This window comes from Homo sapiens, chromosome 8 (assembly GCF_000001405.40).
Source record: "Homo sapiens chromosome 8, GRCh38.p14 Primary Assembly".
NCBI lineage: Eukaryota > Metazoa > Chordata > Mammalia > Primates > Hominidae > Homo > Homo sapiens.
The window spans coordinates 2,241,235-2,312,271 of record NC_000008.11 but is presented as its reverse complement, the minus strand read 5'-3'; the positions used below and the strand labels follow the sequence as shown (position 1 = coordinate 2,312,271).

At 45.3% G+C, this 71,037-nt stretch overlaps 1 long non-coding RNA gene across 1 annotated transcript, besides 9 other annotated features; it reads right to left on the bottom strand.

Moving 5' to 3' along the window:
- Positions 12,987 to 13,486: an enhancer, noted in NCBI's record as "H3K27ac hESC enhancer chr8:2244841-2245340 (GRCh37/hg19 assembly coordinates)". NCBI's record gives its function as "activates a minimal SCP1, AML or CMV promoter by ChIP-STARR-seq in naive H9 embryonic stem cells {active_cell/tissue: H9 hESC(naive)}" and the evidence as "EXISTENCE:reporter gene assay evidence [ECO:0000049][PMID:30033119]".
- Positions 26,155 to 26,685: an enhancer, noted in NCBI's record as "NANOG-H3K4me1 hESC enhancer chr8:2231642-2232172 (GRCh37/hg19 assembly coordinates)". NCBI's record gives its function as "activates a minimal SCP1, AML or CMV promoter by ChIP-STARR-seq in naive and primed H9 embryonic stem cells {active_cell/tissue: H9 hESC(naive and primed)}" and the evidence as "EXISTENCE:reporter gene assay evidence [ECO:0000049][PMID:30033119]".
- Positions 27,593 to 28,210: an enhancer, noted in NCBI's record as "H3K4me1 hESC enhancer chr8:2230117-2230734 (GRCh37/hg19 assembly coordinates)". NCBI's record gives its function as "activates a minimal SCP1, AML or CMV promoter by ChIP-STARR-seq in naive H9 embryonic stem cells {active_cell/tissue: H9 hESC(naive)}" and the evidence as "EXISTENCE:reporter gene assay evidence [ECO:0000049][PMID:30033119]".
- Positions 33,341 to 33,518: a silencer, noted in NCBI's record as "fragment chr8:2224809-2224986 (GRCh37/hg19 assembly coordinates)". NCBI's record gives its function as "represses an EF-1alpha promoter that drives an FKBP-Casp9 reporter gene in an ReSE screen in phorbol 12-myristate 13-acetate-treated (for megakaryocytic differentiation) K562 erythroleukemia cells {active_cell/tissue: K562(+PMA)}" and the evidence as "EXISTENCE:reporter gene assay evidence [ECO:0000049][PMID:32094911]".
- Positions 45,345 to 45,899: an enhancer, noted in NCBI's record as "H3K4me1 hESC enhancer chr8:2212147-2212701 (GRCh37/hg19 assembly coordinates)". NCBI's record gives its function as "activates a minimal SCP1, AML or CMV promoter by ChIP-STARR-seq in primed H9 embryonic stem cells {active_cell/tissue: H9 hESC(primed)}" and the evidence as "EXISTENCE:reporter gene assay evidence [ECO:0000049][PMID:30033119]".
- Positions 50,685 to 51,885: an enhancer, noted in NCBI's record as "BRD4-independent group 4 enhancer chr8:2206168-2207367 (GRCh37/hg19 assembly coordinates), duplicate 1 on the GRCh38 assembly". NCBI's record gives its function as "activates an origin of replication core promoter dependent on BRD2, P300/CBP, MED14 and CDK7 cofactors, and independent of BRD4, by STARR-seq in HCT116 cells {active_cell/tissue: HCT116}" and the evidence as "EXISTENCE:reporter gene assay evidence [ECO:0000049][PMID:35650434]".
- Positions 53,172 to 53,345: a silencer, noted in NCBI's record as "fragment chr8:2204711-2204884 (GRCh37/hg19 assembly coordinates)". NCBI's record gives its function as "represses an EF-1alpha promoter that drives an FKBP-Casp9 reporter gene in an ReSE screen in K562 erythroleukemia cells {active_cell/tissue: K562}" and the evidence as "EXISTENCE:reporter gene assay evidence [ECO:0000049][PMID:32094911]".
- Positions 58,196 to 58,971: an enhancer, noted in NCBI's record as "H3K27ac-H3K4me1 hESC enhancer chr8:2199014-2199799 (GRCh37/hg19 assembly coordinates)". NCBI's record gives its function as "activates a minimal SCP1, AML or CMV promoter by ChIP-STARR-seq in naive H9 embryonic stem cells {active_cell/tissue: H9 hESC(naive)}" and the evidence as "EXISTENCE:reporter gene assay evidence [ECO:0000049][PMID:30033119]".
- LOC105377783 (uncharacterized) lies at positions 58,350 to 60,933 on the bottom strand. The gene is made up of 3 exons (XR_941358.3): positions 60,832 to 60,933; positions 60,285 to 60,402; positions 58,350 to 58,912 (listed from the first exon to the last, which is right to left on the bottom strand). It is a non-coding gene; the product is annotated as an uncharacterized LOC105377783 (long non-coding RNA).
- Positions 58,972 to 59,756: an enhancer, noted in NCBI's record as "H3K27ac-H3K4me1 hESC enhancer chr8:2198229-2199013 (GRCh37/hg19 assembly coordinates)". NCBI's record gives its function as "activates a minimal SCP1, AML or CMV promoter by ChIP-STARR-seq in naive H9 embryonic stem cells {active_cell/tissue: H9 hESC(naive)}" and the evidence as "EXISTENCE:reporter gene assay evidence [ECO:0000049][PMID:30033119]".
- Positions 60,934 to 71,037: the final 10,104 nt, after the last annotated feature.

The window sequence follows — 71,037 nt, the reverse complement described above, 5'->3', positions numbered from 1 at the left end:
GTACAATTCCTTTTTTTTTTCATTGCTTGATTGACACTTACATTTCCTCAGCCTTTATTGTTGTGAGGAACTGGGCTGCAGAGCAGGAGGTGAGTGGGGGCATCCTCTGTATTTACAGCCCCTCCCCATCGCTCACATGACCTCCTGAGCTCCTCCTCCTGTCCGATCAGCGGCAGCCTTAGATTCTCATGGGAGTGCGAACCCTATGGTAAACGGCATATGTGAGGGATCTAGGTTATGTGCTCCTTACAAGGATCTAATGCCTGATGATCTGTCGCTGTCTCCCATCACCCCCAGATGAGACCATCTAGTTGCAGGAAAACAAACTCAGGGCTCCCACTGATTCTATGCAAAATGGTGAGTTGTGTAATTATTTTGTTATATATTGCAAAGTAATAAGAATAGAAATAATGTGCACAATAAATGTAATGTGCTTGAATCACCCCTAAACCATTCCCCTGCACACCGGGTTCGTGGAAAATTGTCTCCCACTAAACCGGTCCCTAATGCCAAAAAGGTTGGGGACTTCTGGGCTAAAGAAATAAAAAAAAAATCCAGGACTTGAGAGGATTTCAGGGAAAGACTTGAATGCCTGGGAGAGCCCGGTTCCTGTTAAAGCAAGTACGTTAAAGTGTTCTGCTGTGCAGGAGCTTTTTAGTTTGATGTAGTTCCACTTGTTTGTTTTCATTTTTATTACCTGTGCTTTTGGCGTCTTCTCTAAAAAACCATTGCCAAGACTAATGCCAAGAAGCTTTCCCTTAAGTTTTCTTCAAGAAGGTTTGTGGTCTCAGATCTCATACTTAAGCCTTTATCCATTTCCAGTGGATTTTTGTGTATGATGCAAGATAAGAGTCCAGTTTTTTTCTTCTGCATGTGGACATCCAGTTCCTGTCACACTGTTTGTTGAAGAGACTTTCTTTTCTACACTGTGTGTTCTTGGTGCCCTTGTCAAAGATTAATGGACAGCATACACCTGAGTTTGTTTCTAGACTCTATTCTATTCCGTTGGTCTGTGCATCTGTTTTTATGCCAGTGCCACACTGTTTTGAATACTGTAGCTTCATGATATGCTTTGAAATCAGGAAATGTGATGGCTCCAGCTTTATTCTTCTTTCTCAAAATTGCTTTGGCTATATAGGGTCTTCTGTGGTTCCATGCAAATTTTAGAATATGTTTTCTATTTTTGTAAAGAATGGCATTGGAATTTGTGATGGGTGTTTTAATTAACTTGTTTGTGGTAATCACTACACAATGTATATGCATATCAAATCATCACACTGTACACCTTAAAAATATTCAATGTTAATTTGACAATTCAATATTTTAAAATAAAAAAAAATTTAACAGGAAGTAGCTTAAAGGGAATTCCAGAGATGCACATGAGGATACTTTGAGAGTCAGGATGATGGCCCACATGGTGGAATGGCAGGACCTAAGCAGATGAGTCAGCGAGTGAGATGGAAGCAAAAGAGGTTGATGGGAGAGCTTATAAAGCTTGCAGGATATAGGAGCAACACACACAAAAGTTACTAGCATTTGTAAATACCCAAGCCTTGTATATTTCTTACCTCAGGCCAGGTGCTGTTCTAAGTGTTTTCATACATTTTCCCATTTAATCCTACAAATGACCCCTTGAGCAAAAGCCAGCCAGCGACACCTGCATCTCAGGCAGCAGGGCTCCAGAGTCCACAATCTTGAGCTCTGTGGGGTTCTCAGTCCTGTGCCAGGAAAGACTCTAGTGTGGAGGACAGCATTGATTTTAAAAATCTAAAACGTCGGCCCTGAAAGAGTTTACAGTTTATTAATGGATGCACAGTGGATGATTTCAAACACTGAGAAGACACCAATCGACAGCCCTGGATGTGGAATGGGAGTGCTCTTTTATCCTGGCCTGCAACTGGGGCGGGCTTTCAGTCCAGTGCTAAGAAAACATGTGCGTAGAGTAATTTTGGACAATTACCCTGCTTGGATATTTGATTTCTCTTGGCTATCAGAAATAATAACAATGATAATTTTGCTTAAGGATGTTTCTCATTTGATCTACAGATACAAGCACAAATTTCTAATAAACCTCTCTTACAGAAGACAACTACACGTTACACAAAAATTTGTTCCAGAAAAAGCCAAAACTTTCTTTTTAATAGCACTACAACCATCTTGTTGCTGTATTTCTACATTGTGAGAGAAGGAGAAGATGGGGTTTTGTGTACAGAAATTTGTTCTCCAAACATTCATGTTTAAAATTTGATCCGTATCACTTGTTGGCATATCAAGCATGCTTATTTCTAAATTGCCATAATATATCCAATTAGGTAGAATATTTCTGGAAAGCACAATTATCATACACATATTACTACAAAATGTGATATCATATTATGTTCTCTTATCATTACAGTGAGATATGGCACTATGAGGAGATTTTATCAGTGCAAAATTGCATTATGTTCAAATTTATCCATGTGTTAATTTACATTAAACCCATTCTACTTCTTCAGATGAATGCAAATTCTAGGATTTGCTGGCCTGTATTTTACCCGGAAATTGGTGCAGATAAGAGGCAAAGGAGTAAGAAGGATTGCTGTCTAGGAGCTCTGAAACAAGCCAAAATTAACTTTCCTTGCAGCTGCTATTCTGTTAAAAAGCCAAGATTTAAGGAGAATAATATAGCAATGTAATTTATTCTAACTAGAAATGAGGAAAACCGTAACGAACAAAACCCTTGAAAGTTGGACTATTCTTACAAATTATACTAACAATGGGAATCAACAATCCCATCAGAGTTTGTAGATTTCAGATAATCCCATCAGGCTTGTTTCTTAATTATCAAGGTGCTTTGAAGAAATTTCCTATTTGAATCCCTCAAAATAATGACTTTGGGGTTTGTTTTCACATCAGCTATGGGTGCTGTTTTGACAAAGCCTTAGCTGAAAACTTGAGGCCATCAGCATCCCTTTCTCCCCTGCAACAATACAGTTCACACAGGCACTCTTCCTTCCCCACCCATCTTGTGCATAAGGCCTTGATTTTACTTAGATTTCCCCTCATGAGCTCCTTGTTTATTGGTTGGTTGGTTCATTGGTTTTGTTGAGTTGGTTTGTTTTGTTCTGTTTTCACAGTCTTATTAAGAAGGAAATTTACATTCCGTAGAATTCACCCATGTAAGGTGTACAATTGAATGGTTTCTAGTATATTCACAGAATTATGCATCCATCACCACTACCAGTTATAAAACATTTTCACTACCTGGAAAAGAAACATGGTACTCAGCCATGGCCGCTCAATCTCTGGATCCCCCACTCTAGTCCTAGGAAACCACTAATCTACTTTCTGTCCCTATAGATTTGCTGATACTGGACATTTCATATAAATGGAATCACACAATACAAGGCCTTTTGTCACTGGCTTTTTCACTAACATGATCTTTTCAGGGTTATCCAACATAGCACAGATCAGTATTTTATTTTCATTGCCAAATCATCTTCCATCCTAAGGTTATACCACATTTCCTTTATCTATCCATTCATTATCTGCTGAGAATTTGGGTTATTTCCACTATTTGGCTATTATAAATATTGCTGCTTATGAACATGTTTGTACAAGTTTTTGTATGAACCTGTGTTTCCTGTCTCTGGACTACACACCTAGGAGTAAGTCATTTATTTAACCACATGGGGGCTGCAAACACCTGCATACATGGCGGGGCTCTCTGTCCCCGGCATCAGTCCTCACTGACTTGACTATTTTAACTTCATGACGGGTGTTGCGACTCTCTCTGCTTTATTCTCCTTATCAATATTATCTTGATTATTTTTAACCTTTTACTCCTTGTAAATACTAAAATCTGTGCAACATCTATATGAAAAACACTGCTTGGATTTTGGAATTAAAATTAATCTATAGATTATTGGGGGTACACTTGAAAGCACTTTAATATTGAGTACTACCCGTGGATGTGGAATATCTTAAGATAATCGTTAATGCTTTTTAATAAATGTTTGGCACATTTGTGTACAGTTTTGCACATATATCATTAGTTTTATGCCAAGATACTTGATAACATTGTTGCTCATATGATTTTTAAATTATATCTTATGATTGCTGTTTGTTTGCAGAAACACTTGCTAGGCCCTCCAATAAAATGTTACAGGGGTACCATGAAAGGAGACATTCTTGTTTGTCTTCCTTACTTAAATAAATGCATCTATATTTTCTATTGAGACTCTTTTTGTTGTGGGACTTCTGTAGTTATCTCTTATGAGGTTAAGAAAGTCTTCTTGTGGGGAGGAGCCAAGATGGCGGAATAGGAACAGCTCCGGTCTACACCTCCCAGTGTGAGCGACGCAGAAGACGGGTGATTTCTGCATTTCCATCTGAGGTACCGGGATCATCTCACTAGGGAGTGTCAGAGAGTGGGCGCAAGTCAGTGGGTGCATGCACCGTGCGCGAGCCGAAGCAGGGCGAGTCATTGCCTTACTCGGGAAGTGCAAGGGGTCAGGGAGTTCCCTTTCCTAGTCAAAGAAAGGGGTGACAGACAGCCCCTGGAAAATCAGGTCACTCCCACCCGAATACTGCGCTTTTCCGATGGGCTTAAAAAACAGCGCACCAGGAGATTATATCCCACACCTGGCTGGGAGGGTCCTAGACCCATGGAGTGTCGCTGATTGCTAGCACAGCAGTCTGAGATCAAACTGCAAGGAGGCAGCGAGGCTGGGGGTGGGGGGGGCGTGCCATTGCCCAGGCTTGCTTAGGTAAACAAAGCAACCGGGAAGCTCGTACTGGGTGGAGCCCACCACAGCTCAAGGAGGCCTGCCTGCCTCTGTAGGCTCCACCTCTGGGGGCAGGGCACAGACAAACAAAAAGACAGCAGTAACCTCTGCAGACTTAAATGTCCCTGTCTGACAGCTTTGAAGAGAGCAGTGGTTCTCCCAGCACGCAGCTGGAGATATGGGAACCGGCAGACTGCCTCCTCAAGTGGGTCTCTGACCCCTGACCCCCAAGCAGCCTAACTGGGAGTCACCCCCCAGCAGGGGCACACTGACACCTCACACGGCAGGGTACTCCAACAGACCTGCAGCTGAGGGTCCTGTCTGTTAGAAGGAAAACTAACAAACAGAAAGGACATCCACACCAAAACCCATCTGTACATCACCATCATCAAAGACCAAAAGTAGATAAAACCACAAAGATGGGGAAAAAACAGAGCAGAAAAACTGGAAACTCTAAAAAGCAGAGCGCCTCTCCTCCTCCAAAGAAACGCAGTTCCTCACCAGCAACGGAACAAAGCTGGACGGAGAATGACTTTGATGAGCTGAGAGAAGAAGGCTTCAGACGATCAAATTACTCCGAGCTACGGGAGGAAATTCAAACCAAAGGCAAAGAAGTGGAAAACTATGAAAAAAGTTTAGAAGAATGTATAACTAGAATAACCAATACAGAGAACTGCTTAAAGGAGCTGATGGAGCCGAAAACAAAGGCTCGAGAACTACGTAAAGAATGCAGAAGCCTCAGGAGCCGATGCTATCAACTGGTAGAAAGGGTATCAGCGATGGAAGATGAAGTGAATGAAATGAAGTGAGAAGGGAAGTTTAGAGAAAAAAGAATAAAAAGAAATGAGCAAAGCCTCCAAGAAATATGGGACTACGTGAAAAGACCAAATCTACGTCTGATTGGTGTACCTGAAAGTGATGGGGAGAATAGAACCAAGTTGGAAAACATTCTGCAGGATATTATCCAGCAGAACTTCCCCAATCTAGCAAGGCAGGCCAACATTCAGATTCAGGAAATACAGAGAACGCCACAAACATACTCCTCGAGAAGAGCAACTCCAAGACACATAATTGTCAGATTCACCAAAGTTGAAAGGAAGGAAAAAATGTTAAGGGCAGCCAGAGAGAAAGGTCGGGTTACCCACAAAGGGAAGCCCATCAGACTAACAGTGGATCTCTCGGCAGAAACCCTACCAGCCAGAAGAGAGTGGGGGCCAATATTCAACATTCTTAAAGAAAAAAGTTTTCAACCCAGAATTACATATCCAGCCAAACTAAGCTTCATAAGTGAAGGAGAAATAACATACTTTACAGACAGGCATATGCTGAGAGATTTTGTCACCACCAGGCCTGCCCTAAAAGAGCTCCTCAAGGAAGCGCTAAACATGGAAAGGAACAACCGGTACCAGCCGCTGCAAAATCATGCCAAAATGTAAAGACCATCGAGACTAGGAAGAAACTGCATCAACTAATGAGCAAAATAACCAGCTAACATCATAATGACAGGATCAAATTCACACATAACAATATTAACTTTAAATGTAAATGGACTAAATGCTCCAATTAAAAGACACGGACTGGCATATTGGATAAAGAGTCAAGACCCATCAGTGTGCTGTATTCATGAAACCCATCTCACGTGCAGAGACACACATAGGCTCAAAGTAAAAGGATGGAGGAAGATCTACCAAGGAAATGGAAAACAAAAAAAGGCAGGGGTTGCAATCCTAGTCTCTGATAAAACAGACTTTAAGCCAACAAAGATCAAAAGAGACAAAGAAGGCCATTACATGATGGTAAAGGGATCAATTCAACAAGAAGAGCTAACTATCCTAAATATATATGCACCCAATACAGGAGCACCCAGATTCATAAAGCAAGTCCTGAGTGACCTACAAAGAGACTTAGACTCCCACACATTAATAATGGGAGACTTTAACACCCCACTGTCAACATTAGACAGATCGACGAGACAGAAAGTCAACAACAATACCCAGGAATTGAACTCAGCTCTGCACCAAGCAGACCTAATAGACATCTACAGAACTCTCTACCCCAAATCAACAGAATATACATTTTTTTCAGCACCACACCACACCTATTCCAAAATTGACCACATACTTGGAAGTAAAGCTCTCCTCAGCAAATGTAAAAGAACAGAAATTATAACAAACTATCTCTCAGACCACAGTGCAATGAAACTAGAACTCAGGATTAAGAATCTCACTCAAAACTGCTCAACTACATGGAAACTAAACAACCTGCTCCTGAATGACTACGGGGTACAAAACAAAATGAAGGCAGAAATAAAGATGTTCTTTGAAACCAACGAGAACAAAGACACAACATACCAGAATCTCTGGGACGCATTCAAAGCAGTGTGTAGAGGGAAATTTATAGCACTAAATGCCCACAAGAGAAAGCAGGAAAGATCCAAAATTGACACCCTAACATCACAATTAAAAGAACTAGAAAAGCAAGAGCAAACACATTCAAAAGCTAGCAGAAGTCAAGAAATAACTAAAATCAGAGCAGAACTGAAGGAAATACAGACACAAAAAACCTTTCAAAAAATTAATGAATCCAGGAGCTGGTTTTTTGAAAGGATCAACAAAATTGATAGACCACTAGCTAGACTAATAAAGAAAAAAAGAGAGAAGAATCAAATAGACGCAATAAAAAATGATAAAGGGGATATCACCACCGATCCCACAGAAATACAAACTACCATCAGAGAATACTACAAACACCTCTACGCAAATAAACTAGAAAATCTAGAAGAAATGGATACATTCCTCGACACATGCACTCTCCCAAGACTAAACCAGGAAGAAGTTGAATCTCCGAATAGACCAATAACAGGATCTGAAATTGTGGCAATAATCAATAGCTTACCAACCAAAAAGAGTCCAGGACCAAATGGATTCACAGCCGAATTCTACCAGAGGTACAAGGAGGAACTGGTACCATTCCTTCTGAAACTATTCCAATCAATAGAAAAAGAGGGAATCCTCCCTAACTCATTTTATGAGGCCAGCATCACCCTGATACCAAAGGCGGGCAGAGACACAACCAAAAAAGAGAATTTTAGACCAATATCCTTGATGAACATTGATGCAAAAATCCTCAATAAAATACTGGCACACCGAGTCCAGCAGCACATCAAAAAGCTTATCCACCATGATCAAGTGGGCTTCATCCCTGGGATGCAATGCTGGTTCAATATATGCAAATCAATAAATGTAATCCAGCATATAAACAGAACCAAAGACAAAAACCACATGATTATCTCAATAGATGCAGAAAAGGCCTTTGACAAAATTCAACAACCCTTCATTCTAAAAACTCTCAATAAATTAGGTATTCATGGGACATATCTCAAAATAATAAGAGCTACCTATGACAAACCCACAGACAATATCAAACTGAATGGGCAAAAACTGGAAGCATTCCCTTTGAAAACTGACACAAGACAGGGATGCCCTCTCTCACCACTCCTATTCAACATAGTGTTGGAAGTTCTGGCCAGGGCAATTAGGCAGGAGAAGGAAATAAAGGGTATTCAATTAGGAAAAGAGGAAGTCAAATTGTCCCTGTTTGCAGATGACATGATTGTATATCTAGAAAACCCCATTGTCTCAGCCCAAAATCTCCTAAAGCTGATAAGCAACTTCAGCAAAGTCTCAGGATACAAAATCAATGTACAAAAATCACAAGCATTCTTATACACCAACAAAAGACAAACACAGAGCCAAATCATGAGTGAACTCCCATTCACAATTGCTTCAAAGAGAAGAAAATACCTAGGAATCCAACTTACAAGGGATGTGAAGGACCTCTTCAAGGAGAACTACAAACCACTGCTCAAGGAAATAAAAGAGGATACAAACAAATGGAAGAACATTCCATGCTCATCGGTAGGAAGAATCAGTTTTGTGAAAATGGCCATACTGCCCAAGGTAATTTACAGATTCAATGCCATCCCCATCAAGCTACCAATGCCTTTCTTCCCAGAATTGGAAAAAACTACTTTAAAGTTCATATGGAACCAAAAAAGAGCCCGCATAGCCAAGTCAATCCTAAGCCAAAAGAACAAAGCTGGAGGCATCACACTACCTGACTTCAAACTATACTACAAGGCTACAGTAACCAAAACAGCATGGTACTGGTACCAAAACAGAGATATAGATCAATGGAACAGAACAGAGCCTTCAGAAATAACGCCGCATATCTACAACTATCTGATCTTTGACAAACCTGAGAAAAACAAGCAATGGGGAAAGGATTCCCTATTTAATAAATGGTGCTGGGAAAACTGGCTAGCCATATGTAGAAAGCTGAAACTGGATCCCTTCCTTACACCTTATACAAAAATCAATTCAAGATGGATTAAAGACTTAAACGTTAGACCTAAAACCATAAAAACCCTAGAAGAAAACCTAGGCATTACCATTCAGGACATAGGCATGGGCAAGGACTTCATGTCTAAAACACAAAAAGCAATGGCAACAAAAGCCACAATTGACAAATGGGATCTAATTAAACTAAGGAGCTTCTGCACAGCAAAAGAAACTACCATCAGAGTGAACAGGCAACCTACAAAATGGGAGAAAATTTTTGTAATCTACTCATCTGACAAAGGACTAATATTCAGAATCTACAATGAACTCAAACAAATTTACAAGAAAAAAACAAACAACTCCATCAAAAAGAGGGCGAAGGACATGAACAGACACTTCTCAAAAGAAGACATTTATGCAGCCAAAAATCACATGAAGAAATGCTCACCATCACTGGCCATCAGAGAAATGCAAATCAAAACCACAATGAGATACCATCTCACACCAGTTAGAATGGCCATCATTAAAAAGTCAGGAAACAACAGGTGCTGGAGAGGATGTGGAGAAAGAGGAACACTTTTACACTGTTGGTGGGACTGTAAACTAGTTCAACCATTGTGGAAGTCAGTGTGGCGATTCCTCAGGGATCTAGAACTAGAAATACCATTTGACCCAGCCACCCCATTACTGGGTATATACCCAAAGGACTATAAATCATGCTGCTATAAAGACACATGCACATGTATGTTTATTGCGGCATTATTCACAATAGCCAAGACTTGGAACCAATCCAAATGTCCAACAATGATAGACTGGATTAAGAAAATGTGGCACATATACACTATGGAATACTATGCAGCCATAAAAAATGATGAGTTCATGTGCTTTGTAGGGACATGGATGAAATTGGAAATCATCATTCTCAGTAAACTATTGCAAGAACAAAAAACCAAACACCGCATATTCTCACTCATAGGTGGGAATTGAACAATGAGAACACATGGACACAGGAAGGGGAACATCACACTCTGGGGACTGTTGTGGGGTCGGGGGAGAGAGGAGAGATAGCATTGGGAGATATACCTAATGCTAGATGACGAGTTAGTTGGTGCAGCGCACCGGCATGGCACACGTATACATATGTAACTAACCTGCACAATGTGCACATGTACCCTAAAACTTAAAGTATAATAATAATAAATTTAAAAAAAAGAAAGTCTTCTTGTACTAAGAGCTCTCTTTTATTAATTATATTAATAATTAATAAGTGAAATTATAGAATTATATATAATAAGTGAAAGCTGCTGAATCAATTGAGATAATCACATTTTCTCTTTAATCTGTTATTGAGCTGAATAACATTTAAATGTTTTCTACTACTCCTCCATCTTTGCAGTAGAGAACCAAACTGACTTGGAAATGTGCATATCTGTAAAATGATGTTGACTTCCCTTTGCTAACACTATGCTTTTGGTTTTGGAATTGCACATATCATTGAGATTGTCCTGCCATTTTCTTTTCTACTACTGTCCTGTGACTTTGGCATCGAGATTGCACTGCTCATTAAATTAGGTGAATAAAATGCCCCCTCCTTCTATTCTGTTTTGTTTTTCCACTTGTGTAAAATTGGAACTGTGATATCCTTTGGCTGTGTCCCCACCCAAATCTCATCTTGAATTGTATTCCCCATAAACCCCACATGTCATAGGAGGACGTGGTGGGAGGTAATTGAATCCTGGGGGCCGTTTCCCCCATGCTGTTCTCGTGATAGTGAGTGAGTTCTCAAGAGATCTGATGGTTTTATAAGCATCTGGCATTTCCCCTGCTGGCACTCCTTCTCTCTCCTGCCACCCTGTGAAGATGTGCCTTTCACCATGATTGTAAGTTTCCTGAGGCTTCCTCAGGCAGGTGGAACTGTGAGTCAGTTAAACCTCCTTTCTTTGTGAATTACCCAGTTTCGGGTATTTCTTTATAGCAATGTGAGAACAGACTCACACAAACTGTCTTTAGAATCTTGGCAGAAGTCATCCATGTAATTATCTGAGTGCTAGCACTCACCTGTAAACTTATCTGGGGCTGGAAAATCCCTGTGGCAATCTTTTAAACTACTAACTCAATTTCCTTGAGAAAATTATTCAGACCTCTACATTCTTAATTCACTTTTGGCAAAATATACTATTTAATAATTTTTCTACTTTTATAAGATTTGCATTTTATCTGAGATTTATAGAGTATTCCATTTTATCTTGGATTACTAAAAACTAACAAAATTTTTCATATTTTCTAATTTTGATATCTCATACAATTGCGATTATGCCAACATGTTATTCTCTAATATCACCAATTTTCCTTTCCCTTTCTCATCTCGATCAAAGTTGCCAAAATCATGCTCCTTTCGTCGGTCGTTTTAAAAACTTCTGGCTCTGTTAAGGCTTTGCTTTACCTCTGCTATTGATGAAGCTTTAAGGCCTTTGTCATTACTGTTGCCTTCTTCCAACTTTTATGAGGTTGGGTCTTGCTCTTTTTCTTACATCTGAAGGTGTGCACTTCACTCATTAACTTTCAACTTTTTTCTGTTCTCATATTTGTTTCTAATGCGTAAAATTCTCATATAAGCCCTGCTCTATTGGGCCTCTGAGTTTTGATGTGTTATTTACTTCTGTTGCCTTCTGGTGGCATCAGAGGGCACAGTGAACACGACCCACCCTCTTGACGTGAACATGTGATGTCCTACTGATCACACCCCAGAGTCCCCACTGCGCTTTTTACTTAACTTTTGTGTGGATCGCATAGGTTGTATTATGACCATTGGTCTATGCGTCTCAAAACTAGCGCGTGAATTTCTTGAAAACAGAATTGTGTTTCTCCTATATTTGTATTCAGAGGTCCTAGGCCAGCATTGTGCTGGCTCAAAATAGGCACTTAGGAAATGTTCCTGGAATATACATTTGCAACGTAAAATGGGTAAGACAAAGTGTGCATTGATGCAGGAGAAATAAGACCTGTTTGGTTACGAAGGCACAGAAATGTATATAAACCACTTCAAAATGTGTATTTATTAACTATATTTAACTTGAAAAGATGCACTCACTGAAGCATCCACTAGGATGAATGGAAATTATACCAGCCTTTAAATTCAGCCGTCAACCTGGTCCTTCTCACAGCAAAGTCAAAGGTCAGCACATAATGGTTGTGCATTATAATATTCTCAAGAGCAGTCCTCTCACAGGGATGCTGTTTGAATTAGCTAATTGATGATTGCCAAGGGCTTTGGCGAGGCAAGGCTCTGCATAACTGATAATTACTATTATTATCACAGGGACTAAGATGTTCTGCATTGCTCTGTGAACAAAGGGCCAAGAAATGAATTTGCTATAAGATATAATGTAGCTAACAAAAAAGAAGTGTGAAAAGATAGAACATACGACGTCTCAAGTAGCTGAGATTTGTTTAGGAAGTTGTTTCTGCTTTGTGTTCCTGATAAGGACATCAAAACAGGCAAAATAATGGACTTTTTAGATACCCATAAAAGCATCCCAAAAGATTGCTCATTTCCTTTGTGTTAAAAATATGCGACTTTGCACGCAGAGAAGAGTTCTCAAGATTGCCAGACACTGAGCACAAGTCGTCAGAAGTTTAGACAATAAAGGGACATCTGAAAGACACCTGAGACAAGACAGAGAAAAATATCCAGCTTTAAAGGTGTCATACCCAACGTGTGTATTTTCCTGCACCAATTTTTTAAAAAAATGCCAAACTGATTCTTTCCTTAAATAAATTTGGGACATTCTGACCAGGCACGGTGGCTCATACCTGTAATCTCAGCACTCTGGCAGTCTGAGGCAGGCAGATCGAAGCCAGGAGATCAAGACCAGCTTAGGTAACAAGACAAAATCCCATCTGTACAAAAAATACAAAAAATTAGCCGCGTGTGGTGGCACACACCTGTAGTCCCAGCTACTCAGGGGACTGAGGCAAAGGGTCACTTGAGCCCAGGAGGTTGAGGCTGCAGTGAGCCATGACGGTGCCACTGCCCTCCAGCCTGGGTGACAGAGCGAGACCATGTCTCAAAAAATAAAAGTAAAATAGTAAATTTGGGGCATTCTTTCTGTCCTCCTGGCAGACAGGGTTGGTTGGTTTGATTTGGTTTTATTTTTTCCCTGGGTCATCGGATCATGAGAACACACACGAGTCTTCAGCCTCAATGGGTGGCTCCATCCTGCCCACTGGAGAGGTCAGTTTCTCAGCGCAGCTCATTCCAGCTCACAGGCCTCACCGTCAGGCCTGCCAGGATCGCAGCAACCTGCCTGGAAGACGAGCTGATGAGCTACTGGCCGGGTTTCCAGTGATACCAAGTTGAGCCCTTTTGTCTGACACCTCTGTCTGAAGCAGGGAGAGAGTAGGAGGACGGAGACCAAAATGGGGAATCCAAGGATGGCACAATTTAAAACAAACACTGTGAGGCTACCACGCCCCGCCGTGCTGGGTTATGGATCAGAGGGTCTGAGAACTGCAGCTGGCATGGTGAGATTATTTTCCACGTGAGCTCCCGTGGAAGGAACTGAGCACTGTTCCTGGGGTTCCAGTGCCCTGTGCTGTGATGAGTCAGGGGAGCTCTCCCTCCTGCTCCAAGCTCCTGAGCTGCCCTCACTGAGGACCACTTTACCAGTGTTCTCCTGCAGTGTTTTCCTGGATCCTTTCGGCTTTTCCGGGCACTGACAGGGATAGGAATGGGAGAGAGAAGAGAGAAGAAACAAAATCCACAACAGAGCCTTCGTCAAATTCCATAATTACAGAGGCTTTGGGGATTTCCAAAAGATTATTGTTGGGGGAGTAACGGCTGATTCCGAGAGCCCAAGCCGAAGCTAATTCTACAGAGGTGTTCACAGCAATGTCGTTGGTCTGGTTGGTTCGAGAAAAGGCAAATAAAAAAGGCAACAGTTAATGATCTCGGCTACTAACAACATGGTAGCGTCGCTTTCCCACACCCTGAAGCTGAGGGACATTTTCTTCTTGGGGTAGCCAATTAGTAGCATTAATGGGACAGGAATCAGATTAATCATGGCACGAGCCACCCGCTAATGCATTCCACCCATTATTCTCAGCATTCACTCATCAAGCAGTCTCCAAGAGCCTCCAAGGAAATAATAAAACGGGTCGATCTGAATGCCTCTCATCTCCCTTCTTCATCTCATCTACCTCTGACCTGGTAGTTAAGGAGCCACAAAATGGACAGGCCAGGGGCTATAGAGGAATCTGAGGAGAAGGATCAGGATAATGGGCAAACTGGAGATGTGATTAATTACAGAATGCACTTTTACTTTCCCCGGGTGAATTAGCTATAAACCATAAGCCTTCTCCCTGCTGCCATGGCCTTCACCTATTTTATCCTCAAAAAGAGATAAGCAGAGAAAATTGCAGCTTTGCAAGTGACATTTGCCCCTTCCTTGGCACTAAGGATTGGCAGGTTGCAATAACACACTCCAGACAGGGCTCCTCAGGCTGTACCGTGCATGTGAGCGGCCAGGAGAACCGACAGAAATGCAGGTTCCGAGGCAGTGAGTTGGGGACGGGGCCAGTTGCCACATGTCTGTGGTCTTTTAGCTGCAGGACAAACCAGACTGAAAGTCCTGCAGCTTCCAGCCCATCCGTGCACACACCATGTCTGGAAAATATGTATGGAACGGAGAAATGGGCAGTCACTGGAAAGAGAGCCACTGGCGACTTGACTTCTCTGTGAGGAATCCTGTAGCCCAGCCCAAGACAATGAAGAGGTTCCTGATGAGAACGTGTGGCTCTATCTGCCTGGTCACTGCCGAGCTGACAATGAGGATGCCCATCCAGCACCCAGGGTGTGACGACACCACACTCGCGAAACACCCCAGAACTCCTTCTACATCCCTGGCAAAGGGCAGGGCTCACGTTCCAAAATGACTCTGGATCCAAGGGGGCTTCTGGTTCACCCCGATGCTGACTTGTTCCCTGGGTTCTCACAGCCTGAGTTACCTTCCGGAAGAGCTGGGTGCCCTAACTCACGCACATGGGGGCTGCCGGGGGCCTTCCCAGCCCTTTCATTCTTGTGGTTTCATGACCCAGAGACATCGGGGGTTCCCCATGCTCACTCACATGAAATAGCTACCATTCTGGGGTTTTGATTTTTTGGGGGTTTTTTTGTTTGTTTTTTGTTTTTTGTTTTGAGACGGAGTCTCGCACTGTCGCCCGGGCTGGAGTGTAAGGGCGCGATCTCGGCTCACTGCAACCTCCGCCTCCTGGCTTCAAGCGATTCTCCTGCCCCAGCCTCCCAAGTAGCTGGTACTACAGATGCCCACCACCACGCCCAGCTACTTTTTGTAATTTTAGTAGAGACGGGGTTTCACCATATTGCTCAAGCTGGTCTCGAACTCCTGACCTCAGGTGATCCGCCCACCTCGGCCTCCCAAAGTGCTGGGATTACAGGCATGAGCCACTGAGCCCGGCCTATACTTGGGTTTTAGATGGATTATTTTGTAGGAGAAAGGTGAAATTATTCTTAGTATTTTATCTACTATAGACAAACTATTATTTTTATGTCTTTTGCAGACCTAATGACTATAGTAAACTCTTTTAATAAGCTTCCTATTATGGAACATATATTTAACGAACAAATAGATTATTTAAATAAGTGCCAAATAGATATCTAAGCAAGATCATTCCATATGCAATAAATAAATACATAAATGAGACCCAGTATTAAAAATACGTTTAGCCATTTAAAGCTTTTAACTAGTATTTAAAATGACCCAGAATTCAAGTCCCTGTCTCTGATTTGGCTATTTTTATATATTTACATCTTTAGGCAAAATAACATTTTCTCCTGCATCGAAAATCACATGCAATGGACGATATTAATCAGGTTAATCCCACAGCACCGCAGGCCGAAGCGGAAACTCTATCACGCCTTTGAGACAGGCGCTCAACGCAGTGGATTACCATGTGTGTTTGTACGGTGCGTCCCCAGTGACAGCACCATCTCTTCGGCCTGAGGCTCTGTGACTCTCGGCCACACTTGTCACCTTTGAGGGAAGTGGGCTTCAGCCCTGACGGGTGGTGTTCGAGACCCCACGCTCCAGGGGCCCCATCCAGGCTGGCTGTGGCTGTGGGCGCCTTTCCTGGGGCGCCACGGTCCGTGTTGCCCTGAGCCGTCCGGGGTGACCGGCGACAGCCACTGCTCGGGAGTCCTGCCGTGGACTCGCTGCCCGTGGTCCCAACCAGCAGACCAGGGTGGAATGAGAGGACGGCGATCTCAGCCAGGGGCTGTGTTAGAGACCACAGAACCCTTCATTCTCCCTCAGGACCTTCCTGAAGCCCTGCTGCCTCTGTGACAAGACAGCCAATCGTCCTTCTTGGCTCACTCCCTCGGGGAATTCCTCTTTCAAGCCGAACCTGACTGTCTCCACCTGTGGAGGGGACACGGCCCGCACCCCCTGTCTCAGGTGTCCGGGGCTGCTGATTCCGGATCCTAAGACTAACGGCGAAAACAGCATCTGCTTCTCTGGCACCCCGAGCCATAAAACCACCCAAATATCTTAAGTAACAGCATTTTAGAAACTAATGAAATAAAGTGAGACTTGAGAAAAAAAAAAAAAAAGCTTATATGAGCTCTGAGAGAACTTGCTCTATCACTATTAGCACAGTGCCACCTAATGGAAACGTGACATAAATGTACAGCCTTGAAAATTTAGAAGATTACAAAACACCCTATCAAGTTATACAGAAGGCACTTTTCCTCCACGTGTGTACCCTTTTTCAAGAAAATAATGATCTGTATGTTTTAAATGATTATAATTTTAGTTGGACAAAAATATGCACAGGCCAGACATTCACAGAATTCTTCTAAGTCACCATGAAAAGACACTCAGAATTTTTATTTTTGTTTTGCTCTTTTGTAAAACACATAAAGATAGAACTTGACATTTTTCTTCATATTTTAAAAATACTGGGCTGGAAGCGGTGGCTCACACCTATAATCCCAGCACTTTCAGAGGCCAGGGTGGGTAGATCACCTGAGGTCAGGAGTTCGAGACCAGCCTGGCCAACATGGTGAAACCCTGTCTCTACTAAAAATACAAAAATTAGCCCGGCATGGTGGTGGGTACCTGCAATCCCAACTACTCAGGAGGCTGATGCCAGAGAATCGCTTGAACCCAGGAGGCAGGGGTCGCAGTGAACCGAGATCATGTCACTGCACTCCAGCCTGGGCGACAGACCAAAACTGTTTCTCAAAAAAAATAAAAAATAAAAATAAATACTATCAATGGGGCACTCTAGTATCTTAAAAACTTTGTTTTAAGAAATATCAAAATTAGGCTGGGCACGGTGGCTCAGGCCTGTAATCCCAGCACTTTGGGAGGCCAAGGAGGGTGGATCACAAGGTCAGGAGACTGAGACCATCCTGGCTAACACAGTGACACCCCATCTCTACCAAAAATACAAAAAATTCGCCAGGTGTGGTGGCAGGCACCTGTAGTCCCAGCTACTCGGGAAGCTGAGGCAGGAGAATGGCGTGAACCCGGGGAGCACAGCTTGCAGTGAACCGAGATCGCGCCACTGCACTCCAGCCTGGGCGACAAAGCAAGACACTGTCTCAAAAAAAAAAAAAAAAAAAAAAAAAAAATCACAATTAATTTAGCATAAAATGGCATAGTTTTAAACTGAGTTTTTATTAGAAGTAGATTTTCAAAGATGTTGCAAAAGATTTAGAATGAATTTAAGGAGATCTGTCTTTGCCCACGTTATATAAATGACGATTCTAGGTGAATGTTGTAAAGCTCAAGGTCATCTGTCACGAAATCTTTACCAGGTTTGACACAATGTCTGTCTTTAATCCATTTTAAATCTTCGCATGGTCTAGGTGACTCAGAATAAAATATACAACATTTTATTGCATATGGTGTTATTTGCAACTTTATGTCATTTCCTTTGCATTTCAGCAGAGATTTCCTGATTGCTTTTGATGTTTAAGTACCTGTGTGAACATAATTATGTGTTAAAATATCTCTGTACGATATGATCACTCTTTAAGAACAAGAACTCCTTTAATACACCTCAGGTTTTCCCAGGTATGAAAGATTCTATTAATCACTGGAAGAAGAGTCTCTGGCCAAGTGCACAGCCCCTCTCAGCTCAGCTTCATAAACAAGGCACATTCATGACAAACGTTCTACCTAAAGTGTCTCTATTTAGCCTTTCATGACAAATGTTCCATTCAAAGAATATTTTTCTACTTAAATATTAAATATGTAAATTAGAATATTAAATATTCTATTTAAAGAAATGTTCTATTTAAATGCTCTATTTAAATAGCACGTTCATGGCACATGTTCTGTTTAAAGTGTCTTTCTATTTAGCCTTTCTATTACTATAGTTAAAGAAAAAATATAAAAACATGAAATTCTACTTTGGTATCTAAACCTCTTAATCAACTTACTCAACGCACATCCACATAGCATCACCATGGGCCACCCTGTGCAGATGGGACGAACCCCAAAACATTGAACAATAGAAACACTGAAATTGCAACAGAAAAAAGGAATGATTACTTCAATTGTATCGTTGTGAAAAAAACTTCTGTAACAGCAAACGTAAAAGTTTCCTAGGCCAAGATAATCTGCCGGAAACTAAGCAGATGGTACCGAGCTGAATTACCTTGTAGTTACTTCTTCTGAGGCAGGTTGGAGCTCATCACAGTTAACTGAAAGCTCCCCACATAAAGTCAAAACATAAAAATGAGATGCACATTGTCGGTCAGTTGTAGCGGCCTTGCAGCCTCTGCCAACCTTTCATTAAGATGCTTTGAGGTTAAGAACTTCCTATTTCATGAACAATGGCATCCCGTGGCTGTTACATGACGCAGATAAAATGTGCAGAAAGATCATGAGGACAATATACACCATTAATTTGTGTGATGAGAACAGGAATAAGAAGTTCCTATAATACTAGAATGTTTCTGTAAAACACACGGTTTATGTTCTGAAAATTCTGCCTTTAATCTCAGTTTAGTATGGTCTTCTAGGAAATAGGGATCCTCATAAGAATTTTGCAGAATCCCATGAAGTTGAAAAATTAAATAAAAAATACACATTAATCATAGGAAAAGTTTCACATCTAGGAAAAATGTAAAAGGTAGTCCCAAGATGTTTTTTATTAATATAGCAAAAATTTAAAATATGCTGTAAGCTCAAGATCTAAATGCAGGAGGAGCACTATATTGAATAAACTGATAAGAAAGAGATTCTAATGTTCATTCCATTTGTTTATGTATTTATTTGTTTGTTTATTTTTGAGATGGAGTCTCCCTCTGTCACCCAGGCTGGAGTGCAGTGGTGCAATCTTGGCTCACTGCAACCTTTGCATCCTAGGCTCAAGCAATTCTCCTGCCTCAGCCTCCCAAGTAGCTGGGATTATAGGCACGTGCCACCACACCCAGCTAATTTTTGTATTTTTTGTAGGGACAGGGTTTTGCCACGTTGGCCAGTCTGGTCTCAAACTCCTGGCCTCAAGCCATCTGTCCACCTTGGCCTCTGAAAGTGCTGGGATTACAGGTGTGAGCCACCGTGCCTAGCCTCTAATGTTCATTTTAGAGAAATAAAATGTAACACCACAAAATTCAAAATCAAGTCTTAAGAGAGATGTTAAACTTTGGGGGATGGCAAGAGAAGGACATTTCCCGTTGACTCCTTTAGACCCTGGGCTGCAGACCTTGCCAAGAACAATCGGTCAGTTTCAACCTTGCTAGGCTGGTGCAGTTGTTTTTAAAGAGTCACAGAGGCCGTATCTCAACTCACGTTCAGCTGAAACATCTACCGTAGACAAAGCTGTTCAAAGGAGCCACTTGACCTTTTTCACAAAACAGGTCTGATTTTCCAAGTGAGACCTCGGAGGAGAAGGTGGTAACTGGCAGCCATGCGGTCCCACAGAAAGTACCTATAGAAGGGAGGCTGTCAACCATGAAGACTGGCCATCCATCGAGGGGCCCGGTGTCACTAAATATTACGGTAACACAGATAACAGGCTTGTGGAAAATCTCCAGAAACAAATGTTTTGGTTTCTCAGAAATAGTTTTAATAAAAATGCCCCAATTCTATAATTTAGCATGTCATTCATTGCTTTAAACAACAGACAGTTCAATTCTGTGTTTCCTCTAAAATAAAACACATGGAAACACATGGGGTGAAATTTGTGCTGTACTTGCGGGCACAGCAGGCCGACTTCTCCATGTGTTCAACACCACAGGGAATGTCTTCCTTTCCACTTTTATCTTTCTTGTCAGCACTAATTTATCTCTGCTGCCAGATTTCTCCCAAAATATGACTCGATTCCACTTCTAATCTCCCAAACCCCAACATTTAATCCCATTACTCTTTGAGTAAAATGTATTCTTTTCAACTGAATACTCAGTTACATTTTCATGAGATATTTTCTTGTGTTTTTAACAAGTGTTGCTAACAATTGTGTTGAAAAAAAAATCAGTGCCATATATACTTCAAAGTGAATTCTAATGGTTGCTTAGTTTTATGTGTTCAAATTTTTTAGATTCCCCAGAATTAGTGTTTGGTTTTAAAACAGAGTCCAGTGATAGGTCAGAAAAGAGAGACTTTCATGCAAAAATACAACAGACGTAGGAAATCTAACAATATATCTAAATTCTGACTCAATTCAGGCAATGCAGTTACATCAAGTGGTGACATAATCAGAGCTAGAGACGCAATGAGGAGTTCAGAGAAATGCCGAGCTCTCCAATCTGCTATCACGAGTAATCACTGAGAAAACAGAATGCTAGATTGAAAGATGCTGCAGCTCTGTGACCCTTTCAAAATTATCCAAAGACAGTAAATTAAAGAAGAAATTGCCTCCAGAATGATGGTAGCTCTCAAACAAAGAGTCAGGTGTGTTGGCAAAAGCCTGTGGAAACCAGGGATTCCACACTTTTCTCAGCAAACTCATGGTTGTCACCACCTCCTTGGCATCAGCCTCAGGACTTGGCTACAAAGAATGTCCAGGCAGACCTGGGAGAGTCCAAACCAGGGTTTATTTGTTTATTGTGACAAAATACACGAACACAGAATATACCGTTTTAATCACTGTAAGTGCACAATTCAGTGGCACTAAAGACATTGCTGTGCAACCATCACCAACATCCATCTACAGAACCTTTTCATTTTGCAAAACCAAACTCTTACCATTAAACAGTAACTCCCCGTTCTCCCCACCTCCTGCCACACGTCACTCCCATTCTGCTTCCTGTCTCTATAAATCTGATGACTTTAGGGACCTAATATAAGTGGGATCATACAGTAGTTGTCCATTTGTGACTGGCTTATTTGACTTAACACAATGTCTTCAAGGTTCTGCCATGTTGTAACATGGGTCAGAATTTCCTTTTTTTTTTTTATGAAGCTGAATAACATTCCCTTATGCTAGGGGTGGTGACTCATGCCTGTAATTTCAGTACTTTGGGAAGCTGAAGTGAGAGAGTCCCTTGAACTCAGGAGTTTAAGACCATCCTGGGCAACATAGTAAGATGCCAACTCTACAAAAAGCAAAAAAATTAGCTGGGCATGGTGGTACACACCTCATGTCCCAGATATTCAGGTTGAGCTGGGAGGGTTGGTTGAGCCCAGGAAGTCAAGGCTTCAGTGAGCCATGATGACACCCTTCACTCCAGCAACTGGGCAACAGGGTGAGACCCTGTGTTTAAAAAAAATTCATTGTATGCGTAGACTGTATTTCACTCATGCATTTACCCAACAGTGGACACTGGATTGCTTCCATGTTTTAGTTATTGTGAATAATGCTACTATGAACAAGCCTAAGTTTTTAAGATATTTGATACTTGGTCTGCATCTGTATACCACGTGATTATTGTAAGAATCTGGAAGCATGAAATCACATACACACACATTTATCCCAGAAATGCTTCCAATCAAACCCTTGAATCCTTGGGATTCTGAGAGGGAACAGGTAAAAGAAGAAAATATCTAATGTACATTGAAAGCTGGGTGTGATTGTCCGACAGGTTCTTCCTGCCCACCACACAGACAAATTCACTGAGACCCTGGTATTACAGTCAAGAAAGAGTAATTAATGCTAGGCAAGCCACTCAAGAGACGGGATTTATTACTGACATCAGCCTCCTTGAGGGCTCAGAGGCTAGGGTGTTTATGGATAATTTGGTGGCAAGGGGCTAGGAACTGGGTGCTGCTGACTGTTTAGGGATGCAGTCGTGAGGGGGTGGAGAGAGGGTCTCGTGGGCTGAGTCGGCCTCTGGGTGGGGGCCACAGGACTGGTTGAGTCGTGAGTCATGGATGTGGATGGGGTCCATTGGTTGCCAGAATGAAAAAGTCTGAAAAACATCTCCAAAGACAAATCTTAGGTCCTGCAACAGTGATGTTATCTATAGGAGCAACCGGAGAAGTCACAAATCTTGTGAGCTCTGGCCACATGACTCCTGAGCAGTAAGGGATTCTAGAAACTATGCCCACGTTTAGCAGAGCCCAGGCCCCTCCCATAATCCTGATCTTGTGGCCTTCCATTAGTTTCCGTCCCTGACCAAGGAGGGATCTGTTTTAGGGAGGGACTATGGCCATCCTTGTTTGCAAGTGAAATGGTAAACTACATTCCTCCCATAATTAGCTTGGCCTATGTCCGCAAATGAGCAAGGCCAGCCAGCCTGTGAGGCGGAAGCCAGGTGGAGTGGGACACACTAGGCTTCTCTTCACTGCCATCATCTTTGCAAAGGTGGTTTCATGAGTCGCAGTGAACACACTAAAAGCTATGGGGAGAATTAACTGCTTATGGTACACCTTCTCCACAATCTCACTGCAGTAGCACCAAGCTTTGTGTACCAAGACAGGAGGGTGGGTTTTTCACAGGCTGATCGGATGAATCCTGCGGCAGCGAGGGTCCAAAAAGGACATGCATCTCTCGTCTCAAGAAGTTTGCAATCTGGATGAGACAGGAATGGTGCAAATATTTCTGGATGAGGTGTAAATCGTGCCAGATATGATGGTGGGATGTGCAGTCTTGGGAGGACATCTGACTCAGAGAAGAAGGACTTCCTGGAGGAGGTGATGTTTTTGAGCTGGGTTCCAAAGGATGAGAAAGAGTTACCCAGAGAAAGAGTAAAGCAAATATTTCACATGGAAATGGAAAGTCCAGAGCTCTAACCATAAAACAGAGTGAAGTAGATTAGAGAACCTGCAAGTTAAATATGGCTAAGGAGAGAGAGCAAGGTGCGGACGGTGATGATGTTGAAGGAGACAGCAGGAAAACACAGGAGGTCCGCAGGGGTAGGGAGCCATATAGAGGAGATGGGCCTCCACGCTGGTGGCAGTGGGACCACTGGCAAGGACTGAATGAGATTTAAATTTAAAAATGTCCTTCTGTCTGCACTGTAGAGAATCCCAAAAGCTTGCAGGCCGGTAAGGAGGGCAGAGCTTAGGAGACCAGGGATGGAATCAAGGTCAGGGATAATGGAGGCCAGGCTGGCTGTACAGAGAAAAATGCACATTTGGAGCATTCTTGAGAATCCAAGTCCTCGCTGATGAGTTCATGTGGGAAAATGAAGGGGAGGGGGGCTTCAGGGGTCCTTTGGCTTGTGAATAGAGAAACTAGGCCCTTGGTGATGTCGTCTCTTAGACAGAGAGTACCAGGCAGAGACGAACACAAGATCAGAAAGGTGATAAAGTCTGCAGCTATCAGCCTTTCCATGGTGTACCCTGAAAGGACAGGAATATCCGCTTTGGGGATCGTAGGCAAAAATAGAACTGGGAGAGGGATTATTGGGATTAAATGTCCTCAGATTTATGGGACACGGATTAGTTGTCCACCAATAAAACAGGGGCCAGCGTTTAAGAGTAATGGTTCAGGTCTGGACCCCAGATTCTCCCCTTCCTGACCCACGTGGCTTGGTCCTTAGCGCTTCGCTCCTGGGCAGAGCTTATTTCCACGATCGGGGCTAAGCTAAAGACATTGTTCTCATCAGATTTAACTCCTGTAGGAGTTCTCACAGTCTCCCACATCAAGAAAAATAATGTGCGTCTATGGTGTCTCCCGACATGAGGTGATTTCTCATTTCAATTTTTAAAGTCATTCTTTCTGAAATGTTCTCATCAAATAGCTGTAGTTAAATATTAGACATTTTCTACTTTATTAAGTTATTTATTGTTCAATGCCATTTTCAATTATTCCAAGTTTTGTTTTTTAAGGGCTTCTCATTAAATTGAGGGACAGCTCCTGTAATTTGTCTATCTCCAGTTTAATAATCAAACCGAAAAGGTACAGGACTTTTTTTTTTTTTCCAGAGAGGTTTGAGGTTTGAGGATACTCATCATGAAATATGCATCATAGAAGAGCTTTCAAAGCAGTGGCCAATCTGTATGCAAAATCCCATGCTAAAACCCGTAACTGTCTAAGTCAGATACAAAGTAATTCAGGAAAAAAAAATAGGACGTTGCAAACCACAAAGATCTCAGGTGGCCTTATGGGGCTAATAAATCAGTTCTAAAAACGCACTCTGGCTGGACTCCTGCTTGGAGCTCTGGGTTGAAGACTCCAAGCATTCATTTTACCAACTATGAAAAAATTCAGTCCAGTTTTAAGTTAGAGAAGAGAAGAAAAAGAACGCATTGCTTTCAGATGCTTTTGGCTCAGCTATAATTCAAAACCAGCCTCGATACTGACACTTACCCTTCTGCTAGTAGAGCTGAGAGCTCAGTCTTCAAATCATCATTTTTTTGATACAAAAACCATAAAAATGGTCATTACTTATTGCAAATACCTACACCAATTCATGTTCCTATGGATGATTTTTGCCCGGTTTTAAAACCAAACTATACAACAAATTGTGTGTTATTAAGGTGAGCGCTTACTAACTCTCTTAGCTTGAAAATGGAAATGTCTCCTTGATCCAATTAAAGCTTCCACTAAATTTTGGAAACGCCAATCATAAGATTTGGGTCACCTCTGTAGCAGACACCCTCAAACTCGAGAAGATTTTAGGAACTACCTGTGTCTGGCTGGGCACAGTGGCTCATGCCTGTAATCCCAGCACTGTGGGAGGCCGAGGTGGGAGGATTGCTTGAGCCCAGGAGTTCAAGACCAGCCTGGGCAACATGGAGAACCCTCATCTCTATAAAATGAAAATAAAAATAAAAAGAACTACCTATGCAGAGGCTGCCCATCAAACCAATTGCACTGAGATTTCTCTGTGAGGGTCTCAGCATCTGTCCACATGTTTCTGAACCTCCTAGGGGTTCTTATTGTATTGAGAGTTGAGGATCACTGCTCTAGCAAGTGATATTTCTTTTCGTTAAAATTGAATACAGAGCCAATAATTTACTGAGAAATTGAAAACCAATGAATAAATAATTAAAATGACAATGATATAGGAAAGCTTTATGCTTTTTCACTTATCTAAATTCATGAAACTGTTTGGACATTGTATCTTTTGTTTTTTTTCTTTTTTGATTTTTGAGATGGACTTGTGCTCTTGTTGCTCAGGCTGGAGTGCAATGGTGAAATTTTGGCTCACTGCAACCTCCACCTTCTGGATTCAAGCAATTCTCCTGCCTCAGCCTCCCTAGTAGCTGGGATTACAGGCACCCACCAACACGCCCGAATAATTTTTGTATTTTTACTAGAGACAGGGTTTCACTATGTTGGCCAGGCTGGTCTCAAACTCCTGACCTCAGGTGATCCACCCACCTCGGCCTCCCAAAGTGGCCACCATGCCCGGCCTTTTTTTCTTTTTTTAATTAAGCCTGATCAGAAACTTTGACACCCCCCTCTTGGCTTCTACGCCAGTGACTGCAGTCTGTGGCCACAAGGAGATGAACTGTCACTTCCCCTCCTCCCCAACCGCCTCCTCAAGTGCACTCAAGCAGAGCTACTCCCGTTTGCCCAAATAATTTTTGATTCCCTCTACCTTATTAATACAATGTTCCTGATTCTCTGAATTGCAGATGGGCAGACAAAATGTACCCAGGAAAAGTGACACCCTCCTATAAGAAAACATGTGGTGGGTTATCTCTGAGCCCCTGCTGTTAACGTTCTACACCAAATGCCCTTTCTAATGCTGGGAGTGTCCCTCAGGGCGGCCGCACCCCTCACCTCACTTCTGAGGCAGGGTTCTGAACACCTGCTGTTAACTTTCTACACCAAATGCCCTTTCTGACCTCAGGGTAGCCGCACCCCTCACCTCACTTCTGAGGCAGTGTCAGCACTCAACACCTTCTGCTGATTGTGTCATTTTGAATAAGAAGAGAAACAAAAACAACAAACGTGTTTCTTCTTTGTGAACCCCGAAAAGAGCATGCAGGCTCTGAGGTGGGTCATTGATAAGACAGCAGGTCATACCTGAAATCAAACAACCCTTTAAAGACACAAAGAACTCCAGAAACTGCACTTCCAATCTTGATTAAAAAAAAGCCAAATTCTGTAAAATATTTGAAGAAGTTTATTCTGAGCCTAATCTAAGTGACCACAGCCTGTGACACAGCCTCAGGAGGTCCTGAGAACTGCTGTCCAAGGTGGCTGAGTTACCACTTGATTTTATACATTTGAGGGAGACAGAAGTTACAGACAAACGAATAAATCAATAAATGGAAGGTATACATTGGTTTGGTCCAGAAAGGAAAAATGTCTTGAAGCTGACAGGGGTGGGAGGGGTTGGTTACAGGTCACATGTGGATTCAAAGACTGAAAGAGTTAAGCTTTGCCTAAAAAGTTGCAATGGGTAGAATGAAATGCTTTAAGATTAAGGGTGTTGTGGAAGCCAAGGTTCTTGGTGTGTAGATGAAGCCTCCAGGTAGCAGCTTCAGAGAGAATAAATGGTAAATGTCTCTTATAGGACCCTAAAGGGTGTCAGACTCAGTCAAGTCTCTCCTGGATCAGAAAATGACCTAGAAAGGGATGGAGATTCTCTATAGAAGCCAAGTTTCCTCCACAAGAAATAGCTTTGTGGGGCTGTTTCAAAATATGCCAAATAAATATATTTTGGGGATAAAATACTCCGATTTCTTCAGGGCTTGCTATCTATTATGTGATGCTATACCAGAGTCAGGCTGGAACTGAGTATCTTATTGCTACCAAGAATCTGTTTTGTCAGTCTTGGGTTCTCTGTTGTTTCATGTAAATGCTGGTCATTTGCACCTGAATTGCAATGGGAGAGGGTATAAGGAGGTGTGTCTGACCCCCCTTTCCCGGCACGGCCTGAAATCATTTTTCAGGTTTCTTTCAGATCCCCTTGGCCAAGAGCAGGGCTCCATTCAGCCAACTGGGGCTTTAGAATTTTATTTCTGGCTTACACCAAATACCCAAACTTTGCATGAAACTTTTGAAAAGATCCCAAGTCTTTGCATTAAAATTCTAAAAAATGGTATCAAAGAAGAATGGCGATGCTCCCAACACCTGCATAAAGCAAGCGGAGAAATCTGACACATAGATCAAGCATTTGATAAAAGGCCAAGATTTTTAATACATCATTACATATAAGGCAGTGTGAGAAGCGGGCAGAAGCTCGCTCGTCACCAGGCCTGGAAGAGTGTCATGGCGGACAAGGCTGGGGCAGTCACGGGGGAAAACAGTCCACAAGGAGGCGCCACAGGAGCAGCCGCTGAACCAGCAAAGCAAATCCCGTTGGGATCTACTCAGTTGTGATGTAAGTGCAGTTACAGGAGCGCTCATTAGCATAATACTGAGCAATAGAGCGGTGGACATGAGAAGTGAGACCCCAACCACAGGGAGAAATCAAAACCACTTCTGCCTCCACTGTGGGTGCTGCTGAAAACACGGAGGTTACAACACGCTGATCCTCTTGATTGCCGAACTGGATAAGATGTTTTTCGTTTTCCCTAAGGGATTTTTGCAGCTACTTGAAGACAACAGAAGCCTGTTGCTGTTGTTTTCTTTTAAATTGGGCATAGCTATTTGACACAGAGGACGCCATCACTGACAGTGGCTGGACGGGGCCCATGCACTGACGAAGGCGAGACCGCCTTTTTCCCCTGTGCAGACTTCTGCTGATGACTCCCAGAGACAGATGCTTGGTTAAGAGGCAAACTGCCTTTCAGATTTTAATGTTCAGGAAGGAGAGATAAACCCGTTGGAGTTTATAAATAAAGACCAGAATGGCTTTCTCATTTGCTGTGATAAACTTTTGAGATTTCTGCAACAGATGAAATCATGAGGTATTTGTCTTCACACGCAATGTTGTAGCAAATAACACTTTTTTTCTCCGTAGTGGTCTGGCTGATACTTTTCAATCTTAGAATTATGTCAGGAAGAAAGTTACAAGTAGGTGCTAATGATCTTCAACACCCCCTCCCTTTAATTCTTGCTAATTCCGTCATAACAAAGAAAATAAGTTCAGCAGGAGAAGACCAACATCAGAGCTGCCCACAGGAGAGACACCAGATGAACGTGAAATGCAGCCCTGCACCCATTCACCTGGAGACGTCCAGGTTGGGCACGCAATGCGTGTGAGCCCAAGGGCTTCAAAAATCAATTAACCATGTGGTTTTCTTGTGCTAGGAGGCCACTCCACCTCCTCCACATTCTGGGCTTTACCTCCAACTTAAATCCACACTGCATAGAGTCTTCCTAGTTGTACAAAATAACTATTGCTTGCACAAGGCTGTGCAAAGTTCTCAATGCTTTGTTCTATTTCCATAAATTACAATTAACATTTTATCTGTTTAGTAGTTTTATTTTTCTTCCCCCACCCCCTGCTCCCACTGTTTGGGGAAACTTTAGGAGAAAAAGAATGCAAAATGAACAATTACAAAAGACAGCTAACTCATATCAAGGAGAATGACTGTCTTTGTGGAAATTAAGTGCCTGTTTCTAAGTACCATGCATATTCATAGTGCTTATTTATGTCCTGATAATGGAAGTGTCATCTGCTGTGAATGCCCAAATTCATCCTCGTTTTCCAAACGAGTCCACGGTTGATGACTAAGGAACCCTGTGGTACATTCATCGTTGCTGCAGTGACACTTAACACCCCGGCCCTTTAGAGCTTTTGAACCACTTTCATTGAAATTGCAAACAAACTCAATTATCTTGTGATTTTAATTAGTACAAAAATAACCTATTTTGTTAACAAGAAAGAAACTGATTTTACAACAAAATTGGTCAGGTATATTTGAAAAACTAGCACAATGAGGTAACTGCAGAGAGAAATACTACCCTGCATGGCACCAGGCCCAAGAGGAGGCTTAATAAATAATATTTCATGCTGATGCTGATAAGGGTAACACTTCATAAGGCAAAGGAAACAATCTTGGGCCACTGCTATCATTAGATTTTCTGATGGATGCCTACTCTCTTCCTGTTTTTCAAGAAACTTAGAATTGAGCTGAGGCATTTTGGATACAAATGACAATAACACAGCTCAAAGGCTGTGCCTGTTGTGTTGCATTCATTTTTGCAGAACATGGTGAAAAGGAGATCGTAAATCTGGATTTCATCACTGAACTCATGTTTAGAATCCCATGCAACTCCTGAGAATTCTGCTACAAAACACTTCTGCCAGAGATATTTGCTGAGGAGAGAATCATGCCCACATGGAATTCCTTGCAACTGGCCTCATGAGACAGTTCTTGTCCATATTGAAAATGAAGTGGCCAGCACAAGGCACAGCCTCTTACTTGGAATATGTTCTATGCAACAAATTCGTCTTTAGAGTGGATATTAATATTGCATTAAACACTATTACAGCCATTGTAATTTTTGTAGCAATAGAGTGAATATAAAATGACAGTTACTCCATTAACTACGAAGTGCTTTTTTATGAAGGTCGGCTGGTGAGTGTGTGTGACTGTGTGTGCATGTGTAGGTGCATGTACATGTGTGCATGTTTACTCATTTAAATCCTCCCCCCGTTGTGTTAGAGGTCATTGATTACCATGCACTTCCCCCCCTCCCCCCACCACTCTGTCCATCTGAAAACACCAGCAGTCACAAGAGGGCTTTCATACAAAGAGAGTTGGGGAGGTGGACATTTGCCAACAGAGGTCTTCTACATCTAGGAGAGTGCTGGAGGTCCATTTGCACAACCAACTGATATGCTGGGTGGTGTCGTAAAAAAGAGAATGACCGGAACTTCAAATGAATGCGAACCTTCGATCGTGATAAATACCATATACAATGATGCTTGCTTGGAATGTGTCACAGAAATGATGAAGCAAAATACCACTCACCTAGCGATTTTAGAAATGCTAATTGATGTCATAATCTTTGGCTTTGAACAGTTGTTTATAAACTGAATTTCTGGCTTTTCTAAATACCTAGAATTCTACACACACACCCCACCTTTGAGGTTTGTTTAAATACAGATGGCTGCTGTAGACAGAGAAACCAGCTCAGAAGAGTGTGGTTGTGCTATGATCTCTGAAAATTACTGCACTGTCTGTTAACAGTGCATAATCAGGTTCACCATTATAAAAAGGGGACTTAGTTCAGTCTTACTTTATGCAGGGAATTATACTGGGGCTTTAAATTATTAATATATTAAGGTATATACAAAGATAATATATACAAGAGATGTTGAATTACCAACCGAAGACCACATTGGGGCAAGGTACAATGGGTATAAATCAGAAAAGAGCAGGGACTGTACCTCTTTCTTCCACATTCCTCCTACGTCTGTTTTATGTCCTATTATACAGCTGGAAAAAGCTGATGAATTAAACTGGACTTGCAGCCCCAGAGCGTGACGTCACATCCAGGAGGCCATCAGTAGCAGGCCTTTGTTGAGCTGCTGAAAAGGAATTCTCCTGTAACTGGAAGCAAGTAGGAGAAATTTCCCGTTCCTTCCCACGCTACAGCATCACATATGGGAAAAGCTAACATCAAGAATGGCCTGGGATGTGCAGAATCTTCCAGTTCTTCATCCTCAGTGCCTGACTGTCGACAGTCCCACAGATTCACAGCCATGGGTGCAGGGGAAGCTTACTCTTTTTTGAACATAGGTTAGAAAAGCAGGAGCACATTTCTAAACAACTGGCTCCTTTCCAAAATGCATTAAGGCCAGAAGAATGCAAAGTATGAAGTCAAGAAAAACTCTAGCCCAACTGAGATCATCTGTGACATTCTTTAGAAGAGTTAGAGGGACATCCATGTTAAATGGAACAAAAACATTAAGTAAGAGATCCATCAACCCCACTTCTGGGTGTTAAAGATTTGAAATCAATGGGTCCAAGAGATATCTGCACTCCTAAGTTCATTGCAGCATGATTCACAATAGCCAAGTTATGAAATCAGTCTAAGTGTCCATTAAGGGACAAATGGATAAGGAAACTGTAGTTTATACACACAATGGAGTATTATCCAGCCCCTAAAAAGAAAAGAAATTCTGTTATTTGTGACAACATGGATGGAATTGTAGAACATTATGCTGAGTGAAATAAGCCAAACGCAGAAAGACAAGCACAGCATATCCTCACTTACTTGTGGAATTAAAACAATTGAACTCGGAGCAGCAGAGAGGGGAATGGTGGCTGCAGAGGCTGACGCCTGGGAAAACACAGACATGACAGTCAAAGACACAAAGCTTCAGTGAGATCAGAGGAAAAGTCTGATATTTTTTAGATCCATAGCACAGCATGCTGAATACATTCTAAATTGTCTATAAAGCGCATAACACCACTTTTTACCCATAAGTACATACAACTATAATTCGTCAATATACAACACATATTTGTTTTTAAATATTAAACACTAAGAGCTCTTTCCAACCTTTTCCTTGTAATCACCAAAAGTCAGGCTGAATTGCTTCATGGTTGTAAGGCACTCTCACATTTACTATTGCATTGGGAAATTAAAGAGCACAGAAGGGGCTCCTTCATTTAATTTCTCAACAGATTTGTCGTAGTAGGGAGCAACGTCTATAAAGATGGTACACTATCAGAAATGTCTTCAGAACGTCCTGAACAAACGTGACCTTCAGAAGTCATTGATGAAAGTATGCTGCCCTAAATCCTTAATCCAGAAGCTGGGTGGGAGTGGAGCATCTCCTTGGGATCAGGGGTGTCCGGGTGGGAGAAGAGCACCTCCTTGGGATTTTCTCTGCCTCATTTCTCAAGGGGGCACAAATGGAAGTTTCACAATTGGAGCCACTGTTAAATAAAGAAATGGAGGAGAAGGAAGTGGAGGAGGAGAGGGAAATGGGGAAGAAGAATTGACTGAAGACAGAATAGTTGGAATACCCTTGAGAAAGCAATATTTATTTCCACAGGAGTTATTTTAGTCAAAACTATGTTTGAACCAATTGCTCATTGAGTAGGTATCAGACGTTGTGTCAAACACTTTCCTGGGCCAGGCGCAGTGACTCACACCTGTAATCTCAGCACTTTGGGAGGCCCAGGCGGGTGGATCACTTAAGGCCAGGAGTTGAGGATCCACTTAGGCAACATAGTAAGACCCCATCTCTACAAAACATATGAAAATTAGCAGGACTTGGAGGTGTGCACCTGTGGTCCCTGTTTGTTGGGAGGCTGAGGTGAGAGGATTCCTTGAGCCTAGGAGTTCGAGGCTGCAGTGAGCAATGATTGTGCCACTACATTCCAGCCTGAGTGACAGAATGAGACCCTGTCTCCAAAAAATAAAAAACACTTTCCTATATCTTGTCTCACTAAATCCAACATACCAAACAATTCTCCAGAGGACACCAGCTGGGTGTCCTGTAATTCAACTTCACTCTGACCCTGTCTACCTAGAGAGAGGATCAGATCCCACGGGTTAAAGGACCCTGTCCCATAAGACGGTCCCCACGTCAGATACCAGCCACCACGCTTCTGACTGAATGGCCGCAAATCGGGCTCCCAGCACCCCCTTCTTGAGGTCAATTCATTTGCTAGAGCAGCTCACAGAACTCAGCAAAACACTATACTTACATTTGATGGTTTGTTAATAAGGTTATAATAAAGGACACAGAAGAACAGGCAGATGAAGCGATGGAGAGAGCGGGGTCTTGAAGGTCCCAAGCACAGGAGCATCTGGCCCCATGGAGTTGGGGTGCTCCACCCTCCTGCCATGCAGCTGTGCTCAGCAGCTTCTTAAGTGTTTTTATTTGGTTTTCTCTGTTTCTTTATTTTTTGAGACAGGGACTTTCTGTGTCACCCAGGATGTAGTGTAGTGACACGATCATAACTCACTGCAGTGCCAACCTCTTGGGCTCGAGTGACCCTCCCACTTTAGCTTCTGGAACTATAGGTGTGCAATAGGTGGCTTTTTTTTTTTAAAGTTTTTGTAGAACTGGGGTCTCACTATGTTGCCCCGGCTGGTCTTGAACTCCTAGACTCAAGCGATCCTCTTGCCTCAACCTCCCAAAGTGCTGGTATTAAAGGCATGAGCCACCACATCCAGCTAATTTTTGTTTGTTTGTTTGTTTGTAGAGATGGGGTCTCTCCATATTGCCCAGGCTTGAAAACTCCAAACTTCTAATCACGGCTTGGTCTTTCTGGTGACCAGGCCCATCTAGGAGCCACCAAGAGTTGCTTCATGAGAACAAAAGACGTTCCTCTCACTCAGAAAATTCCGAGGGTTGTAGAGCTCTGTGCCAGGAACTGGGGGGCAGAGATCAAGTATAGATTTCTTATTGTATCACAGCAGCCCTCTGGGGTCCCTTCTATAAGGGCACTAATCCCACGACCTAATCACCCCCAAGTCCCTCTCCTAGTACCATCACTTTGGTGATTAAGATTCAACATGGAATCTGGGGGTGACACAAACCCTCAGACCATAGCAAGTTGTCGCCATCTTATTAATGTATTTTAAATGTTAACATTTTGTCACGCTCCAAACATTTTGCTCTGTTGGCTCCCTGATGGGAAAGCCCATGCTTGGGGACCCTCCCCCAGCTCTTCCTGTGCCCATGTCCCGCTGGGGACCCTGTCACATCCACACTGCCAAGACTCTGGGGGGCCGAGTCTTCCAAGAGCTGGGCAGAACAAAAGCACATTGGACTCAAGAATGGGGAGTCAGTCCCTGGGCCCGGCACTCACAGCGCCCTCTGTCCTCGTCTCCTTTACTGCTCAGGTCATCCAGCTGTCCCCAGAGCGCATGCCCTCTTCGAGGACAAGACCCCCACTATAGACCCTAGGCCAAACTGAACAAGTGCTTTTCATATGGATACAGATTTATGTTACTTACTCTAAAATTGTTTAGAGCTCATGATTTGTTATAGTTTTTTTTTTTTTTTTTGTCTTTTTTGAGGTGGAGTCTTGCTCTGTTGCCCAGGCTGGAGTGCAGATGCCTGATCTCGGCTCACTGCAACCTCCACCTCCTGGGTTCAAGCAATTCTCCTGCCTCAGTCTCCCAAGTAGCTGGGACTACAGGCACCGGCCACCATGACTGGTTAATTTTTGTATTTTTTTTTAGTAGAGACAGGGTCTTACTATGTTGCCCAGGTGGATCCTGAACTCCTGGCCTCAAGTAATCCACCTGCCTGGGCCTCCCAAAGTGCTGAGATTATAGGCGTGAGCCACCATGCCCGGCCTTAAGTATTTTTTACAAGTACAATGACAATAATGAAATTTTACCTGGGATTTCACCTGAGAATTCTCCAAAAGTTTACTGCCTCTTTTCCCTTATTTCTTAGAGTGGAGATGACACCCTCACGTTATGTTATACAGCGGTGAGTAAGATGTGCTTCATTGTTAGGATGGAGTGGTATTCAGTACATATCATTTATTTTCTTATTTTTGTTTTTTGAGACAGGGTCTCGCTCTGTTGCCCAGGCTGGAGTGTAGTGGCACCATCACACCTCACTGAAGCCTCAACCTCGTGGGCTCAAGCTATCCTTCCTCCTCAGCCTCCTGAGTAGCTGAGACTACGGGCGAGTGCCACCACGCCCAGCTAATTTTTGTATTTTTTGTAAAGGTGAAGTGTGTTTTTTTTTTTTTTTTTTTTGACAGAGTGTTGCTTGTCACCAAGGCTGGAGTGCAGGGGTGCAATCTTGGCTCACCACAACCTTCGCCTCCTGGGTTCAAACGATTATCATGCCTCAGCTTCCCGAGTAGCTGGGATTACAGGTGTGTGCCACCACACGCAGCTGGTTTTTGTACTTTTAGTAGAGATGGGGTTTAACCATGTTGGTCAGGCTGGTCAAAACTCCTGATCTCAGGTGATCCATCCGCCTCGGCCTCCCACAGTGCTGGGGTTACACCCATGAGCCAACACGCCCGGCCAGACAGGCCATTTCCATGATGCCCAGGCTGGCCTTGAACCCCTGGGTTCGAGCAAACTGCCAGCCTCAGTCTCCCAATGTCCTAGGATTACAGGCGTGAACCACTGCTCCCAGCCAGTATACGTAATTTAAATGTTTTACAATTAATTATTTAAATTAAATGATTTAAACAAAATTATTCGAATGATGTAAACACCCTAGAAATAAATCCGGGTATTAAGAAGGAAGAATCACGTTCCAAGGGAAAAGGAGCTAATATTAATCCAAAACATTTGGTGCACTATACATAGTTATTTAGTATATTTACTAGATGTAGTGTGTATAAATAGTCACCAGATAGGTAGGTAAAGACAGAAAGGGAGATTGAATTAACATTACTTTTAGAAGTCAACCGGAGCTACTCAGGAAAGGCCCAGCACTAACATAAAGGGATGAATCGGCCAGGCTGGCCAGTAGGGGATAGCGAAGACTGTGGCAAAACCAAGTGTATGCCTAGCCAACATCATGTTCAGGTTACTTCTCAAACCAGCCAGCACCTAAACCACACGCCTCTGTGGGCTGACAATACATATTTGGGCCAGATGAGGCCTGCAGACGGTCAGCCCCTAAAGAGATGTCTGGTGAGGAAGCTATTTTGAGCTGAGACTGGACAGCTGAGAAGTGTTAGGGACTCATTAACACTTCCCAACCTAAACAACAGTTTAATTCAAGCTGGACAGAGCTGAGACATGGGCAGGCCTGAAGCAGAGTGAATGAGAGATGGAGAAAAGGCTGTTTATAACAATTAAGGTAGAACCCACAGAAGCATTTATAAGCTTTGGAAATAAGGGTTTTAAAACTATTGCCCTGGTAGGTACTTTTTACATCATGTAAGTAAACCCTAAAATGGCCAACATATCTAGGTTTAAAGAGCAATATTAAAAAAGCTTATTTTCTCCATTTTCCCTGCAAGAGATAATCCTAAACATCCATTGTATCAAGCTAGTCAGTCTCTACCTTGAACGTGGTTGCAACTGTAGGTGGCACAGATAACGACGTTTGGAAGAATTAAGTGATTTTGTATTAAAAAGCCCTTATTTCTGAATATATATGGGATATTTTGGAAAGAGGTATACACATGGATTTCTTTTTAATTGGAGATTAGATGTTTAATCATACTCTCAAAATGATCCATGTAGACCAAAATGTGAAGTTGTGCTGGTCTATAGCGGTGTTTTCCAGCTCTGGATCTCCCTGCAACAGCAGCCTCATGACCCGCGAGTTAATCAGAAACAGAACGAGCGGATCCACCCGCCCAGCGAATCAGCCTCTGTGGGGCGAGGCCGGGGGCTGAGGACAGGCTCTCCAGGTGAGTGACCCAACGCGGCTAAAATATATGACCTGCGGTCCTGGCTGCACATCCTCAGAGACTTCTCAGTGAAGTAATTTGGTACAGATTTTAGGAAAAGATATTTATGTTGTCTTTACTAACCAGAACCAGTTTAAATACAGTCTTTTAGAAGGAGAGGAAACAGAATCCATCCTATTTTTCCAGAGGTAACTTTTGTGTGTGTGTGACTCACATCTGTTTTCTGTTTCCCATTCGGAAAGTGTCTCCAGGGTAGTGGCCTGCACCCTATGAGCATGTCCACTAACCAAATGAACGAGAGGTATTCAATCACTTAGGTTAGTTAAAGTCTGTGTGATTCCCCAAGGTTTAGCTCACGGGTGAAAGGGCACATGCTTTCAATGAGATCTAAAGTTTTTGGCAAGTTGATCGTAAGCCCGAGAGACCCCATGGTTCAAACGCAAGCACATGTGTAGGGCACACACATACACATAGCTGTGGAAGCTTCGTGGATGCACTTTCTCCATCTGCATTTTCCGGAATTTCCCTGCATCACATAGTGAAGGGGAAACCAGATGTGCAGAAAAGGTTCTCCTCGGGAGGCGAAGGCAAACAGAGCTGTCCTGTTTGCTCCCCACTGAAGCCACTTACACATAACTCTGTAGTCCATAGTCAACAAGATGACTCCAAGGGGAAGGAGGGAGGAGGAAAGGAAAAAGTCAAGGCAGAGGAGATTAGCTTGGCAACACACAGCCGAGCATCCATCCATATTCTGTATCATATTATCCCGCCTGCTACACAAGTACCTCACAGCAGATAGCACTGACTGCCTGACTACACACGCCAGGGGCATGTTGCTGGATAGCTGTGCTTTTTCTCCATGTCTGCTTACATTTAATCTTCAAATCACTTATACACAGATTTATATACACAAATGCACATATACACATATACATAAACACACCTGTGCAGGTATACACACAAGGACGTATACATGATAAAGTCTAGTTGAACTACATTAATCATGGGTACATGCATGTACATACATGCACACATAAGTACATGCTAGAATCCACTTATGCTGATTACATTAATCATGGGTGTATTAGTCCGTTTCCACACTGCTATAAAAAATGCCCGAGACTCGGTAATTTATAAAGGAAGATGGTTTATTTGACTCATAGTTCCACATGGCTGGGGAGGCCTCAGGAAACTTACAATCATGGCAGAAGGTGAAAGGGAAGCAAGGCACCTTACTCACAGGGTGGCAGGAGAGAGAAATGCAAGCAGGGGAAATGCTAGACGCTCATGAAATCACCAGATCTCATGAGACTCACTCATCATCACAAGAACAGCATGGCGGAAACCACCTCCACGATCCAATCACCTCCCTCCCTCGGCATGTGGGGATTGCAATTCAAGATGAAATTTGAGTGGGCCACAGAGCTAAACCATATCAATGGGTATATGTGAGTACATAGACACACACACACACACACACACATGCACAGACATGCTAGAGTCCAGCTACACTGATTACATTAATACATTAATCACGGGTGTATGCGTGTGTGTGTATATATACATATATATATATATGTATATATACACACACTATGACATGCTAGAGTCCAGTTACACTGATTACATTGACCATGGGTGTACGCGTGTACATATATACATACACAAGGACATGCTAGAGTCTAATTACACTGATTATATTAACCATGGTGTATGCCTGTACATATATATACACACACAAGGACAAACTAGAATCTAGTTACACTGATTATATTAACCATGGTGTATTCCTGTACATAGATACAAACACAAGGACATGCTAGAATCTAGTTACACTGATTATATTAAGCATGGTGTATTCCTGTACATAGATACACACACAAGGACATGCTAGGGTCCAGTGACACTGATCACATTAATCAAGCTTCAACGCACCCTCTAAAGTCAGTATTACCCACACCAAATGTTAAATGTCATATTTCAACAATATAACAAAATTCTCAGACAAAATGTATCCAAACCTCAAAACCATGCTCTTTCCACCCAAAGTACTACCTCCTCTGTGGATACCCTTGATATACTTTATATTCTTTTTTTTTTTTTTCCATTTCAGGGTTAATTATACTTGTTAGGCACATTTTTACTTTTTGTTACACATAAAAATGTTTGTAAATAGATAAAAATTTAAATTTCAGAAAGCTACTCCTGCCTGGACGAGGCTATCTGAAGCACACATGGATCGTTGGCGGGTTCCAAAGGGCAGTATTTGGGGCAAATGGAATAAACTCTCTAAGCTAGTTCAGCCTGAGCTGGTGGTGTGGAGTAAGACTTTGGGAAATGTGAGGGACGTCCCCTCCAGGGAGCAGGATAGACAGATGTAGGGAGCAGAGGGAGGACATCACAGCAGATCCAGAGGCTGATGTTGTCTTGTAATGAAATAAAACTGGAGACGGACTAGGGGCTTCAAATCAACGAAGAGGAGCCTGAGATGAAGACTCATGGTATGAAATTTGGGAGAAAACAGCAAAAGGCCAGTTGAGGACGCATTCCACAACCACGTGCCCAGTGGCATGGAAGAGCAGATGTCTGAGGTCATGGCATTCTCCCTCTGCACCACCCCAAAGGCCTGCTGCCACAACTGATGCATTCTCTCTCCACCCCCGCAGACATCACCAGTACATTCCTGACAAAAAGCAATATATTTTTACTCTGCAGATGACAAATGTCTCCACTGCCATTTTCTCGCTGTTTTCACGCGTACAGAGACCCACAAGCCCGCCAAATGAGGACGGCTGGAAAGATTTTCCTCTGCAGATTAGAAATTAAGTCTTGGGTTTCTTTTGTAATAGGCAGGCACAGCCACATTACCATTGTATTTGGCTTTTGCGGGAGGTTAAAGTTATTGACAATGAACTGTTTAAACATGTGTGCAAGCTGCTTTATGGAGCGCCTTTAACGAGAAAGGATGGAGAGGGAGCCTGTGCGAAAGCCGCCCTTACAGATTAGGAGAATCAGAAAACCTACGTCACCCCGTGGCATTCACTGCAAGTGAGGCCCAGCGCGATGGTAGGGAGAGAGTTTTCCATTTTAAAGTTAGTTAAGGAAGAAGAATCATGACTTTTTCGGCAAATCTGAATTTTTAGAGAGGTAAGCCTCCTCACTGGAAGGACCCAGGATGGATGATGTTTCTAAGAAGGGTTTCCCTGGGGCCTTCTCACTTCACGCCAGCCTCCCCATTCAAGCCAGGGCCTGCCTGAGCAATGCAGGACCTCAGAAGCAGAGAAGCCCCTCCATGCCACAAACCCCATGCCCTCATTAGAGAAACGGACAAACCCCATGCCCTCGTTAGAGACATGGGCAGCATCCCTTGCGCACGCTAGTCAAAGCTCCAAAATACTTTAAACATGGGGACCAAGACCAACAGACAACAAGGAGATGCTATCACCCAATGGGCTCCTTAAAGGATCCTCCTCCACTTCCCATGGAAATACTAAGACACCTGTCCTCCCACTGTCATCCGTGAAGTGCCATGTTTGTTTTAGGGGTGAAGAAACTGAAGCCAGGAAAGGTCCTGCCACCTTACTGAGTGGTTGCTTACGGAGAGAATCTCAGATCTTCCGATGGGTCCAGGGGCTGCTGTGTCCTGAATGCTTCAGCCCTTGATACCTAGTGTACGGGAAAGGTCGGACCAAATAGAGAGCACCCTGCCCCGCCCATAACAGAATATATAAAACATCTCCAAGTTTAGGAAAGCTGCCTGGAAGACGAGCCTCACGCATCAAATGACAGCCGGCAGCTCTGTCACATCCCAGACCCAATACAATGCCCAGCTTGTGTCAGCAGCTTGCAGAAGTGTGTGGATGGGACTCCAAATGGTTCGTACCAAGGAGAGAAAAGCATCTGAGGTTTCCAAAAAATATTTCCTTATCTTCAAATATGTTTGCTTTTGTTTTTTTTTTTTTGTTTTTTTTTTGAGACAGTGTCTCACTCTGTCGCCCAGGCTGGAGTGCAGTGACGCAATCTCGGCTCACTGCAAGCTCCACCTCCCAGGTTCACCCCATTCTCCTGCCTCAGCCTCCCAAGTAGCTGGGACTACAGGCGCCCGCCCCCACGCCCAGCTAATTTCTTGTATTTTTAGTAGAGACAGGGTTTCACAGTGTTAGCCAGGATGGTCTCGATCTCCTGACCTCGTGATCTGCCTACCTCGGCCTCCCAAAGTGCTGGGATTACAGGCGTGAGCCACAGTGCCCGGCCCAAACATGGTTTTTAAGAAAATTGGTTTAATGCAATTATCAGTGTGATGTCTGGGAATCTGAGATTGCCATGGACACACACAGACACATGCTCATATGCACACTCATACACACAGATATGTGAAAACACACACCACACTCACACACACTCATGTACGTTGCTGGAATGGGCATCTGCTTTATTTGCATTGAGGAACTCTCTTACACTGAAAAAGGCTGAAGAAAAGAAATTACAACAAAACATATATATTCCTAGATTTTACTGTAGCTTTGTACATAGTAGAGTTGTTACCACTGGAAATGTCCCAGCTACATAGCATTTGCACTTTACATTGGACACACAGATCTTTCTCTGCAAAAGAATGATGACTTAATTAACAAGGGTGATAAATTTACCAAAGTTTGTATTTGTGTCACCTCAAAATCTAGGTCTTGATGGATCCCTTTGAAGTTGTCTGCTCAATTAATAAGCAAAACTAGGCACACAAGATTCAGAATGCCATTGTGAAGCCATGTGCCCTACAAAAGTTCAAGCTCATTTGCAGCTTAGAATAGAGAAAGAAAATTGAAGGCGTATCTCTGCAAATTGGCAACACCCCTTCTAGAATTTAGGATATGTCCTTTAATACGAAGAAACTGGCAGTTGCGACGCTCCCCATCAACATGAAATTCAGTGAAACACAGGCTGTCTCAGGGCAGCAAGGCGACACCACCGAGGCATCCCAACCCTGTTAACCATTTGTGGAAACTGCTAGGCTGTTACCATCCACATGGCGAAGCGACCCTGCCGAGAGCATCCCTGACTCAAAGGCTGGGGGAGGCCTGGCCCAGAACACCTGCTGCTGATGCTTTAACCCGTCTGTTCGGTTGTGTTGTTCAGGGATGAAGACCCACAGGTTTTTTAATTATTGAATTCTGCATCTGACGGCGTTGATTCATAATGAAAAACAGCCAGCACGCCTTCAGTGCCTCCACCAAGCTCTCTGCTGCGTGCTGGAGGCGCTTTACCTGGTAAATCCTCAACATACCTCATGAGAGAGGTCACTTTACTCCCCCAGTCCTACAGAAAGCCCTCTGCTGCCTTCTGGAGGCGCTTTGCCTGATAAATTTTTGCAATAACTTATGAATGAGGTCACATTACTTTTCCACCCATAGAGGAAGCACTTAGCTGTATTCCAGAGATGCTGGTAAATCCTCCCAGTACCCCATGAGTTAGATCGCATTACTCCCCCAGACCTACAGCAAGCCCTCTGCTGCATTCTGGAGGCGCTTTGCCTGGTAGATCCTCCCAACACCCCACGAGGTCGCATTACTCCCCCAGACCTACAGCAAGCCCTCTGCTGCCTTCTGGAGGCGCTTTGCCTGGTAGATCCTCCCAACACCCCACGAGGTCACATTACTCCCCCAGACCTACAGAAAGCCCTCTGCTGCCTTCTGGAGGCGCTTTACCTGGTAGATCCTCCCAACACCCCACGAGGTCGCATTACTCCCCCAGACCTACAGCAAGCCCTCTGCTGCCTTCTGGAGGCGCTTTGCCTGGTAGATCCTCCCAACACCCCACGAGGTCACACTGCTCCCCCAGACCTACAGCAAGCCCTCTGCTGCCTTCTGGAGGCGCTTTGCCTGGTAAATTTTTGCAATAACTTATGAATGAGGTCACATTACTTTTCCACCCATAGAGGAAGCACTTAGCTGCATTCCGGAGATGCTGGTAAATCCTCCCAATACCCCATGAGTTAAATCGCATTACTCCCCCAGACCTACAGCAAGCCCTCTGCTGCCTTCTGGAGGCGCTTTACCTGGTAGATCCTCGTCACACCTTGTGAATGGGGTCACATTTCTCCCCCAGTCTTACAGCAAGTGCTCTGTCGCATTTTGGAGGCTCTTTGCCTGGTAAATCCTCGCGAGAGCTCGTGAGTGAGGTCACGTGACTCCCCTAGTCCTACAGCAGGCTAAATTGAGGCTTAAAGTCTCTTCCCCAAAGCAAAGAAATTAGGATTTAAATCAAAATTGAAGTTCCCAGAAGACATCTTCAAGAACCACGCAATCAGAGAAGGGTCCAAGAACCATGAAATAAACCCAGACACCTCTGAGATGATTGGTCGGGGATAGGTCACGGTCTCAAGGCATCAACTTTTGAAGAAGTTTTGCCAAGAGGAGAAAGGGGGGAAAATATCTCTTTAAAAAAAAAGTCACTTAAAAAAATTTTTAAGACGAGGATACCTGAAAACAATAAGAGCAGAGGGAGCTATTCATGATGAGAACATCTGAGGCTAATTATTCACTCAGGTCTACACCTGCAGGTGCCATCTAGTTTAATGCTATTTAAAGTGTCTCTTCTTTTAGTCAAGATATGATGCAACTCAATGGATGCAGAAGGTTGTACCAGGCAAGATCACTCTTCGTTTGAAGAAGTGGTGGCTGAGGTTGGAGTTCGTCTTTCCCCTGCAATTAGAATTCTTCAAACACGTTACATAAAAAAGCAAAAATTTTTTTTTTTTTTAAGGCAGAGTCTTGCTCTGTCACTCAGGCTGGAGTGCAGTGGTGCAAGCTCAGCTCACTGCAACCTCCGCCTCCCAGGTTCCAGCGATTTCCTGCCTCAGCCTCCCGAGTAGCTGGGATTACAGGCACCCACCACCACACCCTGCTAATTTTTTGTATTTTTAGTAGAGACGGGGTTTCACTGTCTTGGCCAGGCTGGTCTCAAACTCCTAACTTCAAGTGATCCACCAGTCTTGGCCTCCCAAAGTGCTGGGATTACAGGCGTGAGCCACCACGCCTGGCCCGCAAAATTCTTTCAAAAGTTGTTTTGGAACAAACGACCTCAAAATTGAAGCAGAAACACGTGTTGTTTTTCTTACTAACTTAGACAAGATAAAGGAGCAGTGGATGGAAGCAGGAGCTCTGAGGCTGAAGAATAAAGGACAAGGTGTGGTGTGAACTAACTTGGGGGAGTCCTGTATAGTTCTGGAGTTTATTGATGAATCCTCCTATCCCGATTAAGAAAATACAACCGATAGACACTCTGATCCTGATGGCTACCACCAACTGTGGTAAAGCTACATCTTCAGCATCGACTGCCATCAGAACAAAACCCTGACGTGGTCTCAATGCCGAAGGCTACACATGCACGCGAGCTCAGAGGCCACCACTCTACCTCAGAATCCACTGTGAGGCAAAACCAAAGGCGAGTTTCACTGGAATTTCTTGAGTTCATGTTTCAAGAAGTGGCCACCCCTCTATTTTCTGAAAAATGTGAGACACTTTTCTTTGTAAAATTGCATGTAAGTATGTTTCTGTGATGGCTATGATGACAATTTAAGGCAAGTAATGATATGCAAAATTAAGTGTATTTTATATTTAAGAATATTGCATCTGATTCTTAAAGTGGCTAGCACTATGGAAATATTAAGAAGAGAGCTTGGCTGAGGGCTCAATATTAAATATCAGGGTTATCTGCAGGAGACAGGCAAAGGGAGAGAAGCTATTCCAAATGTCCTCTTACCCAGAAGACTTCAAATGTCCTCCTACACAAAAGACTCCAAATGGCCTCTTACCCAGAAGACTCCAAATGTCCTCCTACCCAGAAGACTCCAAATGTCCTCTTACCCAGAAGATTCCAAATGTCTTCCTACCTGGAAGACTCCAAGTATCCTCCTACTGAGACCGTTTTATTCTTTCTCAATTATCTCTGACCACTGCAAACTCTTCAAGGAGCTGATCAATACAAATGCCTTCAGAAGCTTCAGGGTGGAGTACACCACGACTTCACCACACATTTAAAAGGAAGCCATTAGGATAAGAATTAATCTACTTGAACTTTTTTATTCAGCCTAATTCTCAGAAATTTATATTCACCATGAGATTTGTAAAATACTTATAAGCAGCATGCAGAATGTGTACAATTACACCCTATGTGTGGCTCTGATCAAGGGCGAGCGTGCAGGAGAGTGGCCATAGCAAAGTCTTAGAAAATCACAATCTCCACGTTTGCTCCTTATCCCCACCCCTAGGTACACTTCTTCTTTGAATCCTCTTTTCCTAAGGAAAGATGTTAAATTCCACAATTAAGTCATTCCCATTAAGCTGTAGAATCATTAAGTAGAGTTCAAGTTAATCTTTTGTCTCTATGTTGAGGCATAGAACAGGGAACGTTTCATTCTTTGGGAACAATAATAATTATACGTTAAACATTTTTAAATAGGATATATTGTATTGACTCACAATGCATGATCAGATTTTTAAAAATTATTTCTCTCTGAGAGAAAAGAACTTTAAGCCTCCCAAGAGTTAATCAATTCATACACGTAAACTGCAGCGTGCTAATTCTCCATGGCGATCCCTCTGTCTTCCTGTCTCCCCCTCACTCTTTCTCACTCTGTCTCCCTCCCTCCACACCTCACCCCTAGACTCTTGCTACCCAAGGCAGAGCATGCAGCAGCAGCAGTAGCATCACCTAGGAGCAGGTGAGTTGGAAATACAGATTCTCAAGCCCCACCCAAACTTGCTGAATCCGAGCACGCATTTGGCAAGGCCCGCAGAGGATTTTCGTGGGCATTACTATTTAAGAAGCAGTGTTGTAGACTACATATTTTTCACCCTTTTGCTAGGTCCCGAGCTACCCACAATCTGCAAAATCAAAGGGGAGACGGCGGCGGACGTGCAGAGCCTCCGAGAGCCGGGTGAGGGCGCTGTCCCCGCGTCTGAGGCTTCCTGGAGCTGAAGCCAGTGGTTTCCACCCCCGAGGTGCCACCGTTTCCGGCCCAGGAACGCTGAGACCTTCGCGCTCCCCTCGCGTCACAGCCAAGTGTAACTGTAAGAAGCAGTGAGTCCGGAAACGAACAGCCAGGCCTTGGAAGCCTCTCGCATGTGTGGGAACGTCCGCCTTTGCTACAGGCGTGATTTTTCATGTGACTCAGTACAAGGGAGGGGACACGCGACATCCCTTAATCCTTCACTAAACCCAAAGTTAGGGTTCTTGCCTGTAGATTTCCACAGAATATAGCACCAAGAACGTTCTCTATGTCTGGATGGAGGACAATGTCATCAGCGGGCCACTGGGACCACCTCAGCCCCAGGCAAGGCCCAAGCCTGCCTGCTCCAGCCGCCCGTGGTCCTCCGCAGCCAGGACCTGCTTTCTGGGCTGGCTTCACCCCCCACCACTTCCACAGCCCAGCGGTGCCCTCCAGGCTCCACCGTCACATCGCATGTGTGTTCCCTGCGCTGCTGAGGGACAGCTCACTGGGTCTTCCTGTTTCAAATTCTTGGGGACTCTGTACTTGAGGCTGGGGGTGCCAGCAGCTGAGGAGGGGAGGGCTTTCCGAAAGCCCGTCTGCCTGGAGGCTGTCTGCGTGTCACTTCTGTGTCCGTGTGCATCCTCACAAGGACATTCATTTTTAAGTTTTCATGTTAGCTTCGTGCTGCGAAACTTATTATTTTGAAGAGAAAATATCTTAGATCCCTTATGAACTTTCGAGAAAACAGTCCTTATTCATAAATTTGCAAAAGTGTTCTGTGTGGATCTTTATATCACCTATCTATCATCTATCAGTCATCTATCTCTGCCTATCATTCATTTATCATCAACCTATCATCTATCTTCTGTCTGTTATCTATCTATGGATTATATATATATATATATATATATATATGTTTTGAGTTGAGTCTCACTCTGTTGCCCAGGCTGGAGAGTAATGGCGCGATCTCGGCTCACTGCAACCTCTACCTCCCGGGTTCAAGTGATTCTCCTGACTCAGCCTCCTGGGTAGCTGGGATTACAGGCATGCCATCATGCCCAGCTAATTTTTGTATTTTTAGTAGAGTCGGGGTTTCACCATGTTGCTCAGGCTGGTCTCAAACTCCTGACCTTGTGATCCGCCTGCCTCGGCCTCCCAAAGTGTTAGGATTACAGGCATGAGCCACCACGCCCAGCCTATCATCTGTTCTTATCTATCCTCTATCCATCTATCTTCCTATCTAATCAATATAGCTATTATTTATTCATCTATCATCTATGTATGTTCACCTCTCTGTCTCTCAACCAATCTATTTCTACATCTAGATCTACACATAGAGAGAGGAATCAGAAAAGTGTAAGCTTTAGAAATAGTATCTCCCAGCTGGGCGCCATGGCTCACACCTGTAATCCTAGCACTTTGGGAAGCTGAGGTGGGCAGATTACCTGAGGTCAGGAGTTCAAGACCAGCCTGGCCAACATAGTGAAACCCTGTCTCTACTAAAAATATATAAGTCAGCAGAACATGGTGGAGTGTGCCTGTCATCCCAGCTACCCGTGAGGCTGAGGCAGGAAAATCACTGGAACCTGGGAGGCAGAGGCTGCAATGCAGTGAGCCGAGATCATGCCCCTGTTCTCCAGCCTGGGTGATAGAGCAAGACTCCGTCTCAAAAAAATAAATAAATAAATAAAAATAAAGAAATAGTATCTCCCGTCTTTTGGTGTCTAAATGAAGGCTGCTTTTAGAAAGGGGTTGCAGTGTTTGTTCTGCTTGGTCCGCTTAGGGTTTTTTAACCCGGTCTTCTGCATTTCCAGTGGGACAGGAATGTTATAATGGGCTTGGTCCGCTTAGGGTTTTTTAACCCGGTCTTCTGCATTTCCAGTGGGACAGGAATGTTATAATGCTGAAAACCACCGGAGTTCAGTTTGTTTTACAGAGGAAAATAGAATGGGGAGGTTTCCCCAAAGTGTCCTTCTTTTCAAGATGATTGCTTGCCTATCATTTTATTCATATAATCTAAAAAGTTTTTAATCATGCCATTTCCTTCAGTGGGAAAATTAAGTTCCATAGATGTTTCTAGGATGTGGGCATAGAGTGATCCGAACGAGGAACTTTGTAAAGTTGGCATTTAATCTTCTGGTTATTTAATGGGACAGAGCCCCTGGCCCATGTGAGAGGAAAACACAGAGGGGGCAGGTGCCACATGATACCTCCCTGGCATGGCACATGAGCCGTCCAAATACCCCTGATAACAGGTGGGTCAGCCGTCAGCTAGCAGCCCCAGTGGAGCTTCTCAGACTTCCAGACATCGATGGGAATGGCTCAGCCACTGCCTCCAATTCACATCTGTTTCTTTTGCTAAAATAAAAAATCCTGCTTTACTTGTGCTTTAATCCTCCCTCTGAAGTTCTGTGTCATCCATGAAGCCTTCTCTGTTACTCTGGTCAGAATAAATCATGTCTCCTCTGCAAATCCCCCCAATTTCTCATCCCTGTCAGGCACACAACTTTCTGTCTGGCACCATTGCTAGCTGTTTCTGTGCTCCTCTCCTCTTCAACATGGCAAGTGTCTCGAATGCCGTCTGTGTCTAATTTATCTTTGTCTTCACAAGAGGCGCAGAAATGCTGCACATCCCAAGAAATGGTGCTGACTGGAGCCGAGTTGGGTTGTGCCTAATTGAATCCAATGGATATGCCGGGCAGAGGCTGCAGGGTCTATAGGGTCTCTGGGCGTTTCGAGGAGTCCTGTAGAAGAGCTTCTAGGACCAGAGAGAACCCCAGGGCTAACGCTCTCCCAGCTGAGTTTTCTGAGGATTGGAAAGGTTATGTGAGCACAGAAGGAAGCCCTGGTCCTCGCCTTCATGGAAGACCTCCCAAGCCTGGGCAGAGCCTTGTGGACACAGTCAGAGCAGCCCTGTGAACTACTCGTGCATCTTGCAAACGAGGCTCCCTGGGAGAGGAGCCCTGCGCTGCAGGTTGCTGCCTTTGGCACTGTCTTGCACTCCAGAGCCTGGGCTCCTCCCTGCAGGTGGGGACAGAGGCCATGTCCCCTGCAGGGTTCACTGCAGCCTCTGGGTGTCTACTCCTGTGGAGGTCTGCCTTCGCCCCATCTGGGCTGTCAGGATATGGAAGGCCACATGGAGGCCTCTCCATCACAGCACACCTGGACTTCCACGCAGGTTTGTCTCCCTGCTCTGGGCTCCTGGGTGCCGCTTTCCCGCAGAAGCCTGAACCTAACTGAAGGGCCATTGCAGTCATCCTCCTGCTCATTTCTAAGACATCTCAGGCCTCTACATTCCCTTCTGCCTCTTCTTTGTGCTCAGACATTTCCATAGAATAGCCATGTTGCCTGACTTCCATTTTCCAGGCAAGATATGCCCTATAATGCAGCAGCCAGTACAGGGTATGTTTTTTATTTAAAAGGAAATAATTCTTCTCGGGAGTAACTGCTCAACAGAGTAATGGAAGACAGATTTGTCATCTCACACAGCACAACATGCAGTGATACATGGCACAGGCCTAGCTCCCGGCCCTCGCTAATCCCATGTTGGTGCTCTTTGAATTCCTTTGTGTTCTGTACTTGCCTTAAGGAGGTTTTTAAACAATTTCTTTCTGAAGGCCAGGTACGGTGGCTCTCGCCTGTAATTCCAGTACTTTGGGAGGCTGAGGAGGGAGGACTGGTTGAGCCCAGGAGTTTGAGATCAGCCTGGGCAACTAAGAAAGACCCTGTCCTTACAAAAAATTTATGGGCATGGTGGTGCACACCTGTAGTCTCAGCTACTCGGGAGGCTGAGGCGGGAGGATTGCTTGAGCCTGAGAGGTCAAGGCTGCAGTTAGCTATGATAGCACCGCTGCACTCCAGAGCAAGACCCTGTCTCAAGAAGAAAAAAGAATTCTCTCTGGCTGAAATTTTCTTTCTCTCTATACACCCCTTTTTAGACAAAATGTTTTCAATTTATATATGCAATCTTCCAACTAGCCCTTGAATAACACATTATTCATAGCAAAGACACAGAGTACCTCGCTGGGAAACATGAATCATAAGATCAAAGTCACCAAATTCAGTACAGAGACTTGCTGGTCAGCAGGACAGGCCCACCAAATGGCAAATGCAAACACAGGATGGGAGAGAAGGGCACTGGCCCTCGCAACGCTGTGCGAGCAGAGCGTGGATGTGTCTGGTGGACTTAAAGATACGTGTACAGGCAAGAGAAAACCTCGTGGAAGAAATAGGTTCATCTTGAAGGTTAAAGCAGCTTCAGCTTCTCTGTCACTTCCTGGGCAGGAGGCCAGAGGATTTCTCCTAGGATAACAGTGGACTGTGGGTGGAGGCCTCTTTTCTCCTCCTGTGGGAGAGGAGTCAAGCCTCAGGTCAGCAGAAGGGAGATGTTTCTCCTGCGGGTTAGCTGCGCGCTCAAGCACCTAGTGTCCTGAGTTTCTTCAGGGGTTCCTGCTGCCAGCCTAACGTTCCTAAATAGAGCACTCTAGGTTTCTGGCATCAAGGCTATGTGATCAGGTGTGAGGCAGGTACAAGGTGCAGCTCATCAGTCTGGAACAGCTCCCCATTCTGGAACAGCTCCTCATCCTGGAATGGCTTCTCATTCTGAAATGATTCCCCATTCTGGAATGGCTTCCCACTCTGGAACAGCTCCCCATTCTGGAACAGCTTCCCACTCTGGAACAGCTCCTCATTCTGGAACAGCTTCTCATTCTGGAAAAGTTCCCCATGCTTGAACGGCTTCTCATTCTGGAACAGCTCCTCATTCTGTAACAGCTTCTCATTCTGGAATGGCTCCCCATTCTGGAAGGGCTCCCCATTCTGGAACAGCTCCCCATTCTGGAATGGTTCCTCATTCTGAAACAGCTCCTCATCCTGGAACAGCTCCTCATTCTGAAATGGCTACACACTCTGGAACATCTCCTCATTCTGGAATGGCTCCCCATTCTGGAACAGCTCATTCTGTCTGAAATGGCTCCTCATTTTGAAACAGCTCCTCATCTGGAACGTCCAGTTGCTTTGCATTTTCTTCTGACCTCCACTCCATACCCTCAGAGGCCATTGATCACAGTAAAAGCTGCACATCCTAGGTGGCTAAACCATGGAAAGATCACAAAGGTCTATTAGCGCCCTGTAGCAAAATGGGCCACACTACTGTCTGCAGTCAGAGTAGAATTCCTAAAACCCCACCAAATACTTCACCTTGAAAATGCATGCAGGGGACTGAAAGTGCAGTGGCTGAGCCCGCACACCTGCCTGGAGGAGCTGAGGAAGAAAATCAAATTGAGACTTAAAGGATGCTAAGATCTAGCATAGCCAATTTCAGGAGAGAATGCTAAGATCTATGGCAGCTGATTCCATGAGAGCATGCTAAGATCTAGGGTAGCCAATTCCATGACTGCACCTTTTGGACAAGAGGACATCTGATTTATTATGCCAAGAAAGGGCAATCAAGATGAGAGAGGTTTTGTAAGTCCAAAGCCAAAGAAAAAAAAAAAACTTAAGGGCTTTATTTTTGGAGATTTCTCCATTGCATTAAATTAAGCTCTCTATAGCCTGATAGAAAACTTACAATCAAATCCTCATAATAACAAAGGTGTCGATGCAGCTGGTTTGGAGATAGGTGTGGCTGTACAAGGAACAGGGCAGCAAGGAGAAAAGCCAAGGACATCTTGACTGACAGAGGGTCCAGGCGCACTCACCCGCACGCTCTCTGGGCCTCACACTTCCTCGGACTCTGGTCCACACCGCAATGAAAGGTAGGTAGTGCCAGGTCGTGGGAAAGGTGCTTGCTAACATCAGGCCGGTATTCTTGGGACAGTTCCAGGACTCAGGACAGAGCACCAGTAGTGCCTTCTCGGCTCTTCTGTTCCTCAGTCTTCTCGTCTGAGAAATGGGTGTAACAAGCCCTCTCTGCTCTTCCCTTGTAGGGTGTTTTGACTTGGGTTTAGACCAAATAAGGCAATTCCAGAGAAAGGGCTTTGAAATATCCGAAACTTTAAATCAATGTAATGTTTAAGCTGAGAAATTTTTGAATTGTATTCTTGAAGTCTCAGATGCAAAAGAGAAGCAAGAAGAATCCTAAAGTCCTTGAATTTTTCTTTTATTTGCAGGTTCTTGTATCGTGTGGTATAAAGCCCGAAATTCAGGTTGTGTTCACTGGGGCTTCTGGGCTAACAATTTGGACTAAATGAGAATCTATAGGAACTCTTGTCAGAAGATTCAATTTTCTTTTACTAAAATAAAGATCTATAATACTTGTTGCTTTTTAAAAAAAAAAAGAGCACTAACACCTCTGAGCTTTGCCTCCTTGTGCGAGAGTAATGTATTAATAATTGAGGAAAGATGGCAAGAAGGTAAAAAGAGTACAGATAGAATTCCCGGTCCTAGCCCTGAAGGAGTTCACTGATTCTAATCTTTCCTGAAGTTACAACACTGTCCTAGACAGGCACACAAACACACAGAGCAAAGAAACGAATTTCCTTGTTGAAAACATGCCGACGCTTTCTGTATTTACACTCATGTTCACTCCAACGTCCAGCTCCAGGCTGGAGACCACACGAAGGAGGCAGAAGCGGGAGGCAGAAGGCAGGTGAGCTTGTCTTGAGCACAGCCGTACTTAATCCAAACATAACCACCGTGTTCCAGTTTTAATTACAACATTTCACAGATTCTAAGATGCCTTTTCTTTTTTTCACTTTTCATGTGTCTGAGGTTGGAACGCATTTTATCATGGATGGCCTTGCACAGTCACTATTGACCCAGCAAGATCCCAGGTGTCTCTCCCAGTCACTCCAGGAAGATGGTGGTACTATTTGTACAGCCCGGACGCTTCTGGCCCCACAACATGCAAGGGCCCTGGGAGAAAGAAGGAATGCTGTCTGAGGATCTTTTCTTGACACCTTCTGGTAAAATCAAGAATTCCAGAGAACATCAGCACTAAGCGTGCAGAGCCAGTGTCGGGGTTGGAACTGACTACCGGCGTGCAGGCTTGTACAAACGCTGCATTTTCAATACTCTTGATGGCAGGAAATAATGACAGGCGGAAAATTATGAATATTCGTGAGTCCGAGATTTAAAAATGTGTAAGAAAAGGCAGATTCTGTGAAGTTTTAGGAATTCCTTTATCAATGTATTATAAGATATATATATATATACACACACATACACTCATATGGAACATATGTATGCAGATACATGCCAACAGAGTTACATTAGAATCTACATTTGTGTATGTCTTAAAGAGTTTTTTAAAATGTACAAATCAAGCATGGTCATAACTGTTTCAGCAGCATTTTTCAGTCGTGCGTACAGCTGTGGTGTATCTCCCCATCAACGGCTTTTAGATTTAATGGAATAAAATACTGGATTTAATAGAGTGAAGTCTGATGTCTGTGTCCTTCTAAAATTCCTATGTAGAAATTCCTACCTGAAAAGGGATGGTATGAGGGGGTGTTAAGGGGTGGGGCCTTTGGGAAGTGATTAGGCCACGGGGGTGGAGCCCTCTCAGATGGGTTTAGTACCCCCGTAAATGAGGCCTAAGGGGGCTCATTCACCCCTTCCGCCATGGGAGGATGCAGCAAACAGGCTCCATCTGAGTCAGGAAACCCTCAGCAGACACAGAGCCTACAGCACCCGGATCTCCAGCTTCCAGCCTCAGAACTGTGGGAAAGGCGCGTCTACTGTTTCACAGGCCCCAGTGGTGGAATTTTTGTTACAAAATTCTGGATGGACTAAGACTTATGGCTTCAGGGTTAACTCATTCTCACATCAAGAAAGTGGTACAGTTATGACAATCTTCATCAATCATAGCCTAAACTACCCCTGAAGAAATTTAGGGAGGTTTCAGATTGTGTTTTCATCTCAATTAAAATGAGTTTTATCTATCTTCAGGTTTCAGAAATTAAATTTGCATTGTGGACAAATTCAAGAAAGGCATATTTTAAATGTCTTAAAGTCAAAGTAGATTTTTTTGATCTACCTTTACCATACATCCCACAAATACAGTCATGCACCCCATAACAATGCTTGAGTCAACAACAAACCACATATTCTACAGTAGCCCCATATACTACGGTGACCCATACACACACAAACTCAAGCATGGTACATATATGCCGATGCATGCCAAAGGATGTAGATTAAAATCTACATGGAGACAGAAAAGCAGATGAGTTTGTCTTGAGCACAGTCATACTTAATCCAAACGTAACAATATTCCAATTTTACTTAAGAAATTTCACAGATTCTAAGATGCCTAACAACACATTGCTCTGTCATTAAGTGAGGCATGACTGCACGTACTAGCAGGCGAGGAAGACAGTAAATGTTCAATTAATGTTTGATGATTGACCAAATCAGGTGGGATGGTGGGGGGTGGGGGGTGGAGGATGGGGAACGATTTGTCAGACATTTTGGTGAATCCAAGGTTTCACTCAAGTCAAAATAAAAATATTCATAGAGCCCAATGCAAACAAGAAAACACACAGACAACAAAAAACACAGAACGACAATGACAAAATGGCCAAGCAGGAGAGCCGCACGTGTTCCTGACCTGGCTGCAGCTGTCCCTGAGGCCCAGGCCGTCCCGGACCTCACACCGAACCCGAGGTTATGGCCCCCAACCTTCCTCAGCCTCTCCTACCCTGACCACACAGTCGCTCGAGAGCCTTTCTTGATAGGAAAAAGAAATGAAAAGCTTAGCTCATTTTAACAGAATCAAAATGACCCAGACCTTCACATGTTTGTATCACAAGAGCTAAATCACATATTATTTGATGATCTTCCTTTATGTCCAGCTTGGGTTAAGTGAAGCATTAATTAGAGATGAAAATTGTTATTTTTTTAAACATAAATTTACACTAAGTAGGTGAGTCATTTGGTGTCTGAAAAAATAAAACCTAAATAACTCCAACTTCAGACACACCAGATAATACTCTTAAACTTCCTTAACTGACTTTTAAAGTCAGTTTTTTCCCATTGGTGCTTCCTACAGCACCAGAGAAATCAGCATCTCTGTAGGATCAATGTGTTTGTGTCTGCAGGAGCTCAGATAAAGCCCTGGTTTTAGCTGAATGATTAGTTGTGATACCTTTTAAATGCTCTTTTGGGTATAGAAATGCTGACTTAGAATTTATGATAACACAGAAATCAGCTTATAGAAATATATGAGAACTATCATATCCAGGAATTAAATGAATCCACTCATAAATAAAAACATATTGATATCCACCTGTTAAAGGAGAGGAACTTGATATCTTTCTCACCGACAGATAGCAAGACAGGCACATGGAATTTTTATGCTTGCATACACTATGCTTAGGGAAAACAGGAAACAAACTTCTCTTAAAACGGTTTTATTATTTGTAATTAAGAAGCTTGCAAAATTCTCTCTCCCATTTATTTAAATATCTGAATTATTCTTGAAGATCGTATGTTACATATTTTCATTTCTTCTTCTGCTTGTTTTTGCATATGTGGCATAAATTGTGAGTAAAACTCTTGAATGGTGTTTCATATCAAACACGAATCCTCGTGTCAAGCTCTGAGCAAAGTCGTGAGAGGAGAAAGTATCTCCCAGCAGGATTATTCATTCCTTCTGTTGACGTCATCTACCCATCCACGCCAACTCTGGCCGCCCAAGGCCACCAAGCTAATAGCACTCAATGGTGTTCCGCATGTATCCTCCCTATGGACTTACCAACTCCTAACCACCCAACCAGAGTGGGCCTGTCTCCTGCTTCCCACCCTGCTCTCTGCTCATTGAAAGCTGGCTCTTCTATGCTACTGGCTGGTTTTTACTAAGGCATGCATATGTTTCTCCTCCCATAATACAGATGTGTATATTCACATGGGCCTTTGGAATATGTCCATCTCATGTGCAGCCTAGAAGCTCCTCCACATGGCTCTGTCCACCCAAAATGTATTAGGAGTGACTGATAATTTCAATCAGTTCTCACTTCATCTAGTAACAGCCTTTTCTGAAATTCAATTTCCTCTCAAAAAGAGGCAATGACGCTTCTAAGATCAAGCAACCTTTCGCCTAGGCAAATGACAAACCTATGCAAGTGACAAATTTCTTCCACCATTGAAAATCGATCCATTGGAAATATTCATCATTCCAATCAATAGGGAGCTTGCGTAGGGAAACATGTGTGACTGGGCCGAGGCGGGCAGATCATGAGGTCAAGAGATCAAGACCATCCTGGCCAATATGGTGAAACCTCATCTGTAACAAAAATACAAAAATTAGCTGGGCGTGATGGTGCTCGCCTGTAGTCCCAGCTACTCAGGAGGCTGAGGCACAAGAATTGTTGAACCCAGGAGGTGGAGGTTGTGGTGAGCCGAGATCATGCCACCGCACTCCAGCCTGGGCAACAGAGCAAGACTTCATCTCAAAAAAAAAAACAAATTGTGCTAGTGTAACCATCCTTAACCAAAAGCAAACGATTATTCAGAGACAAATGTGGGTATTTGGGCTCTAGTGGATTTGGGGTTAAAATTTGGAAGTTTGAAAAAGCTAAAGGTTTCTCAGAGCCTCTTTTTAAAAGTAAGCTGCATAAGCTGCCATTCTTTATGAGGCCTCGTTTCATTCCCCTTAAACATGGCCTTGAAATTCCGTATGTGGGAGAATACATGAATATTGAATCAAAGGTGCATGGCTGGCATATTTTATGAAGATTCCCTACAATCTAACTATAAAGCACCACCAGGAAAAAAAAAGATTACTTTTATTCTGGTTGACACAAAATTATGCATTAGAGCTTCCAGTCAAAACAGACATTGTTAGGAAATGTGATAATTTTACTCCAACATTTCCCCTTGCTTTCAGAATTTTTACAAAGATATGGCTCCAGCAGGCACAATGTGGGTACTCTTTTCTAATATGATCAACTGAGCAATTCGTAAATTAAAATAAGAAAAGATGAAATCGCATTTAAACTGCACCACCACCTGGGCTTAATAAAGTTGATATTCCACCTGTTTGAACGCTCAGGAGCACACAATATTTCCATAAACCCCAGCGATCACAGCATGCTTCTTAGTCACCATGGTATCCAAATCACTTAATAGAGGAATAGCTCTGAACGGCTCTACGACACCGATTGATCCCTCACAAGGCAAATACGTAGGAGGCGAGTGTGCGCTGGACACCGCGCAGGTGACAAGAACGCGGCTGTAAGGAGGGCTACGGCCCCTATTATGGCCTAGCTTACAGGCGGGCTGGAAAGGTGGACGTTTCACTGGTAATTAACCAGAATCCCATAGAGGAGCTTGTGGTGGGAAGCCTCTCCTGGTTCAGACATTAGGAAAGGCCTCTCGGAGCGGCACTGAAGCTGAGGTATGCAGGAGCAAGTCGTGTGGAAACGGAGGAGATGGTGGGGAAAGCCACGACCAGCGGAACCCTTCAAATGCCCAAAACGCAGGGCCCTGAGCTTCCTGTGCTCAGCTATCAAGAGGGGCTACTGAACTTGAACCTCAGATGACGTCGGGGCTGGGGGAATGAAGTTGGAGAGAAAGGTGGGCCCTGAGTTTGAGAGGGTTTCGTAAGCTATGTTAAGGGATCTGGACGTCTTCCCAAGGGCCAATGAAAGATGAGAAATGAATTTAACATAAAGCTATTATGGAATGCATAGCTTCCAATGATCATTCTCACAGTTGTGTGAAGACACAGGACTCTCCAGCTGGTCAAATGGGGTACAGAGTGATGACTGAGATGCTGCCGTCCCTGTCCGAGGGGAGTGACTTTGGGGTGGCAATGGAGATGGCAAGAAGAGACGTGCTTGGAAGCACGTGCAAGAATCAGAGCCTCAACTTAGAGCTGATTGTCCTTAAAAAGCAGCACCCCACATTAGGCACAGTCTAACCAGAGTGATGAGAAACCAGGCTCCCACCCACACGAGGGTGAGGACAGTAAAGGCTCCTGACTCAGTATCACGTGAGAAATGCTGACAGAAGAATAGTCCAGGTGGTACCTGGGGAAAACCTTGTTGATTTGGGAGCAAATATGTGTAAAAGCTATCTACAAATAAAGGCAAAGCTGCCCTATAAAGAGTAATCTTGCTTGGCTTCAAAGAGCAGAACTAGGGTCTCCAGGGAGAAGCGGCGGGGAAGCCAATCTTACCTCAGCCTGAGAGAGCTTTCTAACAATGGAGGCGGTGAATCAGGCTTCCTCCAGGACCAGGACAGTGTTACCTCAGCCTGAGAGAGCTTTCTAACAGTGGAGGCGGCAAATCACGCTCCCTCCAGGACAGGGTGACGCCAGCCTGAGAGAGCTTTCCAGCAATCTAGGCTGCGAATCAGGCTTCCTCCAGGACCAGGACAGGGTGATGTCAGCCTGAGAGAGCTTTCTAACAATGGAGGTGGCGAATCACGCTTCCTCCATGTCCAGGATGGGGTTAGGACAGCCTGAAGGAGTTTTCTAAAAATCGAGGCGGTGAATCAGGCTTCCTCCAGGTCCAGGACAGGGTTACGTCAGCCTGAGGGAGCTTTCTAACAATGGAGGTGGCGCATCAGGCTTCCTCCAGGACAGGGGTTTGCTCCCCAGGTGCAGGGGCTCAGGTGAAGAATATGCATGAAGTGGGGAAGCGCAAACATCAGCGAGTATTTGACTTAAAACTTAAAAATTCAGTTCAGAGGGAGGGCAAAATTAGGCTCTGGGTAGCAGATGCTGGGTGGATTCTAACATAAATCTTTCTAACAGTTTGTGTGCTGGGAACACAAAGAGGAAAAGGCTGTTCAGAAGACACTGGGGTTCCTAGGTTCATGGAATCCAACGTGAGGATTTCTTACTCCTTTGGATACTAAGTGAAATGGGAGCCATGCTTGAGAATTACAAATAGAAAACACACAATGCAGGACACCCTATAAATATTGATTCTTAGGCCAACCAAAACCCCCTGAGGGTGACACTTCCAAAGCAGCCACTGGGCTCACATCAAGTCAGAGCAAAGAAGAGTCACCCCAGCCCAATGCCCCTGCTGGAGCATCCAGGCCCCAACAGCAAGAGAAGGACTGGATGGCTCGCCCAGGCAGGGGTGTCTTCCAGAGCCTGTGGCTGCAGCACCCACAAGTGCACTCACCAGGATTTGCACACAGGGTGCCATTTTGTTGTTTGTAGCATCTCAAGCTTCCCTTCTTGTGTTCCTCCCTTGGGTCAGCAGAACCATCCTTGGACACCAGGGGAGAGGGGCTCTTGCTCTGGGCTCTTGCTTGCAAGCTCCTGTGCTGGTCCTCCTACTGCTCCTACAGGGCAAAGGCAAGCCCCCACCTGGAAGCTGAGCCCCTTCCATGTACACTGTGTGATTGTGTGTGCTATTCACACACACACCAGCCCCTAGCCCTTATCACCCAGGTGGCCCACGTCTGACCCAGGCTCACCTGGGCCTCTCCCATGAACCTGGCTTCATCACAGCAGGCGTTAGGCCTAAGAGCTGGCTGGGCTCAGCAGTCTATAGAAAGGTGTGATGGAGCTTGGGTGCATGGTCTTGGATTGGGTGGCTACACACATAGATGGGGGGGCCCCTGATTGGGGACCTGGTAATGGGCAGGATGGGAAAGGGGAAGGTCCCTGCTGGGGGCCCGCCCTCCCCATGCCCCATGGCATGGAACTCTAAGAAAATAAGGATTCTAAATGCAGACCAATCTAGTTCAGGGGTTGGCAGACTCTGCATAAAGCACCCGATAGTAGATAGGTTCAGTTTGTGGGCCACACAGCCTCTGTCTCAGCTCCTAACTTGGACTTGTGGCATGAAAGCAGCCAGCACGTACGTGGCTGAGCATGGGCTCTGCACAAACAGGACCCAGATGTGAGCTGCTGCCCACCAATACCCGTGGTCTGTATTCCTGCATGTATGTTTGTCAAGCTGAGGGGCTGGAACACATGCAGCAGTTACTGACTTAGCGATAACCTCTAAAATATTTAGACAAAATACATGGGGGCCTCCCTGTGTGCCTCTGCCCCATTTCCCATGGGTCCCAAGGGTGTCCTCGAATCTTAAAGAGCCCAGGCTGGGAGGGCCCAGCAAGTGATCTTCTGCCACGAGGGCAGCATCCCAGATGAACACGGGGACCATAGAAGAGGCGGAAGCCCCGGAGATGTGGCCGGATGAGAGTAAGAGGGGGATGAGCAGGGCTCTGATACTAGAACCTAACTTTGACGTGTGAAGAAAATTCTGTATCTCTCCCTCAGAGACATGAGTGACTTCACCTCTGCCTCCTGCTTTGGACGTGACTGTGCTGGCCTTGGAATGCTCACAGCGGGTCCTCTCCTTCTCTGCCTCTCCACAGCTACCCACACTTGAGGGCCGGGCTTGCTCTGCATTTCCCTGAGGGTCTCACCGACACCACCTCTGCCCGGCTTCTCTGGCTCACTGCAGCTTTGCGGGTTCAAGCTGTCATGCATTGCAGTACCTGATGTGCTATTTCTGGGAGACTCATGGGCGTGTGTCTTTCCACATGATATAAAGCCCTGTGTGCCCCCTACAGTGACCTTCCTGTCTGTCACCACTGCCCACCCCTGCACCAAGCCCAGGGCCGGGCACCTCCCAGGCACTCCATAAAGGCTTCCCGGGTTGGCACTGCATCCTCGTGGAAAGGAATGAACTGTGGAACTTACGTCGGCATTGGGACCGTCTACCCTATGTCCCGCGTCGTCGGGATGAGAAGGGGAAGTCTGGTCGGCAACCAGGAGTTCATTTCTCACCATCCTTTAGGCCAGTGTTAAAATTCTGTTTCTGTTTCAAGGAAAACACGGAAGGTCAGTGTTTAAACAGATCGCTTTGCCGCTCTCGCTGCTACCTGAGCAGAAAAAACCCATCCCTGCCAGCTTACTTTCTCTGCTGCATGAACCCATCTTTTCAATAAGAAAGGCAACGTCTGCCTTCTTCACAACCAAATCCACTCACTGCGTCCACTCAGGGAGAAGGTGGCAAAATATATTCCCTTAATTGTTAGGATTAATTATTACTCTTTAAATTCACTCCAGTAGCTGGGATCTGGCTGTTAGTCCTAAAGCCCACTTAGCAGTTTTGGTGTTTGTTTGTTTGTTTGTTTGTTTGTTTTTAGTTGGATTGAGCTGTTCTAATACTCCTTTTTGGGAGCACTCCAGGCACTCCAAACAGCTCACCCTCACTGATAGATGTCCTCGTGTCAAAAATAATTACCCAGTGCAGATGGAGCCATCAGAAGGAGACTGGGACCCGCCTTCCTGCTGTCCTGGGCCCCAGGGCCCATGGTCCTAAAACAACAGCTGAGACAGCGTGTCTTCACCCGGGCAGACAGCCCTCCTGGAAAAGCTGCAGAGACCCCAGAACTGCTCTCCAGACTCATCCTCAACTTCAGAGCCTGATGATCACAAAGGCGAAGAAAATCAGGGCAGCGCTCTCTCCGCCCTGTGATCTTGAAGACGACACTTCCGTTACAGATGCTTGCACTTGGAAACAGAAGCATGAGTTGCCTTACCAAGTACACACTGGCTTGCTGCGGGTGTAGTTCATCACGGTTTTCACAGGCCTCGCAGACCGGACCTTTTCCTAAAGCACCTGATTCAGCCGATGGCAGATCCCGATTCACGAGGCCAGAGCAGCGTGCCAACCTTCTGCAGGTTCCCCAGGTAGCGGTCAGACACAGCCACTCGGGTAGGGATGGACCCGCCTCACCCTGTGGCAGCCCCTTTCTTTCCATCGTTAATGCAGCCCCACTGCACTCAAGGTTGAGAAAACACTCGACAGACGGTTCCCCATAGCTCCAGTCACAGCCGAATCGAGGCACCTACGTCCTCATTTGCATTCATTGATCCTTCCCTGAGCCCCAGCACCAGCCACTCCCCCTGACACCTGACGCCGGGGTCTGGGGGGTGCGAGAGGCCTGTTCATGGGCACCCATGTATGTGTGCGTGTGTGCGTGCACATATCCAGAAACACACTCAGGATGCTCCAAACAGAAAGAAGAGAAGAATGGCTCCAGCAGGTATAAAGGCAAGTGTGCGCTCTCACCTGAGTTCAGGGCAGCAAACTGGGGAGACGGCAGTGATACTGGGTAAGCGGACAGGGCATCATAAGAGTCTGTGGAAGAAACTCATAGAAAATCAGAAAAATTGACCATTGATAATTGTCAGTCTCCATCAAAATTGAGCAAAAAACAAGTAATTTCCCTCTGGCCATAACCTACTTGGCTAATTTTATCCTCCTTGATATTACATTTACTGTGAGCATATGGATCATCAGAGCCTGGCACCCAGCACCATGCCAGGCGCGGGACCGAGTCCTGCAGAAGTCGCTGACCTGGCATGAAGTTTCGGAGATGAACAGGAGCTTTCTCTGCACCCAAAGGAATGGACACTGCCTTCCATGAAGCATCTGTTTTTCGCACGGTGATGGAGGTGCACCCCGTGATGCAGAAGAGGCCACACCTGCTGAGGTGGTTAATTTCAACCTGTCCACAGGACTGGGCTAAGAGAGGCCCAGGTTGCTGGCACACCTGAATTTCTGTGAGTGTCTGTGAAGGAGTTTCTGGAAGAGGTGAGCATTAGATTCAGTGGACGGAGTAAGGACGATCCCCGTCCCCAGAGTGGGCCGACTCCATCCAATTCATTGAGGACTCAGATGGGACAAAAAGGTACCGAAAGAGTAAACTTGTTCCTCCTCCTGGAGTTGGGGCATCCACCTTCCCCTGGCTCCTCCTCCTGGAGTTGCAACATCCACCTTCCCCTGGTTCCTCCTCCTGGAGTTGGGGCATCCACCTTCCCTTGGCTCCTCCTCCTGGAGTTGGGGCATCCACCTTCCCTTGGCTCCTCCTCCTGGACTTGGGGTATCCACCTTCCTCTGGTTCCTCCTCCTGGAGTTGGGACATCCACCTTCCCCTGGTTCATCCTCCTGGAGTTGGGGCATCCAACTTCCCCTGGTTCCTCCGCCTGGAGTTGGGGCATCCAGCTTCCCTTGGCTCCTCCTCCTGGAGTTGGGGTATCCACCTTCCTCTGGTTCCTCCTCCTGGAGTGGGGACATCCACCTTCCCCTGGTTCCTCCTCCTGGAGTTGGGGCATCCACCTTCCCCTGGCTCCTCCTACTGGAGTTGGGTCATCCACCTTCCCTTGGCTCCTCCTCCTGGAGTTGGGGTATCCACCTTCCTCTGGTTCCTCCTCCTGGAGTTGGGACATCCACCTTCCCTTGGCTCCTCCTCCTGGAGTTGGGACATCCACCTTCCCCTGGTTCCTCTTCCTGGAGTTGGGGCATCCACCTTCCCCTCGTTCCTCCTCCTGGAGTTGGGGCATCCACCTTCCCCTGGCTCCTCCTCCTGGAGTTGGGGCATCCATCTTCCCCTGGCTCCTCCTCCTGGAGTTGGGGCATCCACCTTCCCCTGGCTCCTCCTCCTGGAGGTGGGGCATCCACCTTCCCCTGGCGCCTCCTCCTGGAGTTGGGGCATCCAACTTACCCTGGCTCCTCCTCCTGGAGTTGGGGCATCCAGCTTCCCCTGGCTCCTCCTCCTGGAGTTGGGGCATCCACCTTCCCCTGGCTCCTCCTCCTGGAGTTGGGGCATCCACCTTCCCCTGGCTCCTCCTCCTGGAGTTGGGGCATCCACCTTCCCCTCGCTCCTCCTCCTGGAGTTGGGGCATCCACCTTCCCCTGGTTCCTCCTCCTGGAGTTGGGGCATCCACCTTCCCCTGGCTCCTCCTACTGGAGTTGGGGCATCCACCTTCACCTGGTTCCTCCGCCTGGAGTTGGGGCATCCACCTTCCCCTGGTTCCTCCTCCTGGAGTTGGGGCATCCACCTTCCCCTGGTTCCTCCTCTTGGAGTTGGGGTATCCACCTTCCCCTGGCTCCTCTTCCTGGAGTTGGGGCATCCATCTTCCCCTGGTTCCTCCTCCTGCAGTTGGGGCATCCATCTTCCCCTGGTTCCTCCTCCTGGAGTTGGGGCATCCACCTTCCCCTGGCTCCTCCTCCTGGAGTTGGGGCATCCAGCTTCCCCCGGCTCCTCCTCCTGGAGTTGGGGCATCCACCTTCCCCTGGCTCCTCCTACAGGAGTTGGGGCATCCACCTTCCCCTGGTTCCTCCTCCTGGAGTTGGGGCATCCAGCTTCCCCCGGCTCCTCCTCCTGGAGTTGGCGTATCCACCTTCCCCTGGCTCCTCCTCCTGGAGTTGGGGCATCCACCTTCACCTGGTTCCTCCTCCTGGAGTTGGCGTATCCACCTTCCCCTGGCTCCTCCTCCTGGAGTTGGGGCATCCACCTTCACCTGGTTCCTCCTCCTGGAGTTGGGGCATCCACCTTCCCCTGGCTCCTCCTCCTGGAGTTGGGGCATCCACCTTCCCCTGGCTCCTCCTACTGGAGTTGGGGCATCCACCTTCCCCTGACTCCTCCTCCTGGAGTTGGGACATCCACCTTCCCCTGGCTCCTCCTACTGGAGTTGGGGCATCCACCTTCCCTTGGCTCCTCCTCCTGGAGTTGGGGCATCCACCTTCCCCTGGCTCCTCCTCCTGGAGTTGGGGCATCCACCTTCCCCTGGCTCCTCCTCCTGGAGTTGGGGCATCCACCTTCCCCTGGCTCCTCCTCCTGGAGTTGGGACATCCACCTTCCCCTGGTTCCTCCTCCTGGAGTTGGGGCATCCACCTTCCCCGGTTCCTCCTCCTGGAGTTGGGGCATCCACCTTCCCCTGGCTCCTCCTCCTGGAGTTGGGGCATCCACCTTCCCCTGGCTCCTCCTCCTGGAGTTGGGGCATCCACCTTCCCCTGGCTCCTCCTCCTGGAGTTGGGGCATCCACCTTCCCCTGGTTCCTCCTCCTGGAGTTGGGGCATCCACCTTCCCCTGGTTCCTCCTCCTGGAGTTGGGGCATCCACCTTCCCCTGGTTCCTCCTCCTGGAGTTGGGGCATCCACCTTCCCCTGGCTCCTCCTCCTGGAGTTGGGGCATCCACCTTCCCTTGGCTCCTCCTCCTGGAGTTGGGGCATCCACCTTCCCCTGGCTCCTCCTCCTGGAGTTGGGGCATCCACCTTCCCCTGGCTCCTCCTCCTGGAGTTGGGGCATCCACCTTCCCCTGGTTCCTCCTCCTGGAGTTGGGGCATCCACCTTCCCCTGGCTCCTCCTCCTGGAGTTGGTGTATCCACCTTCCCCTGGCTCCTCCTCCTGGAGTTGGGGCATCCACCTTCCCCTGGCTCCTCCTCCTGGAGTTGGGGCATCCACCTTCCCCTGGCTCCTCCTCCTGGAGTTGGGGCATCCACCTTCCCCTGGTTCCTCCTCCTGGAGTTGGGGCATCCACCTTCCCCTGGTTCCTCCTCTTGGAATTGGGACATCCGCCTTCCCCTGGTTCCTCCTCCTGGAGTTGGGACATCCAACTTCCCCTGGTTCCTCCTCCTGGAGTTGGGGTATCCATCTTCCCCTGGCTCCTCCTCTTGGAGTTGGGGTATCCACCTTCCCCTGATCGTGGACACTGGCCCCTAGGGCTCAGGTCTGCAGTTTGGGGAATTACACCAGCGACATTCCAGGGTCCCCACCATACAGACTGTGGGACTTCTCAGCCACGGTGATCGCATAAGCCAATTCCCATAATAAACCTCTTTCTATGTCTCAGTATTTGTCCTAATGGCTCTATTTCTCTGGAAAACCCTGACTAGTACATCTATCCCTCCTAGCCTAGCTTCCTGGAGGAAATTATAACCCTATTGTGCCCCAAGAGGTGAGCAGGAGTGAGCCAGGAGAGAAGGCCAAATATGGGTAGTCACCCAAGGTGACAGTCACCAGGACTCACCATCCCTTCCTGATGACACTTTATAACACCAGAGGCTACCAGAGGGACACTCATCAACCTAAGGTTGCCATCTCTGTCTATCATAGCCCAGTCCACAGGACTCTGTGTTGCAGTCACACAATTGGCATTTGCACCTTGGCCCACACATACTGGAAGAAGCACTTCACCGTCTGAGAGTGGAACTGGGGAAGAATGATGTGATTCAAACATGCCAGACTTTGAGAATAAACAACCAGACCTTCGACCGCATCCAGAGAACCAGGAGAACCATCTCTCAGGGCTGAGGCCACACTCCAAGGGAGATGCAGTGCAACCCTGGCACCTTCCCCTCAAGAGCCTCCCAGTGCCACTAATGCAGAGGGGAGGTACGTGGGGACACCCTGCAGGGAGGGCCTGGCTCCCTACATGTTCTAAATCCCCACGTCAGGCAATACCTATGAACTGGCAATGCCAGCCCCTCTCAGAAGTCCAGTCTCTCAAACCTGAGCAATGCAGAAGCCACTTTGATGGAAAATATGTTATTCTGAGAATATATTTTTAGGTTCCAGTTTGAGGAACACTGACCTGAGAAACTAAAAATACATCCAGAGGGGGAAAATAGGTGCATTTGCATTGCAAATTACCTCTTGCAAAGTGATTAGCCTTCATGACTGGTGAAAGCAATTTTATTGGACTCTCACTGAAATGAAAACACAAAATTTTGAAAGAAAATCTTTGTTGTTAATTTTTATTTTGCAGAGAGTCTGAGGATTCTCATTTGAGAACTCCTGATCTCAGGGATGTATTTATAAGACTTGAGGAAACAAGAGAAGCCTCAGTGTGGTCCAGCTAAAAACTAGAGTTGAGGCTTGGTTAAACAACAAGGGAATTTGGGGAAGGAAAGCATAGTCTGAGTAGACTTCAGCTTTGTCAATCAAATTCCATAATTTCCACTGACTCACGACCAACTCCTGTGTCAAAGGCTCTGCCGGGAAAAGCAAGTAAAATTAATAGCACGGAGTGGTCTTATTCCTAATGAGACATGCAAACCAGCCTACAAGGAAGTAGAACCCAGTGGTGGGGGATTTGGGGGGCAGGTTGTCCTGGGTTCAGGATGTAACCAGGAGAGCACAGTAGCCCACAACCAACATTCGGCTTAGGAGCGGAACCAGCAGAGAACGGCCCTGAGCAACATTTGGACAGCACGTCTGGGCCCACAGGCCTGTTCTGGGATGACCTAGAACCCAGTGGCAGGTGCCTGAGGCCCCCTGTTTTGTACAGAAGAGGAAGAGAGGGAGAGCTGGTACCCACCCACGGGAGGGTTCTCTTTGCACGCTGGGACTCAGAGGGAGTGTCCTGGCATCAGGGCTCTGTGTACCCGAGAAACCACACCCATGGAATGTGATGTTTTGTTCTTTTTGGGAGACTTTCCCAAGGCCCCACATCACCTTGCTACTGGGGCCTACAGAAATCTGAGTAGTGTGTGAGATTAGAAGTGTAATTTTTATCCCTTACAGTAAATAAAATGAGTCTCTCAGCAGCAAGATGCCCATTGAAACAGCCCTTGTTGCCACCGTCTACGAACATCTACTGCCCACGCTTGGCGAAAATAATGCAACCAGTGCCTCTGCGCTGTCAGAACCTTATTAGTGTCCACAACAGAAAACGTAACGTGCTGTAAAAATAAAAGGAATCCCCATGGAAGCATCCACCGAAAAGTTGGGGCTGACTGGGGTTAGCGTCAGAGGTATTTACCGATGTCTTCGGGTCCTGACTTCTGCTCCGGGGTCCTGAGCCTCAGAAGCTCCCATTCATCCTGCACAGACGCCCTCCCCAGCAGTGAGCTCTCCCACAGGCCGCCTGCTCCCTGTGCAGCGGGGGCTCCCTGTGCAGCGGGGGCTCAGGGCCAGCTCTACCTGGGATCTTGGGTTTGCCATAAATCACACCACCCCACCCTAAGGGAGGTTCTGCCCCACACCCGAGGACAGTGCTCCTTGGCTACTGAGCAGACAGGGACATGGGCAAGAGTGGCTGATCCAGGAAGCACACGGGTGCCCAGACCAGATGAGAGCAAACCGCCACGCTCAGGTGGAGCAGCAAGCACGTCGCCCGGTACCACGTGTGCGTGGTTCTCAATCTTCTCAACTACTCTGTCAGAAATACTGTCTTCCTTTTACAAACGAGGAGGCTGAGTTTTACAGATATTGGATACACCTGCCTGGTTCACTAGACTATTAACAAAACAGTCCGTATTCAAAGCCAAGGCTTCCAACAGGAAACCTCCTCGTTGACAGCACAGTGGTTTTGCCCTCAGTTCCTCAGGCCCCGGACATTCCCTAAGCCTCAGCACTGGGCCTGCGTGTATCATCACCCCTCTCCCAACCCATCACCAAGTGTCTCCCACCCCCATCACCACCCCCTCCCACCCCTATCACCATCTCCCACCCCTCTCCCACCCCCTCCCACCCCTATCACCATCTCCCACCCCTCTCCCACCCCTATCACCACCTGTCTCCCACCCCCATCACCACCCCTCCCACCCCTATCACGACCCCCTCCCCCCCATCACCACCCCTCCCACCCCATCACCACCCCCTCCCCCCCTGTCACCACCCCTCTCCTACCCGGACTGCAGGTGGCGGGTCTCACCGTCGTTATCTTCCCTGTGCGTTAACCCCTTTTGTCTCAGGCTGAATGTTCTTTCATGACTGTGGTCACTATTGGTTTTTAACTTGATGTCTGAGAAACATGACCTTTCATCCATGTCTGTGATATGTCTGAAAACAGGATTAACCACAAAAATGAAAAATTAAGGACCTGAGTTATTTACTTCAGTTTAGAAAGCAAACGGGACAGAGAGCTTGTCGCTTTCACCACCCGGTGGGGGATTCACACATCGAACCTGCCCTGGGAAAAACCAGCCTGGTTCCCATCTTCTCCTCAGAACCAACAGGTGAGCAGGGGAGGCAGAGTCTCTGGCCACGTGCAGAAGCACCTGTGGGATACCCTGTCTGCTGTCTGGGGTGGCCAGGCTAACAAGCACTGGTTTCTGGTCTGCAGGAGATGGATGATAAGGCCTGGGGCTGTCTGGGCAGAATGCCTTTTGTCTCTGAGCTTTGCTCCTTGGTGACCACATGAAGAACTGAAGCAAAGGCTGTCCCTGGGAAGGAGATGGGTGCAGATGGATGTCACGCACTCTGCAGACAGCCCGGTCTTCAGAGAGACCACCCTGCTCTAAGATGACACAGCCCAGGAATGGGGTGCTGTGTCCTCACATGGCCTGTTTATAAATGTCCCTGTTAAGAGTATTAGTCCATTCTCACACTGCAATAAAGAACCACCGGAGACTGAGGAGTTTATGAAAAAAAAAAAAAAAACAAGTTTAATTGACTCATAGTTCCCCACAGCCAGCATGGCTGGGGAGGCCTTAGGAAATGTTCAGCCATGGCGGAAGGTGGAGAGGAAGCAGGTACGTCTTCCCTTCGTGGAGCAGGAGAGAGAGCGAAGGGGGACATGGTACACACTTGCATTTATTTATTAATATTATTATTATTATTGGAGACAGAGTCTCACTCTTTCGCCCAGGCTGGAATGCAGTGATGCCACCTTGGCTCACTGCAACCTCTGCCCCCCGGGTTCAAGTGATTCTCGTGCCTCAGCCCCCTGAGTAGCTCGGGATCACAGGTGCATGCCACCATGCCTCGCTAATTTTTTTTTTTTTTTTTGTATTTTTAGTAGAGACCGAGTTTTGCCATGTTGGCCGAGCTGGTCTTGAACTCCTAGCCTAAACTGATCCACCTGCCTTGGCTTCCCAAAGTGGTGGGATTACAGACATGAGCCACCTTGCCTGGCCAGCTACACACTTTTAAACAACCAGATCTCATGAGAACTCACTCACTATCACGAGAACAGCAAGGGGGAAATCCACCCCATGACCCAATCACCTCCCACCAGGTCCCCCATCAGTGTTGGTGTTTACAGTACAACATGAGACCTGGGTGGGGACACAGAGCCAAATCGTATCAATAAGTAAACTTATTATGGTTTGGACAAAATACTTTAGTAAATAGCATGTAAACAGCTTATAACATTCTCCCACTGTCCTTGGCGTTTAATGTTATTTATTTATTTCTATCAGAGACCAAATGTGAGCCACTTCAATCAAGAAACACATCTACTAAACTAGACTGCAGGACACATGAGTTTCCGTCCTGATTTGCTGCTCACTAACTAGCTGTGAGCCCTCAACCTGTTTCCTATTTATAAAATAACAGGTCAACCAAAGCCTTCCTTAGTCCTAAATCTGACAAGTCCACTGGTTCAGGGGCTTGGTTGCAGGATGGGAGGGGCGAGTGGTAAGGATACTTTGTGGCCTCTCTGCATCCTCTCAGAGGCAGATGCATAAAAATTAATTTAGATAAGAACAATGGTATTCTTTAAATTTTTTTTTTACTTTAAATTCCAGGATACGTGTGCAGAACGTGCAGGTTTGTTCCATAGGTATACATGTGCTGTGGTGGTTTGCTGCACCTAACAACCTGTCATCTAGGTTTTAAGCCCCACATGCATCAGGTATTTGTCCTAATGCTCTGCCTCCCCTTGTCCCCCACCTCCAACAGGCCCTAGTGTGTGGTGTTCCCCTCCCTGTGTCCATGTGTTCTGATTGTTCAACTCCCACTTATGAGAGAGCAGGCAACCTACAGAATGGGAGAAAAATCTTGCAATCTAGCCATCTGACAAAGTCTAATATCCAGAATCTACAAGGAACTTAAACAAATTTACAAGAAAAAAACAACCCCATCAAAAAGTGAGCAAAGGACATGAACAGAGCCTTCTCAAAAGAAGACATTTGTGCAGCCAACAAACATGAAAAAAAGCTCAAGATCAATGATCATTAGAGAAGCGCAAATCCAAACCACAATGAGATACCATCTCACACCACTCAGAATGGCAATGATTCAAATGTCAGAAACATTGGTATTCTAATAGCGTTTCTTTGCACATCATCATTTAAGCGTGTTAGAATTATGATGCATTTATTGTCATTTCCACTGTTTCAGAGGAGAGACAGTTCCTCTGTGGCAATTGTACAAGTCATGAATCCTAACACCAGAGATCTGCTTGAGACTCTGAACGTTTCTGCTGTAGCTGGTTTCTGTTTTCTGTTTCTTTATAGAAGAGTTTGGTTTTTTTATTTTTATGTATTTATTTATTTATTTTTGAGATGGAGTCTTGCTCTGTTGCCAGGCTGGAGTGCAGTGACGCAATCTCGGCTCACTGCAACCTCTGCCTCCTGGATTCAAGAGGTTCTTCTGCCTCAGCCTCCAGAGTAGCTGGGACTACAGGCACCCATCACCATGCCCAGCTAATTTTTGTATTTTTAATAGAGATGGGGTTTCACCATGTTGGCCAGGATGGTCTCGATCTCTTGACCTCGTGATCCACCCGCCTCGGCCTCCCAAAGTGCTGGGATTACAGTTGTGAGCCACTGTGCCGGGCCTCCTTGTAGGACATATTAATTTAGCCACATCACTACACAATCAGTTTAAAGAAACATGGTAAATGCTGGCTACTTGCCGATAGTGTCAATGAGGCCCTTAGAGACTTGATGACCTCAGCAGGCAAGGATCAGTGGGTAGAGGAGGCTCTAAATT